Raw genomic sequence first — 70,478 nt, 5'->3', positions numbered from 1 at the left:
AACGGGCAGGAATCCTTTCCAACCAAAAAAAAAAAAATAAAAGCAGGATGGCAGAGAGCTGTCTTTGCCACGGGGGTTATTGATAGCTGGGATAAATTCCCCACATCCAGCAGGGAAAAATCCCAGCAGAAAGGCTGGAAGTGGGGAGTGGGAGGTGCTGGAAGTGCTGGGGATGTTTCCTCCCAGCCCGGCCTCATTATGCCACGGGCAGAATGTAAAACAGAGGCTGGGGAAATGTCTCATTAAGGATTTCCCGGCTCGTTCAGGGCTGGAATAATGAAAAATGCAGGAGAACCTCTGGCACACGGGGTGGGGGTGGCAGGAGCAGCACTTTGGCACAGGGGAGAATTCCTGGGACTGGGAGGGGGACAGGGCACAGCTCCAGGAAAACAGGGCTGGAAATGTTGGGGTTCATGGGGGATTTTACACCAGGAGGGTTGGATCTGGCTCAGGCACAGAATCCCAGGATCCCTGAGTCTGGAAAAGCCCTCTGGTATCATCAAATCCCAGCTGTGCCCATCCCCACCCTGTCCCCAGCCCTGAGTGCCACCTCCAGGAATTCCTGGGACACCTCCAGGGATGGGCACTGCAAACCTCCCTGGGCAGTTCCAATCCCTGAGCCCCCTTGCCAGGAAGAATTTTTCCCCCCAATTTACAAAAATGGGGCTTTAAGGACTTCCAGGGCTCCTGTTCTGCTGTTGGTGTGAAGAGTTTGGGGCTGTGGGGAACACAAAACGTTCCCTGCCAGAAGGGGCTGGGGCAGGGACACCTCTGCTGCTGGGCTTGGATTGATGGATATTCCCTTCTGGGAAAAGCCCTGGGGATTCTGGTGCTCAGGATCCCAGAAATGAGGCTGGAAAAGAGCTCCAAGGTCCCAAAGTCCCAGCTGTGCCTGATGTTCACCTTGTCCCCAGCCCTGAGTGCCACCTCCAGGAATTCCTGGGACACCTGCAGGGATTTGGGCACTCCAAACCCCCACTGGGCAGCCCCTGCCAACGTTCACCAACCTTGGCCTTGGAGTTCTTGGCCTCGTTTGGTCTCTGTGGAGGGCAGGGAGCAGGAGCAGGCTCTGGGGCTGCTGCAGGAAAGCAGAGAGGGCTCCGTGCAGAAAAGGCAATTTTTATTCACAAAGCTCACATTCTTTTTTCACAAAGCTGGTGTTCTTTATTCACAAAGCTGGTGTTCTGCATTCACAGAGCTCGTATCTGCAGGAAATACAGCAGGCTGTGTTGGACCTGAGTGGCTAAGAGCTCGCTGGCACTCTCTTTCCTGCCCTGCAGTGTCCAGGCTGTGCCTGTCCGAGCTCTCTGGTCCTGCTTAGCTCACACGTTTCTTGTCGCCCTGATTTTGTAAGACTTTGTTAAGCCTTCTGATGTTTGCATTCTTTCAACAAACTTTCTCACACACAGTTCTGTAAATAACCTATGTTTTGCATTCTTTCATGGAGGTGGAGAGAATTGATGGACCCTTGGTCTGTCCAGTGGCATTGGAGAGGTGGCACTGTCCCCCTCCAATCCACTGTCACCTTTGGAAAACTATAAATGTTGGAGTCAGAAAATAAAGGTTTTTTTTCTTTTTTGTTCCCCTCGAGAGCAGCAGTGTCTGTGTCATCATTTTGTGCCTTATCACAACAGTTTCTGACTGCCATGGGACACGTTTCCTGTTCGTTGTGCTGGCTGCTTTCACTCTTGGGATTTTTCACCTGGGGAGTTCCAAGCTTTCTGCTGGCTTGGCCAGAGCAGCAGGGCCTAAACCATATTTTATAAGGCCTTTATTTTATGATATCTCTACTTGTGTGCAACACAATCTTCCTCTATCTGTTTATATTCCTTCTGGATCCATCCAAACACAAATTCCCCTGGAAGCTGGCAGTGTTTCTATCTTCCAGAATAGCTGAATTATTTTGATATTTGAAGTGTTTTGAATGGTTGGAATATTTTGATTTGAAATATTTTTGATGCTTGAAATGTTTTTTGATGCTTGGAGTATTTTCTTATTTGAAATATTTTCAAGTTCAAAATATTTTGACGTTGAACCAAAAAATTTCATTGAAAATTTCCTTTCTTTCTTTCAGGGGCTTGAGTTACAGCAGTGACAATCCAGGTTGGAAATTGCATCCAGTATTTTATCCATCCGCTGAGAAAATAAAGTGAAATTTGGAGATTTAGGAATGTCCTGGAGTGGTAGGAATGTCCCTGGATGTGGAAACACCTGACCCGAACCCCTGTGAGGCCGTAGGGAATCTGATTTCCTGGAGGGACAGCAGGGATGAGTGATCTCCAGGGATGTTTGGACGTGGATATTTGGATGTGGGGGCTGAAGGATGCTCGGGTACCACCTCCTCCAGTGGAGAGGGCGGCTGGAAAACGGATCCCAAACATCCCTCTGGCCAGAGGCACCGCAGCACCTTTGGGACTTCTGGAGCCTCGGGAATTGAGGACCAGCAGAGAATTCCTGCCTTTTCCCCAGTTTCCCACAAAACTACCCTGCAACACCACCTAGTGCTGCCGGCGGGGCAGATCCCCGTCCCGAAGCCGGCCGGGGAAGCTCCGGGAATTGCCTGGGGAATGGCTGTGGAGCGGGGCAGGGGCAGGGCCGGGGGAGAGCGGGATGGTGTCCCTGGGAGAGCGGGATGGTGTCCCTGGGACAGCCGGGGAGGGATTGCCGCTCCCGGAGCGCGGAGTCCAGGGAGTGCCCATGGAATGCTGCAGGAGCGCGGGCAGCGCCTCTGGAGAGCTGGGCAGTCATCCCTGCAGCGCTCCCTGCAGCGTTCCCTTCCCTACAGCATTCCTGTTCCTACAGCATTCCCTACAGCATTCCCTTCCCTACAGCGTTCCCTTTCCTACAGCATTCCCTACAGCGTTCCCTTCCCTACAGCATTCCTGTTCCTACAGCATTCCCTACAGCATTCCCTACAGCATTCCCATTCCCATTCCCTACAGCATTCCCTTCCCTACAGCGTTCCCTTCCCTACAGCATTCCTGTTCTTACAGCATTCCCTTCCCGCATTCCCAACAGCATTCCCTACAGCGTTCCCATTCCCTACAGCATTCCCATCCCTACAGCATTCCCAACAGCATTCCCAACAGCATTCCATACAGCATCCCCTACAACATCCCCAACAGCATTCCCTACAGCGTTCCCATTCCCTACAGCATTCCCATCCCTACAGCATTCCCTACAACATTCCCAACAGCATTCCCTACAGCGTTCCCATTCCCTACAGCATTCCCATCCCCTACAGCATTCCCATTCCCATTCCCGACAGCATTCCCTTCCCTACAGCGTTCCCATTCCCATTCCCTACAGCATTCCCATTCCCATTCCCTACAGCGTTCCCACTGGAGGGGCTCTGGGAGGGGAGAGCTGCAGGCAGGGATTCCAGCCCGGGCACAGGAGCAGGAGGAAACAGGAGCTGCAATGAGGAGAAAGCACCTTGGGTTAATTAACATTGTTCTAATTATGGCGCAATGATTATTGTTATTGATATTAATAATATTGAGATATAGCATTTTATTTAATGTCTATCACATTTATATTATATATAAATATATAATGTATAAATTATTATTGGATTACTTTTCTATTAATAACAGCAATAATAATAATTATTCTGAATCGTTTTCTATCATGTATATATTTATATTATATAAATATATAAAAATATATAATGTATCAATTATCTTTGTATAAACTTTTGTGTTAATAACAGCAATAATAATAATTATTCTGAATCGTTTTCTATAATGTATATATTTGTATTATATAAGTATGTATAGATATATAATGTATAAATTACCTTTGTATAAACTTTTGTGATAATAATAATAACAGCAATAATAATAATAATAATTCTATACCGGTTTATATAATGTATATATTTATATTATATAAATAAAAATATATAATGTATCAATTATCTTTGTATAAACTTTTGTGTTAATAACAGCAATAATAATAATAAAATAATAAAGTTTTGTTTTTTAGGATAACTTCAGTTTTTAGGGCAAGTTACTTCTTAGGGTAAGTTGCATTTTTAGACTTAGTGTAATATTTTAGGTGAGCTGTATTTTTAAAGTTAAGTTTAATTTTTGGGATAAATTTTTCTTTGAGTGCATTTCTTTAGTTTTGTTTTTAGGCTAAGTTCATTTCCTTAAGCTAAGTTCAGTTTTTTTTCAGGTAAATGCATTTTTAAGGATAAATTGGTTTACTAAGGAAGGTGCATTTTTTCAGGGTCAGACTAATTTTGCAGGAAAGTTTTGCGTGCACCTCCTCCTTCCAATTCCAATCCACAAAGGGGAGAAAGGAAGAGGAAAAGGAATAAAATGTTGGCCACACAGAGGGGCTGAACACAGAATCCCAGGATCCCTGAGGCTGGAAAAGCATTCCAAGATCCTCGAATCCCATCTGTGCCCATCCCCACCCTGTCCCCAGCCCCGAGTGCCACCTCCAGGAATTCCTGGGACACCTCCAGGGATGGGCACTGCAAACCTCCCTCGGCAGTTCCAATCCCTGAGCCCCCTTTCCATGGGGAAATTCCTGCTGATGCCCACATACACAGAGGTTCCAGTTCCAAGCCAGCTCCTGGGGAAATCCTCCTGGGATTCGCCCAATTCCGTGTTTTCATCTCCCTTTAAACAATTCCCACAGGGATTTCCATTCACGCCGAGTGACACCTCCAGGAATTACTGGGCCACCTCCAGGGATGGGCACTGCAAACCTCCCTCGGCAGTTCCAATCCCTGAGCCCCCTTTCCAGGGGGAAATTCCTGCTGTTCCCACCCTGAGCTGCCCAGTCCAGCCTGAGGCCATTCCCTCTGCTCCTGTCCCTGTTCCCTGGGATGATCCCAAATCCCCCCGGCTGTGCAGAGCCACAGGGTCACCCTTTTCCGCGGGAGCTGTCCCCTGCCTGTCCCTGTCCCTGCAGGAAGGACGTCCCCAGCCGCTGCCAGGCTCTGGAATGCTGCAGCCAGGTCTGCTCCCCGCGCCTGGCGCTGACAGCTCTGTCACGGGGAACAGACAGCAGCTGTGATTCGAGCTGAAGGCTCCTCTCTGATCGCGGGAGCCTCGAAAGCAGATGCTGATCATCAAGATAATCAAATCAAGCTGCTGAGATGTGAGACACGCTGGGCCGTGTGAGCGGCCCTGGCATTTACAGCGCTCACTCCAGGCTGCCTGGGCTCTACAACCTTTTCCACACAGATTATTTTGGGGCTGGGGAAAAATCGCTGTGAAGAGCGAGGCTGCTGCTCGGGAAGGGCCTGAGCCAGCCCTGAGCTGGTTTAATCTGCTCTGACGTGGCTCAGCGCAGGCACAGATTCCACTCGGCGGCTGCCTCGCAACTGCTGCCTTCCAGTGATGCTCCCACAGTGGCCAAGGACACCCCAGGATGCTGGGATTTCCCTGGGGTATCCCTGGAGTGTCCCTGGGGTGTCCCTGGGGTGTCCTGGCCAGGGTTCTGCCACCAGTGAGACTCTGTGCAATGAACTGGCAACTTCTGGGAAAAAACTCCCACGTTCCCAGCAGCTCAGGAATGCCCATCACACCTGCAGCTGGGAAAAACCCAACCAAAAATGCTGCTGCCACCCCTGGCAGTGCCCCAGGCCAGGCTGGACGGGGCTTGGAGCAGCCTGGGACAGTGGGAGATGCCCCAGCCCGTGGCAGGGGTGGGATGGGATGGACTTTTAGCCTTCCAACCCAAACTATTTTAGGATTCTGTGGTTCTTATACCTAAATTTTTAAAAAAAAAACATTTTAAGGTGGGTTTAGGAGAGTTTAAATCATTCATCATGACCAGATGAACTTTGTGGCTGGACCTTAAAAGTTCCTGGACCTGTCAGGGATCTCCAGGAATGAGAGATCAAACCACAGCACCGAGGGTCTGCAGCTCCTCCTATAAACCAAACATTCCTGGACAACCCTTTCCTGAGCTGGGTCTAGAGCTGGGAAAGGGAATGGGAATGGCTCTGGAGCTGAAGTTTGGAACTCTGCTCTGGCTTTGGAAATGCTCCTGGGTTTGGTGGCGCTTGTGTCTGGCTGTCCTTTACTCTCTGAAGGGAAACTGCTCGTTTGGATTGTATTTTTAGTGAAGTTTAGGATAATTTGTCCCAAAAGTGTGAAGTGAGTGCACACAGGAGGTGTGGGCCTGAGCAGGGGCAGTGCTGAGTCCCTGGAGCCCCGCTTGGGCCACAGAGTGTGGAAGGAGTTGGATGATTTTTAGTATTTATTACTGCTTAAAATAAATTACAGAGTAACCAAATAATAAAAAAATCCCAATTTTTATTAAGATAAAGAAACTGGGGTTGCATGGAGGGGGGATGTGCTGGGTTTTCTGCCTTTTTTTTGGGAGTGTTTTTTGTTTTGCTTTGTTTTTTGTTTGATTGTTTTGGGTTTTGAGGGTTTTTTTCCCTCTCTGTAATCTTTCCTCGGATCGTGGTTGAACTTGAAATGACAGCTCCAAACCTGCAGCTGGCTTCTCTTCCAGCCCTTCAGCTGAGATGCTGAAGTCAAAGCACTCTGTTGCTCTTGTCCTTGGCACTTCTGCAGTCACGGGCTCGGATAAAACCAAAAACAGCCTCAGCCACGTCAGATGAGCTGGCAGGAAAGGTTTATTTAAATTAAATAAACTGTCCTCTGCCTGGAGTTCGCTGGGAGCCACGGAAAGGGAGCTGAGGTTGCACTGCAGGATTTTCCTCTCCATTTGGGGCTGGTTTCTCTGTGCTTCATGGCTTGTGCCACCTGGGGCAGGTGTGGACATTCCTTGTGATTCCATGGCCGTGCTGAGCCCCTGCAGGGCTGTCATTAATTTCTTAATTAGCTTAAAACAATTTCGTTGTGACTATTTTGTTTGGGGTTGGTTTTGGTTTTTCCCCTAAAAAGTAAACTTTGAATTATTTTGCTGGGACCACCGTCCCACACCTGTGGGGTTTGGAGGAGGGATTCCCCCCGCAGTGCCCAACTCCAGATGTGCTGATCCCAGCTGGACCCCCCAGCCTGACCAGGAGCAGCGCTGGGAATGATGAACACAGGGCAGGGATGCTGGGGCTGTGTGGGAAATGGGTTTGCAGAAAACTCTGGGCCTGGCAGAAGGATCACACAGTGTGCATCTGTATGCAGACCCTGAGATGGCAAATGCTGACTTAGAAATGCCATGGGGCAGGACAGACATTGCAGAGGGAGAAATGGAGCCAGAAACAAGTTTTAACGGCCTTGCAAAAAAAGACTGGATACTTTAGGAAAATAAAAGTGTGAAAAATACATTATATTAAGACCCATCTTAGAAATGCCATGGGGCAGGACAGACATTGCAGAGGGAGAAATGGAGCCGGAAACAAGTTTTAATGGCCTTGCAAAAAAAAGATTGGATACTTTAGGAAAATAAAAGTGTGGAAAATACATTATATTAAAACCCACGAGTGGCAGTTGTAGATGACTGGCTTTAAGGGATTTATGGTGTGGCTAAAGCTGATAGGCCAAGAAACGTTTACAGCGTGTTGGAATTAGGAAATATTTGCCTTCTGATGGTGATGGTGTGAATTCCAACATCTGTATTGTCCCACCCTTCACACGAGGCTGAAAATGGAACAAAAGTTCATAAAACACCTCTCAGTTGCCCCAGCTCCGGGTGAGAAAAGGGCTCAGTCCGACAGGGCCGGTGTTGAACTCGATCTTTGTGGTGCCACCTGAGCCAGGTGGGGCTCGGGAGGAGCAGGAATGCCGGGAGGAGCAGGAATGCCAGCTCGCCGGGCTTTGCACGGTGTCACCTTACGTGTGCCTCGCTCGGCACAGCGCCGTGACCTCGCTTGGCTTCACAGCCGAGCGGGGAGAGGCTCCCGGGGTGGGGATGGGGATGGAGCTGTGGGGGAACTGGGGATGGGGATGGAGCTGCTCGCTCCCTGCCCTGCGGGTTTGTGTCCCAGCGCTCTGGTTCGTGCCACGGTTTTCTATTTACATCCAGGATGCTTAAAGGTTATTTTTATTGGGATTTACCCAGGCGGTCGCTGCATTTTCGGGTTTATCCCCAATTCTAATTCATTTCCGAGGACTGAAAATGGGCTCAAACACTGAGCCTCGGTGTCTTGATACCAGCACCAAATATTCCAGAAAAACAAACCGGGTGAAAACAATTGTTATAATTTCTTATTCTGTGATTTGGTGAAGGACGCAGCTGCGCTGCCTGGTGCCGTCTGGAAGGGTTGGAATTTGGGAAGGAATCCTGTGTCCTTTTGGGACCATCCCGGGCCGGTTTGGGGCCGCGCCGGGCTCGGTCGGAGCGATAAACCAGGAGAGAAAGGAGCGCGGCTGCCGCTGATGAGGGCCAGCTCCGCGGGAATGTTAATTGCTGTAATTGGCTCGCGGTTGCCATGGCGATGGCAGGGCGCTCCGCCGGGGCTGCCACGGGCGAGGGGGGATTGTTCCCTGGATCCTCCCTGGATCCTCATTCCTGGAGGGCGGCAATCCTGGGGAAAAAAAAAAAAAAAAAAAAAAAAAATCCCCATTTCCCTGCAACCCGTGCCTGGATCTGGGGATGCGCTGCCTGTGGCAAGACACGGATATTCCATGGATACTGCATGGATATTCCATGGGTATTCCATGGATATTCCGGGTGTATTCATTGCTGTGGGAGAACCTCTGCTGTGGCTCCGTCCGTCCTCTCTCCAAGGGGTCCCAAAAATGGTGGTGGTGGGACTTGATTGGCATCTGTAGGAATAATATTTCCCGGCTGATCCAGAGGGGAGATGGGATTTGGGATTTTTAGGAGCTACCAGTGATCGCATTCCCGGAATAAGGAATTGCAAGCTGCACAGAGAGTCCATCCCTGCCTTCCTCGGGGTCCATTTCTGAAGGATCCCAGCTCAGGTATTCCTGTTGTGGAGGAGTTTTCAGGAATTTCAAGCTTTTACACTAAAAGGACAATATTGGGAGGTTCTGAAGGATCTGTCACTTTTCCTAAGTGAGGATTCCTGTGTCCAACGCCCCGTTTTCCCCCTCCCTCCCTGAGCCCCCCCTGTTATTTTGAAGCAGAACAAAGTTTCTGATGGAGAGCAGAGAGCAGCCAGAGGGCCCTTCCACGCTTCCAGCGACAATAATTCCCTGCCCAGCCCAGCAGGGATCAATCCATCCGTGGCTGTTCCTTCCCCGCAGCCCAGAGCAACTCTGGGAGGAAAAATAAATAATTTGGGAGGGTCTGAGCAAACCCGCAGTGGGTGAGGTGCCCCTGCCTGGCGCTGCTCCCCGAAGGCAGCAGGAGAACTTGGATATTCCCGGAGCTCAGGGGCTCACAGCTGATCCGTTTGTGACCAGGAAAAGCCATCGATAAATCACCTGCGGGAAGGATCCTTCCTTCCTCCCCCGCTTTTCCCGGATTTCCAGGACGATGTGCTGGATCCCGTCCCTTGCCCGGGGCTCTGCGGAGCCGCTCCCGCTCCCTTTTCCCTCCCTCGCTCCCAGGAAAGCTCTGGCCAGCCGGGAGAGCCAAGTGCCCGGCTAATAATAGTCCCAGCCGCGGCAATTCCTTGGAAAAGCGGGCGATTGGGAAGGGTTCCTGGAGCAGGAGCAGCTGCTGTGCCCCTTGGAGCTGTGCCGGGCTGGGATTGGGATCCCGCAGGAGCATCCCTGGCCTGGCACAGCCCCTCCCTGAAAGGCTGTTTATTTTCCATTTCCCTCCAGTTTCCAGGCCGGATTTTGGGATGATTTGAAAGGCACTGGATGGTTTTTATTTTCCTGCAGGGAGAGCGGCGGCCGTGCTGTGAAAGGGGAAAGTTCTGTCCGGGCTCAGCCAGGGGTTAAATCCCGGCGGATCCTTCCCAACGTGGTGGATGCCAGCTTTTCATGGCGATGCAGCAGGTCCGGGCAGCCGTGGGGGGGATGCCGAGGATTCCCGGGGTGTGATTCCCGGGGTTAATTCCCGCAGGAATCCCGCGGCAGCAGCGCCGTGCCGGGCTGGGAGCAGCGCTCCTGCCGCCCCTCCCCAGCCCCGGCCTGCGACCCCGCTCCGAGTATTCAAATTAAACACTAAAAGCAGGAATCTGGGCAGAATTTAGGCAGAGATTTCGGTGTGGAATGTCCCTCACCGCGCTGCGCTCTGCAGGGACATTCCCAGCAAAAAGCATCCCTGGAACAGGGACCTTTCTTTCTCCTGGCAGCGCAGTTGTTGGCCAAGGGACGATTTCCTTTTGCCGTTCTGAGTTCAGGCACTGACAATAAATCTGAGCTCCCGGGGTTTTTCCTCCAATAATTCCTCCCGAATCCGGGCTGGATCTGCTCCCTGTGCCAGGAGCTCGGCTCTAGCCCGGGTTTTCCTCCACGGGAAGAGCCTTAGGCAGGAATTTCTCTCTCCTCACTCCAGCTCCATCATTCCTAAGTTTATTCCAAAGGTTTAACTCCGCGTTGTTCCCCATCCCATTTACCAGCTCCAAGCGCCAGTGCCGCGGGATCAAATCCCAAATTCCAGCCCAAAGCACACAAAGGGGCATGCGGGCAGGAAACCAAACCCATCCCAAAGGAATCCCCAGCCCGGGGAAAGCCGGGAACGCGGCTGAGCGGCTCCGGGATGGGGGGAAGGGGTCAGAGCCTTGATTTTAAAATCCCTGTGAAACCCCAGGGCTGGGGGCGGCGAGAGGATTTGGGAGCCCCGTGGCCGTGTGCTCACGGATATTTATTTGTGCGCTCGGGCAGGGAGGGATCGGCGCTGCTGCTGCCGGATTCCCGCTGGAAGCAGCCGGGAGCAGCGCTGATCCCAGCCGGGAAGTCACCCCTGCCTAATCGGGACTTTTTATTTTGTTTCCTTCAAGGGAATAATTGCCCGTCCTCCCTGATTGTTCCGGGAGGGCAGGAAAGGGGCGATGGGAACAAAGCTGGAATGGGATCCAATCCATCCTCCCCGGGAAAAGGGGCTCAGCCCGCTGGGCTGGGTGCTCTCCTCAAAGGATTCCTTCTTTTTTTTTTCTTTTTCTTTTCTTTTTTTTTTTTTTCTTTTTTCTTTTTTAATAGAAATGCCAGTTAATTTGATTTATAATCCGGAGTGTTAATGGAAGAGAATCGTAAAGCAGCCAGCTCGGGGAGCTCGCCGAGCGCCGTGCAGCTCCTCTTTAATTAGCCCCGAGCTGCCGGACGAATTCCGAGCCCCAAGCCCCGAAAATCCAACCCCGCTCTGTCCAGCACCCAAATCAAAGTTTCCCCTCCCGATGATCAGAACAGAACCCTCTGTTGTGGCGGCTTTGGTTTGTTTTGATTTTTATTTTTATTTTTTTTATTTTTTCCCCGGTGATTTTATTTTCTCTCCAGCACGGCGGCTGCCAGAAGCCAGCAATGAGCAATGTTTGAAGGGGCAAAAGCGCTGGCTGTAAATGTGCACAATATTCCACATTATATACATGTCATTCCTGAGCACTGTTGGAACGAGGCAGTGTCAAATCTGGATGACAGATTGAGGTGAAAGCTGGGAAGGGAGAGCCTGGGAAGGAACAGCCCTGACTGAGGCAGGCACCCTATAGAATTTATCCTGCAGGCGATAAGGAACCGGTTCCATGGCAGGGAGCAGCGCAGGAGGGATAATTGTCACTAATTTGGGGCTGGGCAGCCGCCGGTCTCACAATGCCACCTAGTGCTGCTGCCCGGGTCCCCAGAGCCCGGCCCGACCCCAAAATCGGGACCTGGCCCCAAATCCCAGCCCCGACCCCAAAATTGGGTCCCCAAAGCCCGACCCCAAAATCGAGACCTGGCCCCATGTCCCCAAAGCCCAGCCCCGACCCCAAAATTGGGTCCCCACCTGACCCCAAATCTCAGCCCCGACCCCAAAATCGAGACCTGATCCCGAGTCCTCAAATCCCAGCCCTGATCCTAAAAATGGGACCTGTCCCCAAATCCCAGCCCCGACCCCAAAATCGGGACCTGACCCCAAATCTCAGCCCCGACCCCCAAATCGGGATCTGCCCCAAAATCCCAGCCCCGACCCCAAAATCGGGACCTGACCCCAAATCTCAGCCCCGACCCCCAAATCGGGACCTGCCCCCACATCCCGGCCCTGACCCCAAAATCGGGACCTGACCCCGCCTGCTCTTCCTGAGCTGGGACCCAAAACTGCCGGGGCAGAAGTTGTTGAAAAGCCGCCTCTGGGGAGACCCCCGGGCAGGCGGTGCCCCCGGGCCGGGCGGGGGGATCGCGGCTCCCCGAGGCTCCAGGGAGTGGTGACCGGGCTCGGGGGGGTTGGGGTGCCTGCTGTCCCCCCGGGTGTGCACAGAGGGTTGGGCAGGCAGGAATTACCACAGGAATAAGGAAAGGCAGGCTGCAGCCCGAGAGCTGCGCGTCTTCAGTTGATGGTTCTAATTATTCTTTAAAATTAGCTTAAATTATCTGATTTCACCTTTTATTTTTTTTTAATTTATTTGCTCCCACTCAGTGCTGGAAACTTTCTGATAAACCATCCAGGCTCCACAGAGCTGGAAACCAGGAATGAGCTCCCGTGGGAGACAGAGAAGCTCCCGTGCCTCCAAGGAGCAGCAGGAACTCCCATCCCTGGGTCAGTAAATTCCAGGGGAATATTCCCAAAGTGAACCCGGGTGCGGGTGGGAGCCAGGATCTGACATCCCGAGCCAACCATCTCCTTCCTCCGGGGTGGATTTTGGGAGCAGAACTCCCAGTCCAGCGTTGAAACTCCAAGATTTCAGTCATTATTTAATTTTCAGTTTTTTACATAACTCGTGATACCCAAATGCCTTGAAAATCTAGAAAACAACTTTGGATTTGTTTTGCTTTTTTAGTGGGAGTTTTTTGGGTTGTTTTTTGTTTGTTTTTTGGGGTTTTGGTGGTGGTTGGTTGGTTTTTGTTTTGGGTTTTTTTGTTGTTGTTGTTGTTTTGTTGTTGTTGTTGGGGTTTTTGGTTTTTTTTTGCCTAAATCTGTAGCATCTGAAGCAAATATTCAATCAGAAATACATCATGGATCCCAGGAAGGGTTTTGCACCCCATCACTTATCCATATGGAGGAAAGAGGGAAATTTATTTGGCATTATTTTGGTGCTGTTTCCCTCTCCCCGTGCATTTTGGGCCTGGGACACAAATCCACGGATGCTCCAGGATTTAGGGGCAGAGCTGGGCAGCTTGGAAGCTTTTCCTGGGAAATCTGCCTGGCTTTTGTCAGAAAGAGCAACAAAAACCCAGCAGGTCCTTGCAGCTCGGTGTTATCCCACCCAGCTGGCATTTTCTGTTGGAAAAAAAAGAAGGATCCGTTTAAAAAATAATAATAATTAAAAATCGGACGAGCCCTGCGAGCAGCAGCCGCTCCCGAGCTCCCGGAGCTCTGCCGCCCGTGTGTGTCCGTGTGCTGCTGCCGAGCTCCGGCAGGGGAAATTGGGAATGGTGCTCCCGGAGGGAATGCTGCAGAGCCCCGCGCCCGCAGCCTCCCGCAGGCAGCTCTCAGAGCCGGGCACTGCCCTTCAAATGGATATTCCCGGCACGAATCAATCCTGGGGATCCATCCCAGGGCGTCCAGGGAATTTTTAGCTTGGAGGAGCTGGGAGCAGCCAGGAATCAGGGTTTGTGCTGTTAATTTTTATTAATTCATGGAGAAGTCCAGAGGTGCTGCTTCCTTGGAGAGGGGGACAGAGGAAGGGTCGTAAAATCCTGGGATGGTTTGGGGTGGAAGGGACATGAAGGATCATCCCAGCCCACCCTGCCACGGCAGGGACACCTCCCACTGCCCCCGCTGCTCCAGCCTGGCCTTGGCACTGCCAGGGATCCAGCTGCTCTGGGAATCTCTGCCAGGGCCTGGCACAGGGCAGGATTCCTTCCCAATATCCTGATATCCCATCCCTGTGGATGTGTGAATTCACTGATCCCTGCAGGTCTGTTAATTCACTGATTCCTGGGAATTTGTGAATGTATTTGATCCTGGGGATCTGTGAATTCACTGATCCCTGGGGATTTGTGGATTTATTGACTCCTGGGGATTTGTGAATTCACTGGTTCCTGGGGATCCATGGATTTATTGATTCCTGGGGATCCATGGATTCACTGATCCCTGCAGGTCTGTTAATTCACTGATCCCCGGGGATTTGTGAATGTATTGATCCTGGGGATCTGTAAATTCATTGATCCCTGGGGATTTGTGAATTCACTGATCCCTGGGGATCCATGGATTTATTGATTCCTGGGGATCCATGGATTCACTGATTCCTGGGGATTTGTGAATTTCTTGATTCCTGGGGATCCATGGATGCACTGATCCATGCAGATCCATGAATTCCCTGGTTCCTGGGATCCCCAGAGCTGAGTTTTCCCCCTCCTGATCCATGCAGATCCATGAATTCCCTGGTTCCTGGGATCCCAGAGCTGAGTGTTCCCCCTCACACCCTCTTTGTGTTGAACACCAGCTGTGATTGTCCTGTCTGCAGTCCCAGGGAATTCCGTGGGATTATTATCATTATGCAGGATATGGGATGTGGGACATGGAATTGCTCAGGGCTGGGAGAGCCAGATCTGCAATTCCTTCCTTTGGGATGGGAGTGATGCCCAGCTCTGGGATCACAGGGTGTGCTGGGGAGGCTGCTGTGGGACTGAGGTGGGCACTTCCCAGGGAATGCTGCCCTCATCCCGGGATATCTGCCCCCAGCCCGGGATATCTGCCCTTATCCCGGGATATCTGCCCTCATCCCGGGATATCTGCCCTTAAGCGTTATGGAACTTTAGGGAGCACCCCCGCTTTTCCCTCCAGGGCTATCTCTTCCAGGCCTCCATGAATTCCCATCAAAGCCATCCTGAAGGACGCTGGGGCTGAGCCCGAGCCCGCATTCCTGGGGCTGCAGCTCCATCTACCAGCGGCTCCGGGAACGGCCTGGGAGCTGGGATATGGGGTGTGGGGTGAGGGATGCGGGATATGGGACGAGGAATGCGGGATATGGGATATGAGATATGGGATGTGGGGATGTGGGATGTGAGATGGGATGTGGGGATGTGGAATGCGGGATGTGGGATATGGGATGAGGAATGCGGGATATGGCATGCAGGATATGGGATATGGGATGAGGAATATGGGATATGAGGTATGGGATGTGGGATGTGGAATATGGGATCTGGGATATGAGATGTGGTATGTAGGATATGAAATGTGAGATGTGGGATATGGGATATGGCATGCAGGATATGGGATTCAGGATATGGGATATGGGATGTGGGATATGGGATGCGGGATATGGGATGTGGCATGCAGGATATGGGATGCAGGATATGGGATATGGGATATGGGATTTAGGATATAGGACATGGCATGTTGGATATGGGATGCAGGATATAGGATGCAGGACATGGGATATGGCATGCAGGATATGGGATGTGTGATATGGGATATGGTATGCGGGACATGGAATGTGGGATGCAGGATGTGGGATATGGGATGCAGGATATGGGATATAGGATGCAGGACACGGGATATGGCATGCAGGATGTGGGATGCAGGATATGGAAATGGGATGTGGCATGTAGAACACAGGACATGGGATGCAGGATATGGGATGTCACATGTGGGACATGGGATATTGGCTGTGGGATATGGGATGTCACATGTGGGACATGGGATATTGGATATGGGACACATCCCAGCACATGTGGGACATGGGATATTGGCTGTGGGATATGGGATGTCACATGTGGGACATGGGATATTGGCTGTGGGATATGGGACACATCCCAACGCACGTGCACCTCCATTCCCTCCCTGCAGAGCTCATCTCCCGCTCCTCTGAGACCTCAAACCCCCTGAATTAATCGAGATCTCCTTTCTTTCGTTCTTTCCCAGCTCTATCCCAGTTTTCTGGTGCAGCAGGCTGTGCCGGGCAGGACCGAGCCGCTGGACATTTCCTCTCCCAGCGGCAGGGAATTTTGGAAGGATTTTCGTCCCGCCCGTGGGAAGAGGCGCTCGAGGCGTTTTTCCTCCCCATCAGAAGAGTCAAGTGTCGGTGGCTCTCTCTTAATTAACGGCCGTAATTAACGCCTCGAGCGGCTCCTCAGCTCAGATCACAAAAACCTGCATTTTTGGGGCGCTGCGGGGGTGGAAAGGAGAAAGGAAAAAGGAAAGGAAAAAGGAAAGGAAAGGAAAGGAAAGGAAAGGAAAGGAAAGGAAAGGAAAGGAAAGGAAAGGAAAGAAAGGAAAGGAAAGGAAAGGTCTGGCCGAGCTCGGAGCCCCCTGTCCCCCTCGGAAGGAGCACGGCTGGGGGAGGCGCTGCCACCCTCTGTACACTGAATTTCGGCCGCAGATCCGCTCATTATCCGCTCGGAGCCTTTCTCGGGGGCAGCTGATTGCAGCTCGCTCGTTAATTGCCGCTGATGAGCGGGCTGTGATGGCAGCGCAGCCCTTCCCGCTGCCGGCGTTCGCTGGCTCCGAGCCCCAGCAAGGTGGGGAAATGCTTCCCTCTAGTGCTGCTGGCCGGGTTTGGTCTGGAATCCAACATCCCGCCTCTGCCGAGGCGCAGCGCTCGGCTGGGGCTGATTTGGGGGTGCTGGGGTGGGTTGGTGGTCCCCGCGGGGGCTGGGGCTCCTTCGGCGTCCCGCAGGGATGCGCAGCGAGGGATGCTCCAGGGGATTCCCGAGATGAACTGCCCGGCAGGACGGGGCAAATCTGGGGGTGTGGGAATGGCTGTTCTGCTTCAGGTGAGCTCAGTTAGGGCTGGAGTTCTCCTGGATCCGGCTGGGAGGGGACACAGGGGCTCCTGCTGTCCTGGGAGTGGAGCCCACCCAGGGTTCCCCACCCCCCTCGCTGGGCTCTCCCGAAATTCCACCCAGTTCTGGACGGAGCCAACCCCTGAAAACCCAAACCCAGCCCCTGCTCATCCCCCAGGGCTGGGTTTGGCCCCCCTGAGGTGGTGCTGAACATCCACACCCGGGATGCTCCCAAAGCCCCGGGGTATTCCCCAAAATGCCGAGACGCGTGTGGGAATTGGGACAAACGGGGAAGGAGGTGCTCGTGGATGGCTGCAGAGTGAAGGTTTCCTGCCATTAATTCCCAAAGTTATTCCTCATACAGCATGAAAAGCTCTGCTCTGGCAGCACTCTACTGAAGTGTCTCAAATGTGCATTTAATTTGGATTTAATAACACCATTTTTCCCTCGGAAAACTCCGTCAATTATTGAAAGCATTTCTTGAGGTTTAGCAATTATTTAAGAGGTACATTTACAGTAAAGTAATTAACTCAAATGGCAGCGTTGTGGAAATGGTGTATTTCAAACAAATTTCAATATTTGTTCAACAGAGAAAATATTTTCTCCTGCTCTAATTTGATCATCTCACAGGCATTGTCTGGAAAAGTTTTTGGTCTCATTCAGCACCTTGCTGGAGAGCTTTGAGAGTCTTGGGGATGTGACAGCAGGAAATTATTTTAATTATTTATTATTATTTTAAAGGTGGGAATGGCTCCAGCTGTGTCCAGCCACTCATGGATTCTTCCTAAGCTGCTTGTTGGGTTTTCCTTAGAGAAAAAAAATCAATTACAGGAGAAAGTCATGGGTTCTCAGATTGGTTTGGGTTTGGAAGGACCTTAAAGCTCATCCCATCCCAGCCTGCCATGGCTGTTCTGTCCCAGGCTGTTCCAGGCCCTGGCCAGCCTGGCCTTGGGCACTGCCAGGGATCCAGGGGCATCCATGGAATGACCTGTGCCAGGACCTGCCCACCCTCCCAGCCAGGAATTCCCAATCTCCCATCCATCCCTGCCCTCTGGCAGTGGGAGCCATTCCCTGGCTCCTGTCCCTCCATCCCTTGTCCCCAGTCCCTCTGCAGCTCTCCTGGAGCCCCTTCAGGCCCTGCCAGGGGCTCTGAGCTCTGCCTGGAGCCTTCCCTTCTCCAGGGGAACATTCCCAGCTCTCCCAGCCTGGCTCCAGAGGGTTCCAGCCCTGCAGCAGCTCCTGGCTCCCCTGGGCTCTGTCCATGTCCTGCTCTTGGATCCCAGGGCTGGTCCAGCTCTGCAGTTGGGGTCTCACAGATCCCACCCCATCCCTCCGGCCCCTCTGCACAGGGACTTTGCCCTCCCAGCCCTGTTCCCTTTCCCTGCACTCTGTCCCCATCCCATCACCCCAATTTCCCTGCACTCTGTCCCCCTTCCATCACCCCAATTCCCCTGCACTCTGTCCCCACTCCATCACCCCAATTTCCCTGCACTCTCCCATCTCCTCTCCCTGGGCAGCAGCCCTGGCACAGCCCAGGAAAGCAAACAAAGCCTTGGATTTGTTTAATCCCAGTAAGAACCCTCAGAAGCCCCAGGGAACAGGGCAGGAGGGGGAGCAGAGCCCCTGGGAAGCAGCCATGGAGTGACCTCTGAGGGACACTAAAGTGATCCCGCGTGGGACACCCTCACATTTGTGATTATTCCTCTGATATTCCTCATTACTGCCCTGAATAGCTCTTCATTTCTCCTCCTCCTCCTCTGCTCACTCTCAGGCATCTCCTGCTCGTTTACAAGAAGCTCTCCGGCCACAATGAAATGTGTGTCACCAAGAAAGTGTCACCAAGCCTGCCTGGGACCGCACAGCTGGGGGTGCTGAGCTCCTGCTGGAATCTGAAGGCAAGCCCTGAGCTCAGCTGCAGTGACCGAGGCACAGAGCTCAGGTGAGGACTGGGAAACTCAGCATTCCCTCTGGGATGGCCCAGCTGGCAGAGCTGCCTGTGGAGCACGGGGAATGTGTGCCCAGGGCTTGCCAGGGTAGCACAAACCTGGGATGAGGCCAGCAGGAGCCACCTGCCAGAGGCCACAGGGAGTTCCTGATCCATGGAAGGGGGTGTGTTGGAGTTCTGGCTGCTGGGAATTCCAGAGTTTCTGTGCTGCCAGGCACTGACCCCCAGGAGAACACTGCACTGACCTGAGGCCCTGGAGAAGCTTCCAAAATGGAATGACAGAACTGGGATTGTGGCTGTGCAGTTTGGATAGAAGTGTGTGATATCACAGGCTGGGAAACTCAGAGTTTAAGGTTGAAAATACAGGGGTATATAAAGAGCAAGATGGAGGTTTTGGGGGGGAGGCTGCTCCTTCTTCTTCTTCTTTTCCTTCTTCACCTTCTTCACCTTCTTCTCCTTCTTCTTCACCTTCTTCTCCACGGCTTTGGGTGTTATTGTGTAATTAATAACCAAGGACCAACAGTGATGGAGGCAGGGCAGGGGAACAGCCCAGAGGGGCCCTGGGGGCTGAGCCCACCCAGCACCCAGCCTGGGAATCGCCTGCCCTTGGCCAAAAACGTGGCAAAGCCCTGGCATTGGCTCTGTCCAGCTCTGGCACTGGCTCTGTCCAGCTCTGCACTGGCTTTGTCCAGGTCCACATTGGTTTTGTCTGGCTCTGGCACTGGCTTTGTCCAGCTCTGCATTGGATTTCTCCAGCTCTGGCATTGGCAGCAGCCCAGGAATGTTCCTGAGGGGAATGTGGCAGCAGGACACACAGGCTGGGCCCTGCTGGCAGCTTTGGGCTTGGTTCTGCTCCTGTGCCACGTGCCTGCACCTGGTTTATGGAAAAGTTCCTGCCTGGGGATATTCCTGCCTGGAAAGGGATGGATCTGCTCAGAAGAGAGGAAGAAATATGAGCACAGCTGGGACAAATTCCTTGTTTGAGGCTTCCTTGGAAAATGCCGCATTATAAAATGAGGATGGAAAAGACCTCTGAGGCCACCAAGAGCATCCATCACCCATGGCATTCACCACTGCCCCGTGTCCCCAGGTGCCACATCCACACATTCCCTGAATATTCCCAGGCACGGGGGAGCTCCTTTCCTCACCCCCACCCTCACCCCCAGGCACAGCTGGAGGCCAGCATCCCCCAGAGCTGCACCAGGTCCCCCGAGGTTTGCCCTGCTTTTCCTGGTGATGCTTTGTGTGGCTCCCAGCTGCTCCTGCACGGCTTCCCGGCTCCATTCCTGGGGTTCCAGCCCCGCTCCTGGCTGGAGCAGCTCCTGGCACTGCTGCTGCCTCCCCCCTCCAGTGCTTCTTTGCAATGTTGGCTCTTAGACCTTTTCCCCCCGAATCTTGTGTCTCCCAGCAGGAATCCGCACGGGCGTGCAGGGGATGGATTCCCCAGGAGATTCCCAGCAGGAATTTTCATGGAATACGCACTGCAGGGAGCCGTGCCATCCCTGGAGGGGGCCGAGGCCAGGCTGGACGGTGGCTCGGGGCTGTCCCCTCCCTGCATCCCACTGAGGGGAGCTCTAATCCCAGCAATGAGCCCTGAGCTGCCAAGGCTCACTGTTTATCACTTTTACCGTTATTTATAATTTTTATCATTATTTCCTGTGGCAACAGGGCCGGCTTTGATGGGCTGAAAGTGCCAGAGGGCAGGGATGGATGGGAGATTGGGAACTGGGAATTCCTGGCTGGGCTGGAATTCCCAGAGCAGCTGGGGCTGCCCTGGATCCCTGGAATGTCCAAGGCCAGGCTGGATATTGGGGCTAGGAGCAGCCTGGGACAGTGGGAGGTGTCCCCAGGGTGGCACTGGATAATTCTCAATGTCCCTTCCAACCCAAGCCGTCCTGTGCCCTACAACCATTCCTGTAAATCTCCGGTGCTTGGGTTTGTTCTGCCAGTCCTTGGAAGCCTCTTGGGTTACCTGAGAGCAGAAGTGGAATTGTTTGTGGGGTATTTCCATCCAGGATAAATATAAATATAAATATAAATATAAATATAAATATAAATATAAATATAAATATAAATATAATATAAAAATATATAAAATATCTATTTATATAAATAATTCCCAGAACAATCCACTCTGCCTTCACAGGGACACTGTCCCCTTGGTGTCCCCTCAATGCCACGAGTGCATGGTGACGATGACTATGGAATTCCTGGCACACAGTGCTGGATGTCCTCAGTTCCAGCAGCCACAGAACAAAGTGCAGCAGCCCTTGGCGTGGAGTGTGGGGCAGGATAAATCCCACCCAGGATAAACAAGCCTGGGTGTGGGGCTGGGGCTCTCCTGGGCTGGGTCAGGTACCCTGAGCTCCAGGGGGGTACCAGAGCTGGGAATTCTGTGCCAGCTCCTTGGAGACCTGGTCCGGGCAGGGAACTCCTTGGCACAATAAATAGTTTTGGTGGTTGTAGCTGAAAGTTGGGTTTGTTCTGCTGGAACGACTCAAAAATGGCACATTCCTCCCTCTAGGTGTTCACATGTCCTGAAAATGGGATATTTGTTCCACAGGGCCTCTCCAGGGAGAGCTCAGAGCCCCTGGCAGGGCCTGAAGGGGCTCCAGGAGAGCTGGAGAGGGACTGGGGACAAGGATGGAGGGACAGGAGCCAGGGAATGGCTCCCACTGCCAGAGGGCAGGGATGGATGGGAGATTGGGAACTGGGAATTCCTGGCTGGGCTGGAATTCCCAGAGCAGCTGGGGCTGCCCCTGGATCCCTGGAGTGTCCCAGGCCAGGCTGGAACACCCTGGGACAGTGGCACTGGGGTGATTCTGAAGGTCACTCCAAAGGAACCCAACCTGTGATTCCAGACTTTGTAAAAAGCAAGAGCAGTCCTTGTTCCCTGCAAACCACACCCTTTCTGTTGGCTCCACGTGGATTTGGCCCCACCAAGGCCCTCTGGCCTCAGCAGGCCCTGTCTGAGGGCTGGCAGCCACGTTTAACCCCAGGTAACTCCTTTCTTCTCGGGCTGCCTTCGAGTTCTACATTTTCAGGTTTTATTTCAAATTTAAAACAGCTCTGCTCCTCCAGAGCAGAAAAACAAGCCCAGGGGATGTCCCCCCGTTCCCAGGGCTCCCTGGTGACAGCCCAAGGTGGCAAAAACATCACCCAGGACAAATCTTCCCCTGGAAGCACCTCAGGCATGATTTGGCTGGGGAGCGTTGGACTTGTCCCCCGTTAAAGGTTAATTTTCCCTTCGTTACTGGATGGAATTGCAGCAGGCTCTGCGTGCCCCGTGTTTCCTGGCAGCTCCCTTATCTGAGATGCTCAAGAGCAGCTCTGCAGTGATTTGTGGCCATCACATGCTTGGTGCTGGGCTATTTCTGGCTCCTTATCCGTGGCCAGCAGCTCCAGCTCCGAGGGCACGCTCCGGGGGGCAGCGGATGAGGGGCAGGGACGGGCACGGCAGAGGTGCCACGGCAGGCAGGACCATCCCCAGGGCCTGGCAGGGGCTCCAGCAGGGCACTTCCTGGCTTTGGGGCCATTTCTTCCATGGATCTGTGTCCTGGTGTGGCAGTATCCATGGGATGGGCCTCGTCCATCAGCTGATGAACCTCAACCCCAGCTCTGCTTCTCCAGGTCCTGCAGGAGCTTCCAGCGACTCTCCAAAGGAATTTTGTGGGGAGTGGAGACTCTGCCTCCTCTGCCCTCAAGCCCAGCCTCCATGGAAAGCTGCTCCAGCTCCCAGCCCCTTCCCTGGGCACTCCAGCCCCTTCCCTGGGCAATCCATCCTCTTCCCTGGGCAATCCAGCTCCTTCCCTGGGCAATCCAGCATCTTCCCTGGGCAATCCAGCCCCTTCCCTGGGCAATTCAGCTCCTTTCCTGGGCAATCCAGCTCCTTCCCTGGGCAATCCAGCCCCTTCCCTGAGCAATTCAGCTCCTTCCCTGGGCAATCCAGCATCTTCCCTGGGCAATCCAGCTCCTTCCCTGAATCCAGACCTTTCCCTGGGCACTCCAGACTCCTCCCTGGGCTACTCAGACCATCCCTGGGCAATCCAGACCCTTCCTTGGACTATCCAGACCCTTCTGTGAATCCAGCCCCTTCCCTAGGCACACCAGCCCCTTCCCTGGGCAATCCAGCCCCTTCCCTGGGCACTCCAGACCCTCCCTGGGCACTGCACAGGTGCTGGGGGTGGCACAGAGCCCCCCCTCTCCAAGGGGCCCCCCCAGAAGCAGGAGCTTCCCCTTGGAAGCTGCTCTGGCCCCAGAGGGCAGTTTCAGGGGGATCCTTTGCTGGAAACCACTTTAATGTGTTTATTTCCAAGGGGAGAACAGAAATCTCGGAGAGCAGTGCCCAGTTCATGGCACAGTCCCATCCCAGCTTCCTCGTTCCAGGGCACGGCCCCATCCTGCTGGAATTCAGAGCAATCCATGGTGGGGAAATGGAAAAGACAAAGCCAAAGCCAGCCAGCAGGGCTGTGGGAGCGGGGACAGGCCCAGGGATGGGGCTGCCCAGTCCTGCCCCACTTGGAACGAGGACTCACAGCCCTCCCTCTGCCTGCCAGGGCAGGGAAGCAGAGCCAGCACCTCAACCCCCAAAAAAACAACCCCAAAATGCTGGGATTTGAGTCCATTCTGCAGCGTTGTAGTTGGCCAAATATAGTTTTTCCTGTAGTGAGGAGTATCGATGGATTTCATCTGACTGTGCCCAAAATAACCTCTCCAATGTGCTGAGCCTGGATTTTCTGTCAGCGACTGGAGCAGGGATTTCACTGAGCCCTCTCTGGGTGTGGGGGACCCAAAGCTCACCCCAATCCCGTGGGCAGGGACCTCCCAGGACCCCAGCTGGCTCCAGGCCACCCAACCCAGGTAGGAAGGAAATGGTGAATTTGACTTCATGTTCTCAGAAGGCTAATTTATTATTTTATTATTTATCTTATATTAAATAATACCAAACTAAACCATACTATGGAATACAGAAAGGATACAGACAGAAGGTTAGAAAGGTACTAATGAAAAACTTGGTTTTTTTTTTTTTTTTGGGGGAAAAACCCGTGACTTTTTTTTTTTTTTGAGTCTGACACAGCTTGGCCATTATTGGCCAACAAGGAAAAACAATTCACATGAAACTAATAAAACAATTACCTGTTGGGTAAACAATATCTAAACCACATTTCAAAGCAGTAAAACAGGATAAATAAATGATAAATAAATGTTTTCCTTTTTCTCTGAAGTTCCTCAGCTTTCCAAAAGGAATCTTAGCCAAGAGATTTTTCCAAAACACAAAACAGAAACACAGGAGTGCTGCAGATCCCCTTTGGATCCCCTCTGGGTGCTGTGGGAAGGACAAAAGGGGCGGCAGCTCCAGCTCTATTTCTGTGCCACCAGGGTGGCAGATGGTGCTGCTTTTGTGCCTCCCACTCTCCCAATGTTTAATTACAGCCCAGGAATAGCTGCCTCCCTGACTTACGGTCAGCTGCTCCTCCAGCACGGTGGGACAGCAAGGGAGGACAAAACCAGCTTTATTCCCCCCCTTCCCATCAGGAAAAAGCCCCGGGAATGGCGGCAGAGGCCTTTCAGAGAGGGGCTTCTGCCAGGTTTGGGTTTTATCCCGGTTCTCTCCAGCCACCTGAGGGATTCAGTGGTGCTGCAAGGGCTGCTCCCTGTGGGGAGTGCTTATTACACAGAAGAATTCCAGATTTTCTGCCCCGTCCCTGGAGGTGCTGCCTGGCAGTGGTTTGGAGCAGCCTGGGACAGTGGGAGGTGTCCCTGCCCACGGAATGGGATGGGATTTTGGGTCCCTTCCACCCCAACCACTCCAGGACTCTGGTTTGCTGAGACAATGGCTGGGCCTCTGCATCCCTGGGCTTTTCCTGAAAACAATCCCTGTGGAAAAGGAGAGCAGCTGGATGTAAACCCAGCCATCAAACACCTCCTGCTCTGCCTCCACCCCACAAAAATGGGATCTCCCCCTTCCTCCCTGAGCCTCATTCCAATGGATCCAGCACCCAAAGCTTGGCTTTGGGAGTGAAAGCTTCAGCCTGGAGCCTGACTTGGGAGGGAAATCCCAACTGAGGGCTTCCCCACGCTCCCAGCCACAGGAAAATGTGGATTTCCTCAGGGAAAAGAAGTTCCAAACCCGGGGACAGGGCGGAGCAGGAGCGTGGGAGCAGATCCCAGCAACACCCCAGGCTTGGATCCACTGCTCCTGCCTGTGTCATTCCCTGGCTCCTGTCCCTCCATGCCTTGTCCCCAGTCCCTCCCCAGCACTCCTGGAGCCCCTTTGGGCCCTGGAAGGGCTCTGAGGTTTCCCTGGATCCTTCCCTCTCCAGGGGAACATTCCCAGCTCTCCCAGCCTGGCTCCAAGTTTTTCCATCTGGATCTGAAACTTTGCTGTCGTTCAGCAGAGCACTCCCTCTTTGATTGGGATTTGATTGACTATTGCTTTTCCTTGGAGAAACCCCATTAATTGCCTCATTAGAGTGTTGGGAGTGCTAATTGGTGTGGTCTGCAGATTGGGGCCCCACCCTGTGCCTGGCTGGCTCTGCTGGCAGCGGGTCCCTCCGCCTGGCACCATTCCAGGACAGGGTGTTTTGGTTAAAGGGAAGCAGAAAAAACCTGGATCTGCTTTGTTCCTAGAAAAACGAGGCCTTTGGCTGCTCTCCCAGTAATGACAGAGCTGGGTTTAGCACAGCCAGCTGATGGTTTAGGTCTGGCCTTGGCCCTCTGGCTCTGACATTATCGACACCCTGTGCAAGGTAAGGGATCATCGGGGGTGGTCCTGCTCCTAAAACACACCCCACTGGTTGCAGGGAAAACACGGATTCTCCCAGCCAAGGAAAACATGTTTCCTGTGCTGTCCATCCCCCTGCTGCTCAGCAAAGGCAGCCAAGGCCAGAGCTGCTGCTGTTTCACTGACACAGCTGAGGAGGACACTTCCTGGTAGGGTTCCCAGAGGAGGAGGAAAGAAATGAATCTGACTCCATGTTCTTAGAAAGCTAATTTATTATTTTATGATATTATATGATATTAAAGAATGCTGTACTAAACGATACTAAAGGATACAGACAGAAGGCTACAAGGATAATAATGAAAACCCGTGACTCCTTCCAGAGTCCTGACACAGCTGGCCAGTAATTGGCCAATAAGTAAAAACAATTCACATGCAACCAATGAAAGAATCTCCTGCCACACCCCAAAGCAGCAAAACACAGGAGAAGCAAATCACATAATTATTGTTTACACTTTTCTCTGAGGCTTCTCAGCTTCCCAGGAGAAGAAATCCTGGCAAAGGGTTTTTTCAGAAAATATGAGTGACAGACACTTTAATATTTAAATTACAGATAATCTCTTTTGATAGGATTTGGGAGAGCTTTGGGAGGGTTCCCCATCCCTGGCAGTGCCCAAGGCCAGGCTGGACAGGGCTTGGAGCAGCCTGGGAGAGTGGGAGGTGTCCCTGCCATGGCAGGGTGGCACTGGATGAGCTTTAAGGACCTTTCCAAGCCAAACATCCTGAGGTTTTAGGATTTTATGGAATGTGTATGGATACATTTTCCTCTGCTTATTTAAGATTTTGGTGGGACTGACCTCTAAGTCCAGCTGGGATTGAGAACAACACCTGGAACAATCCTGCTTCCATTTTTAGCCATGTTGTCTCCTAAATATCTGGGAACCTCAGGAAACCTTTTATGAGGAGGAGGAGCAAACCATCAGCTGTTGGTTTCCTTCCCCTGGAAAAGGAGGGTGAGGCTGGAGAAAAGGGAGTGAAGGAAATCCCAAGTGCACTGGGGATCCATTCCCTTGGGAAAACCAGTGTTCCCTGGGCTCTGAAACTGGGGAATCGCTTCCTGCTGGGATGGATCCACGGCCAGGCTGGAAGGGGTCACCTCACACAGCTCCCTGGGACAGCTGGGCTCTGCAATTCCCAGATTTTGGGAGGAAAGTCACAGAGGCCACAGCCAGCACGTCCTGGCAGGGCATGCTGCACACAGGATGCTCCTCTTCCTCAGCCCTTGGAATCAGGGATTCCTGACAAGCCTTGGAGAGGTCCAAGGCTAACAGAGAGGTGAAATATGGGATCTGTCAGGAGTTTAATTAAAGAGAGAACGATTCCAGTCCCTCAGCTCATTTAAAGCACAGCTCGGGAGGCTCTTCTCTCCTCACAGGTAATTATCCAAGCGTTCCCTGCACATATTCCCAAGGAAAAGCAGAGTGTGCTCATCCATCACCTGGTTAATGCCAGGGCTGGTGATAAACAGCAACAAGGAGTTATCAGGGTGAAATGGGATTGGGATCTTCTCAGCTCCCTCAGCACAAGAGGAGCTTTTCCCAAACCAACCCCAAGAGGTGTTTCAAAGCAGGAAGATTTTAACACATTAAATAATTATTAATAAAACGTAATTAATTGAATAATTAATTTAATTTCATTTAAATACTTAAATATTTAAACGACCTCTTCCCAGTGCAGAGAGGAAGGACAAACCCTTCCATGGCACAGATGAGAATCCAGCATTTCACTGAGGCTTCCCTGGGCTCTGTGTCCCCCCTCTCCAGGGCTCAGAGCCGGGGGCTCACCCAGGCTGACCCTCCTTGGGGCTGATGCATCTCCAGCACCTGGGCCCTGACTCCTGGGGGAAGCTGCTGGAGAGGGAAATCGGGCACAGCAGGGCTGCTGCTCCTGGCAAAGAGCACCTGGGAGCTCTGCCAGGCCTCTGGGCTCGGCCAGAGCAGAGCCCAGGCTGCTCCAGGAGGGCACAGCTCCAGTGCTGGCAGCTTTCATCAGACACGCTTTGCTTTGTGTGCTTCTCTCCCATTTTGGTGCAGAAAGAGCCAATTTAAGGGGCAGAGAAAGCCCAATTAAAGTGGCACAAAAAGCCCAATTAAAGGGGCACAAAAAGCCCAATTAAAGGGGGACAAAAAGCCCAATTAAAGGTGCCTTCAAGCTTGGCTGGAAGGTTCCCTTCCCTGCCCATGGAGGGGGTGGCTTTAAAGTTCCCTTCCAACCCAATCTGGTCTGGGATAGAGGGCAAAAAGGATCCTCAAACCCCGCAGCTGCACCCCTGGTGTGGCAGGGTGGGAAAGCAGCAGCAGGGTGGGATGGGATGGGATGGGATGGGATGGGATGGGATGGGATGGGATGGGATGGGATGGGATGGGATGGGACGGGACCCCCAGGCTGTCCCTCAGCTCCTTCCCACCCTTGAGCAAAGGGCATCCAGAGGGACCCTCAGTGTCCCAGCCCCTGCAGCTCTGGGATCTCCACCCCAGGCAGGGCTGTTCCAGAGGGGCTGCAGTTCCACATCCCAATCCCTGTGCCCCCCAGGACCCCCAGCCCAGCTCAGGGGGTCTGCAGCTCCCCATCCCAATCCCTGTGCCCCCAGGGCCCCCAGCCCAGCTCAGGGGGTCTGCAGCTCCCCATCCCAATCCCTGTGCCCCCAGGGCCCCCAGCCCAGCTCAGGGGGTCTGCAGCTCCCCATCCCAATCCCTGTGCCCCCAGGGCCCCCAGCCCAGCTCAGGGGGTCTGCAGCTCCCCATCCCAATCCCTGTGCCCCCAGGGCCCCCAGCCCAGCTCAGGGGGTCTGCAGCTCCCCATCCCAATCCCTGTGCCCCCAGGGCCCCCAGCCCAGCTCAGGGGGTCTGCAGCTCCACATCCCTATCCCCATGGCCCCAGGACCCCCAGCCCAGCTCAGGGGGTCTGTAGCTCCACATCCCAATCCCCAGGACCCCCAGCCCAGCCCAGGGGAGCTCCACATCCCAGTGTGTAGCTCCACATCCCAATCCCTGTGCCCCCAGGACCCCCAGCCCAGCCCAGGGGGCTGCAGCTCCAGCAGAACCCCGCTGGATCCCAATCCCTTGCAGCTCCTGCCCGGCCCCGCAGGGCTCCGGGGCTGGGCTGGGCAGCTACCGAGGAGCAGGGATATATTTAGACAGGGAATAATCTGCATTATGGATGAAGGCACACGGCATGGCAGCCCTACACGGAAAGGCACTCGCGGCGCTGCTCGGGGCGGGCCCTGGCTCTCCTGAGGGAACAGGCCTTGGCTCCTTCTCCCGCCCTTCACCCGTATGCCAAACCTCTCTCTGGAGGTAAAAACCTTTTATCCTCATCCATAGGTAATGAGGGACAGAGTTATAAATACCTGGTGGCGTTCAGATCTTTCACAAGTTCGTGCTTTAGCTCTTCTCAGGCCTTGAATGCTCTCCTGTCCCGGCCTGCTCTCCCTGGAGAACGGGAGCTGCACGTGGAGACAGGAACGTGCTCCATTAGTAACTTGGCAGCTCCAGAGGAGCGCTCAGAAGGTTGTTTGTTTGACTGGTGTGCCCACACCGAGGGGCTGGGAGCAGAGGGCCGAGCCGCTGGGTCAGCCAGGAGCGTTTCAGGGAGCAGAGAGAAGCCATGGCCCGGCAGGAGAACTGCAAAGCCCGAGCTGCAAGGTGCAGCTCCCAAACCAGCCTCCCATGCAGGAGGTGCCAAGGGAAAAGCAGTGTTCAGGTTGCTGCCAGCCCCAGCCACGCCGTGGTTCCCAGGCCGAGCAGCAGCCATGGATCCCAGCAGCAATGGATGGTTCCAGAACACTCTGGGAGCAGAGGTGTGTTGAGGTGAACACCCCGTGTGTGGAGACACGAGGCTTGGCTCCGTTTTCTCGGAAGTTTGATTTATTATCTTATATATTATATTAAAATGCTGCATTAAAACTATATTAAAAGAACAGAGAGAAAAAGAAAGATCAGAAGGTTACAAATAACCAGGACAGAACAGAATGCATAACAAAATCCTGTGGCTGCTCCCAGCCCCGGCACAGGTGGCTGTGGTTGGCCATCAACTGAAAACAATCCACATGGAGCAACGGAAGATGCACCCGCTGCATCCCACAGCAGCACACAGTTATTGTTCACATTTCTTTCCTGGGGCTCTCAGCTCTCAAGAGAGAAAAAACCCTAGCAAAGGATTTTTAATAAAATATCACAGCTACAGAGATGAGCCCAGCTCTCCATGAATCCTGGCTCTCCATGGCCCCAGTGCCACGCGTGCTGGCTCAGCAGGCCCTGCAGGGTGGGGACAGTCCCTGTCGGCCAGAAGACACCCAGCGTCTCCTTCCACCTCCTGCCTGAGCTGTTTCCACCTCCCTGGGCGGAATGTGTGCGTGCCAGGCCCCTGGCACCGTTCCCCTCGGGCTGGGATGGCACAGCCAGCTGCTCTGGGGGCAGAAGGGGAACAGCCCCAGAGCCGGTTTGCAAAGACAAACCCCTCACTCCTCTCACCCTCACCAGAAACGTTGCTTTGTGATGTTTGACCCGGGTGAGTTTGAGGTCCCTCCCCACCCGGACCCTGCTGGGATTTGGGAAAGCTCTGGGCGCAGAGCTGGGGTGTCACCTTGCTCTTTTGGGTTCTTCCAAGCCTTCTGATGTTGACATTCTTGTAACGAACTGTCTCACGCACTTTATGTGAATAATTAATTGCTTTGCATTCTTTTCTGGACAAAACCAGGGGGGCTGGAGGCTCCCAACAGCCAGCAGGGGCTGCACAGAACTCAGCTCAAACCCTGAGCTGGTATTTACCCCGGGCAGAGCCACTTTGCCAGGGAAAAATACAGGTGATGGGTGCTGGAGAGGAAATTGGGATTTTTTTCTGGGTGCACAGGGCTATTATCCTTAAAATGAAAACCAGCCAGTTCCAGCTAATGAGCTCCAGCCCACCCCATGTGCGAGATGAACTCTTGCTAGATAGAGAGCTTTGGTTAATCTTGTAATTATCAGATGAATGAAATTATTCCTAACAGCCTGTAATTTCGTGGTCAAGCAGATAATTGCCATCCCTGCACAAAGCAGGGAAAATCTGCCTTGGTGGAAATCAGCTCTGGCCCCCAGCTCTGAGGGCAGCGGCCTCTCCCCATCCCTGCTCCAGCCTGGCTGCCCTGCAGGGCTCTGGGGAAACTCTGCAGGTGACCCCAGTGCTGGGCTGAGCCCCTGCTGCAGGCTGAGCCCTGCCCAGCCCCCTCAGGGGTCCTGCAGCCCCTTCCCAGCTCCCCCAGGGATCCTCCAGCCCCTTCCCGGCTCCCTCAGGGATCCTCCAGCCCCTTCCCGGCTCCCTCAGGGATTCTGCAGCCCCTTCCCAGCTCCCTCAGGGATCCTCCAGCCCCTTCCCAGCTCCCTCAGCTGATCCAGGTATTTTGATTTTTTTGGGGAAAAAAAAAATCCTTTGATTTGGTAATTCCTAAAACCACCTTTCCCCAAAAGTTTTGGCAACTGGAAATAGAAAACCAGCAAAGAACTGAGAGTGGAGTCTGAGAGTGGAGTCACTCAGTGCTCTGGGCCCTGGAGGGGGCACAGGGTGGGTTTGGTGACCCTGGAGGGGACACAGGGTGGGTTTGATATCCTGGAGGAGGCACAGGGTGGGTTTGGTGATGCTGGAAGGGGGCACAGGGTGGGTTTGGTGATGCTGGAGGGGGCACAGAGTGGGTTTGATATCCTGGAGGGGGCACAGGCTGGGTTGATGACCCTGGAGGTGGCACAGGCTGGGTTTGGTGACCCTGGAGGGGGCACAGGGTGGGTTTGATATCCTGGAGGGGGCACAGGCTGGGTTTGGACATCCTGGAGGGGGCACAGGGTGGGTTTGATGACCCTGGAGGGGACACAGGCTGGGTTTGGTGACCCTTCAGGGGGCACAGGCTGGGTTTGATATCCTGGAGAGCTTTTCCAGCCTCAGGGACTCTGGAAGGGGGTGCTGTCAGGGCTGCTGGGTGTAGCTCAGCAGTGGCTCCAGCCTGGCTCTCCCTGCAGACCCCAGCCCTTCCTGGCGTGGACATCTCACCTTGTGAGCTCTGCAGCTTAGCTTCCTCCTCGTTCCAAGGCACATTTGAAATCCCTGCTGTTCAGGAGCTGCTGGAGGTTTATTTTTCCTTGCACTCTGTGCTTTGACTCAGCTGCTTTGGGTTTCATTAAGCAACTGCTGACTTTCCCCTTATTAACATTTGCTGCTGCTTATAAAAAAGAAACGAGGTTCTAACAATAATCACTTTCTTTGCTTAATTAAGGCACTTTTCCTTTAAGGACTGCTGAGTGTTTTTGTGCTTCCTGGTTTGTTTTTTAACACCTTGCCTTAATGATCCCGGGGTTTGAGGGATGGCCCTCGGGAGGAGGAACTTTCCTGGACAAATTAGGGGCTCTCTGGGGACAGGAGTGGTGCCAGCCACGTGTGATTACATTAATGATTGCAGATGAGGCTCTCAGGGAATATCCTGCAATCCAGGCAGGTGATCACAGTGAATCCCAATTCCCAGGGCAGCTCCCTGTTCCTCACCAAGAGCCTGGGAAGGACAGAGCAGGAACAAATGGATCCATCCAAGGGAGGGCTCAGGCTGAGCCATGTGAGCAGCGCAAGGCTGGAGCTCTGCCTGCTGTCTTTGACAGCCCTTCCCACGTTTTTTAATGTCATTCCCTTTAAAACCTCATTTTAAAACTACACCGGCCTCAGAAACAGAGAGAGCTTTAAGGTGACATTTTTATTCATCTCTGCATAAACCCCCAGGGAACAATGGCAAGAGTTAATGTAAATAAGTGTGATGTTTGGGAAAAAACCTGCCAGGGAGCAGTTGTTTCTGTGGCTGGAAGAGGAGCAGGAGCATGGTGGTGATTCCTTCTGGGGGTACTGGGCACTTTCTCTCCAAAGTGACTCAGCTCAGGAAGAGTTTTTGGATGGTTTTCTATTTGCAGTTGTCAAAACCTTTAGGGAAGTGTGTTTTTAGGAATTACCAAATCTCAGGATTTGCTGCCCTCCCAAAAGAGAAGTACCTGGAGCAGCCTGGGATGGTGGAAGGTATCCGTGGGGGTGGAATGGGTTGGGGTTTAAGGCCCTTTTCAACCCAAACCAGCCTGGGATTCCACACACAAGGGTTTTTTGGTGACATTTGAGGATTTTTTGGGTAAATGCATTTTCGGTGGTGGTCACAGCCAGTGCCGCTCTCCATCCCCGGGCTCTAATTCCAGCGAGTCCCAGGGGAGTCTCCTGTTCCAGCTGGATCCCACATTCCCTTTCCTTAGGCTGTGCTGCAGAACCATCCCCGGGAATGCCTTTGTCCTGGTGTGTACATGAAACTATGGAAACCTATGGAAACTATGGGATGTAAGAGCCAGCCTGGACTTGGGATCCTGCTGAGCCCAAACCCAGCAATCCCTGCCCTGTGGGACAGAGGAAGGGAAAACCTGGGATAGAGGATGGAGGGAACAGAAAAAGGGGAAACCTGGGATACAGGAGAGAGGGAACAGCAAAAGGGGAAACCTGGGATAGAGGAGAGAGGGAACAGAAAAAGGAGAAACCTGGGATAGAGGAGAGAGGGAACAGAAAAAGGGGAAACCTGGGATATGGGATGGGGGGAGCAGCAGGAGGGAAAACCTGGGATAGGGGATGGAGGGAACAGCAGGACAGAAAACCTGGGATACAGGATAGAGGGAACAGAAAACCTGGGATAGGGGACAGGGAAGCAGGAGGAGGGGAAAGCTGGGACCCGGTGCCTCTGTGCTGGGAGAAGTGGGAGTCCAGCAGCAAATCCCCTTTCCAAACCCTCATTCCCTAACTGGAGCCGGCTCTAAGACCCAAATGGCCGTGGATTGCAGTTATCCAGGGAATTGAATGATGGAACCATAGACCCGTGGGCTGGAGGGGCCCCGAAGGACCTTCCGGGGGCGCTGCCGTTGTCCTGCTGCCGGCTCCTTTCCCTGGTTTTCCAAGGCTTCCCGGGATGCAGGCAGCTCTGTCTCTATAGAAACGGGACCCGGGCTCTGCTGCAGTCGCTTCTCCAGGGTTTCATTGCAGGAACGTTGGGAAAATTAACGGCAGGAGGAGGAAGAAAATGAGGGATAAGGAAGGAGCAGTCGGGAAGATCTCACGTGTTCAAATTTGGGGTTGTTTTGCCCTCAGAGGGAGGGGAAAGGAGGAGGAATGTTATGGGTTCTGTAGGCTGAGTTGACATTTAATGCACGTGGAAGAATGGGAGTATTTAAATTGCTTTTGACCCAAAAATGGGTCAAAGAACCGGAGTTGGATGGAAAATAAACACAAATTTATTGATTTGTTTGGGAGTGTCAGTCCCAGACAGACTGACCTCCCTGCTGTCGGTGCTTTCCCCTCTCTGAAGACAAAACCCAAAGGTTTCTTTAGTGAAATCCTTGATTTTGATGTATTTGTTCTCATTTAAGGTTTATTATCCCGTGGGTTGTTCGGAGAACCATCCGTGGCAGAATTCCTGCCCCATTCCCCCAAGGGCTGCATTCCACAGGGAATTGGGTCACAATTCCACAGGGAACTGGAATTCCACAGCTCCCAGGGTAACTGTTCCCTCATTCCTTCCTCCTTGGGAGCAGATTCCGTATGAAGGTACATTCCTCTGGTTGAAATTCCAAGGATCTCATTCCAAAGGGTGGCTTGCCTACTCTTTGGGCTGGATTCATCTCTTTTTAGTGCACGATTTAGCGAGTGCTGGAAATTCTCCTCCGTGCTCGCGCAGCCTCTACTTCCAAAATATCCTGGAAAAAGGCTGGAATGCAGCATTCCAGCTCTGCCAGGAGCAGGGCTGTGTGGGAAGGGTTGTACAGAAACAGAGCCACTCCTGAATGGAGTGGAAAAGAGGAATAAAACCCAGGAGGTTTGTACTGCTGGAAACGACTAATTGAGGGTGGGACAAAACAAAACAAAAACAAACAAACAAAAAAAACCAAAAAAACCCCAAAAAAACCCCACAAACAAAAACAAAACAAAACAAAAAAACTCCAAAAAACCCCCACACCTTTCCCAAGAATTGTCTTCTGATGGAGGAAGGATTTTCCATTGGATTTTCAGGATTTGACAAAAATGTCTCAAGTAAAGCAGGGTAAGTATTTCAGATGTTCAGCTGAAGCTCACTCTGGGAAGGAATCCCAACTTAAAGCCATTCCTTGTGGTCTGTTTTACCTGGAATGATGCTCTGAAACCTTCAGGACAGGGCAGGTCCCATCCAGAATATCCCATGGGAGCAGGAACACTTCAGAATTCCCGGGATAGAGCAGTTTGTCCTCAGCTTTGGCCCTCCCAGATCCGTGGGGATCCAGTGCTGCTGTTTGAAGACTTCTAAAAGCAAACAGAACTGGGAGGAACCATGGGCAGCCCCGGGGTGAGAGCCCCTCATCCCTCACAATTCCCTGCTCCTGGAAGTGACTGATCCCAAAATCCCGGTGGGAAAAGAGGGATCCAAACAGGAGTCTGGGACGGTGAAGGTTTAGGAGAGGAGAGATGAGGCCCTGTCAGCTGGGATGTGAATCACGGCAGGATAAGAGGGTGATAATTCGGATTTTACTCTAGAGAAATTTCTATTCCAGGATTTTGGATGCTGGGAATGACTTCAGCTCCCTGCAGTGTTTCCAGGTGGAAAGGTTTGCTAATATTCCCATTTCACCATCTCCTGATTCCAGAGCTCTCCTGGTGGGTGCAGAACTCCCACTGGGCTCTCCCATGGATGTGGGAGCCAAACCAGATCTGGGGGATTCCAGAGCTAAGGACAAAAGGGGAATATTTTGGAAATACATCCTTTTTTAGATTGAATTCCCTCCCAAATAATATTCCAGCTTTGGAGCCTCCTTTCTCCCTGGCCTCCTTTCCTGGCTGTCTAGGCACCTCTGGGTTTTCCAGCCCCCAGTGGGATAATTCTGGTTCCACAGGACTGACATAGGAAAGCACCTTGGATTTCCTTTGTTCCCTTTCCCTCACAGGAATTCCTGCCACCAGGGCTGAGGAATTGTTCTCTGCGCTGGCACAGCCCGCAACTTCCTCAGGAGGTGCTGCCGGAGGGATTTTCATGGATGCACCCCATGGTTTCCTCCATGGATCACCCCAGGCGTTGGATTTTTGGTGTGGGTGAGGGAGACCTGCGGGAAAGCAGCCGCTGAAGGCACCAGGACCTGAGCGGCTCCTGTGCTCCATCGCCATGGAAACGAGATCCACACCGGGCCATGGATACGGGGCGGATTGCAGCCGGAGCTCTGGAACAGCTCCTGGCAGCAGCACCGAGGGGACAGCTGGGAAAAGGTGGGAAAAGGTGGGAAAAGGTGTTTCCATGGGCAGCCCATCCCAGCATTCCTGGAGGGTGATGCAGCTGAGCTGTGGGATGGAGCAGGAGGATTTTATTGTCCATTGGGGGAGGGCAAGGACAAGGAAATTCCCCGAGGTGATCCCACACAGAGAATCCCACAGGGTTTAGGTTGGAAAAGCTTCCAAGAACACAGAGTCCAACATTCCCAGCACTGCCCCATGTCCCCAGTGCCACATCCACAGGGCCCTGAAACCCCTGCAGGGATGGGGACTCCACCTGAGCACCTTTTCCTGAAGGAATTTCCCCCAAATCCCCCCTGAGCTGCCCTGGGCCAGCCTGAGGCCGTTCCCTCTGCTCCTGTCCCTGTTCCCTGGAGCAGAGCCCGACCCCCCCGGCTGTGCCCTCCTGGCAGGGAATTCCAGAGAGGGAAAAGATCCCTGGGGATCCTCCTGTGCTCCAGGCTGAGCCCCTTCCCAGCTCCCTCAGGGATTCTCCAGTCCCTTCCCAGCTCCCTCAGGGATTCTCCAGTCCCTTCCCAGCTCCCTCAGGGATTCTCCAGCTCCGTCCCAGCTCCCTCAGGGATTCTGCAGCCCCTTCCCAGGCCCAGGTGATCCCTAGAATCCCCCAGGGATCCACGGGAAGGGCAGTAAGGTAATTTTGCTAAAGTGACCAAAGGGGGGGGACAAGTGACAAACCTTAAAACCAGCCCAGTTTGGGCCAGTTTAACAAAGCTGGAGATAAAGCCGAGCTTTGCAGCCTTAATCCAAGATTTGGGTTTACTGCAGAACTCAAGCCAGACTTGAACATTTATCCAGGGAGACACTGCATGCCCAAAAACGCTTTTATTTCTTTTATTTCTTTAATTTTAATCGAAATATTTACAATTTCCAGGAGAATCCAAGCGGGAATTCAGCAGGAGAGAACACAGACCGGCTGTGCAATCAATCAATCAATCAATCAATCAATCATTGTTAATTGCAGTTCTTTTAAATGAGCAGAAGCAAGGGCTGGGTTCAGATGTTCTTTAGTTAATTAAAATAAAGTGAGCACACCATAAAAATGAAATATGAACACGAGGAAGTCCCTAAAATAAAAATGGACGTGGCTGTGCTTGTACCTCAATCCGGCCACAAATTGGGAATTCTGCATCCAGCAGGGATGGATTGAAAATCCAACAACCCCCCCAGCACCCAGACTGGTTTTATCACTGCAATCATTCCCTTAATATTTGCCTTTTTTTGGCACGTTTTCATTTAAAAATCAGAATTTTACAGTTAATCAGAATTTTAATTAGAATTTTAATCAGAATATCAATCAGAATTTTAATCCGAACTTGATGTTTTTATTGCATTAAGTGAGGCTCCTTTTCCAGCTTTTGCCCCACTTCCAGGGGGGTATTGGAGGGTTTTTCCCATCTCCAGCTCTTCTCCCTGGAATGTTTTCCATTTGATTTCCATTTCCATTTGGTCTCCCTGGGGGAACCCAACTTGCATCTGGGCTGCTGTGCCAGAGTCAGGAAATATAATGGAATAAAATGGCAGAGGATAGGATATGGAAAAGAGATAAGAATAGAATAGAATAGAATAGAATAGAATAGAATAGAATAGAATAGAATTAGAAAATAAAATCAAAATAGAATTAAAGTTAGAACAGAGTTAATACAGACTAGAACAAGACCAGCTCAGGAATAAGAATAGGAAACAGAATATATTAAGAAGAGAATAAGAATAAAAATAGATCAAGAATAAGAACAGGAAATAGAGTAAGAGATTAGAATAAATTAAAGTAGGATAGAAAATAGAATAAAATAGAACAGAATTAGAATGGAATAGGAATGAAAATAGAGTAAAGAACAAAGGATAGAGTAGTAATGGGTTAAGAGTCATAACAGAATAAAGAAAAAAGAATTAGAATAGAATAGAAATAATAAGAATTAGAATAGAATAAGAGGAAGAAAATAAGAATAAGAATAAGAATAAGAATAAGAATAAGAATAAGAATAAGAATAAGAATAAGAAACAAACCAGAATAAGGAAAACAACAGAATTGGGATAGAATAAGAAAAGAATAAGAGTAAGATCAGGATAAAGCACGGGAAGGAACTCTGGGACTTGTCCAGCATCCTCAGGAGTGCAGTGACAATCACACGTTGACACTTCCAGGGACACTGGTGGCTGAGCCAGCTCCAGCAGTGCTGGGCTTCCAAGTCCTCGTTCCATGCCAGCATCTATAAAATCCCAATTTTTTCCTCAAAACCCATCAGCCCTGTCATTAATTACCCAGCAAGGCTGGCATGGCTGCAGGGAGGGCCAGGAGGCAGAGGTGCCCATCCAGGGATGCTCCTCTGCCCACAGCCAGGAGCAGCTGGATGTGATCCCAAGGGTTTCACCCACGGCATGGCACTGGGAGCCCTGCTCCTGGTGGGGTGGGTGCCTTTCCCACCCAACCCCTGACAGTGCCACCCATCCCTCCCTCTATCCCAAACCTCCTCCAAGGGGCCAAACACAGCCCAGGGGTCCAGGGACACCTCAGCCCTTTGGATTTTGGGGAGGTGCTCCAAAACCTCCAGGCCTCATCACAGAGCCCACCCTGCCTTGATCCAGGTGGGAAAGGAAACCCAAACACGGCCACAGAGCAACCAACCCCAGCACTTCGACATTCCTCCAAGGCTTGGCTCGCTCTGGAGCCCCCAGGGTGAGCTGCAGCTTGGAACAAGGACAAACAGGGCTTTCACCACAAAACCACCCAGGAACGAGGCTTGGGAGCAGGGAAATCCAGGCCCAGAGGGACTGGGGGAATTGGGGCTCAGTTTTGGGGGTGCAGTTCTTCCAAGAGAAGAGCCTGCTTGGCACCACGGGCACATTCAGCTTTTTCCACGGTTGGCTGTTTCAGCAATCAGAGAAATCAAGGACATGCTGCTGATTTTCTTCCACATATAAATCACAAAGATTTTATAAAAATGTTACTAATTGTACCTAAAGTGTGAACTTGAGTCATTTATTTATCACTTTTTGCGCCAGGCTTAGAGAACACAAGTTTCTTTTCTAAACAAAGCCTGATGAAACACAGATATTTATTTTTTCTCCCCGGTATTTTTCCTGGTGGCTTTGACACAGGGAACAACTCCCCCCCCCAAAAAAAAACCAACCTGAAAGCAAACTAGAAACCAGCAGTGGATTTAAGGCGAGCAGATTCGATGTGAGGGGTGAACTAAAACACCTCCTTGGAGGAAAAAAAAAAACCACATGCAGCAAACAAGTTGAGTGAGCAAATCATGACCCACGGCAGGGAAAAAAAAAAAACAAAAAACCAAAACCCAAACGCTTTCAACTCGAGTTCCGCTTACCCTGCAAGTTCCCCGCTCCGTGTTGTCCCTACTCCCTCGGGAATGCGGGGGCAGGAAGGCCCCTCTGCGTGTTTTTCGGGGTACAGAGTATAAATACAGAGGAGTCATGCCACGGACTAGATGCAGAGATTGCACACGATTATTGCATGCGCTGGGGTCCTACATGCCGAGGACGCGGCCCTCGCTCAGAATCCCGCGGGACGCTCCCGCCTCCTGGAGCGCCGAGCCCACCCCGGCTCCCCCGAGCCCACCCCGGCCCCCCCGAGCCCACCCCGGCTCCTGGGCGGCCCCGAGCCCCCCGGCAGCCCCCGCTGCCCTCCTGGCGGTGCCAGCCGCGTTATGTGAAGCGGTCGGAATTCATTTTGCGCAGTTTGGGCGGGAGGTTCCCCTCCATCCTGCCCCCGCCCCCCGAGAGCTTCTGCAGCTTGGGGGGCAGCTCTGCCACCGACTGGCTCATGGGATCCGACATCATCTTCGTGGTCTTGGAGCCCAGTTTCTCCTCGGAGTTGCCGGGCACCGAGCTGATGCGCTGGAGTTTCATGGGCAGATCGCCCATGCTGTAGGCCTTCTCCGAGGTGGTGGAGCTCATCCTGAGCAGTTTTTTTGGGAAGTCGTCCCTCCCGGTGATTTTCTGCAGTTTTGAGGGCAGCTTTGTGCCCACCTCGTCGAGCCCATCCAGGCACTCCACGGAGTTGTTCCTCTCCTTGCTGTTGCTGACGGCGGGCGGGATCAGGGGCGAGGACATGAGGAGCATCTCCTCCTGCTCCTTCACGCTGTAGGGCGGGGTGGGCACCTCGAACGTGGCGTGGAACTGGGAATAATCCACTTTGAAGAACCCTTCCTCCAAGGAGATCACCGGGAAGAAGCGATGGCCCCAGAGCACCTCGTCCTCCGTGTAGGATGTCCTGGCTTGGCACGTCATCCCTGCAAGGAGAAGGGAGGAAAAGATTCCAGCAGTCCCAGGAAATTGGGGATGCACGGAAATCCTTCAGCAATTCCATCAAATGGATTTTAGGGGTTTAAATGTGTTAACAAAAAATTAAAAAAAGAAAGAAAAAAGCATCATTGGCCTGCCCTTGTTTGGAGGTTTTGTTGGATATTAGGGAAAATTCCTTCATGGAAAGGGTTGTCCAAGGCAGTGGTGGAGTCCTCATCCCTGGAGGGATTTCAAAGCCCTGTGGATGTGACACCAGGGGGCATGGGCCAGTGGCCTGATGGTTGGACTTGATGACTTTAAAGGTCTTTTCCAACCATAAGGATTCCATGATTTTAGGATTCTACAGCTGTTAAATCGTCATTCCCAAGGGGAAAGGAGCCAACACCAGCGGAAGGGGCAGAACTGAGAAATTCCCACCTACATTTACAGACTTTCTGAAGCTGCTGCTGCCAAAGGGACACCAGGGCTACCTGAGAAACCTGGGACTAAAGCAGCAGGAGCTGTAAGGGCAAATGGGACTTGTCAGATCCCAGAGCATTCCTCAGTTATTCCACATTTCCCTCCTATCCATGAACGCACACAAAACCAGCCCCTCATCAGCACATTCCAACCCATCAGCAAGCCCTACAAAATACATTTATTCCTCCTCGAAGGCCTCACCAGCAATCTGCTCCCACATCCATCGCTGCCAGCTCCAAAAGATTAACAGGGAATAAAATCCATGACTAAGAGGCACAACACTGCCCTTCCTCTTCCTCCCACTGCGGAGAAAAGTCCCCTCAAGCACCAGACCTGGCCACCTTGGTGACCCCTGGGAATCAGAGGGGGATGATGTTCATGGATTGCTGGAGGCTTCCAGAAGAAATCCTGCTTTTTTTTTTTTTTCCCCATCATTATTATTATTACTATTATTTTTAACCACTCTCTGTAGAAATCTGCAAATAGAATTACGCTGCCATTTGCTCCTCACGCAGCCAAGTGGAAATGTGACATTTGGATTTCAGGAAGCTCCATCCACCTCTGCAAACACATCCCCTGCCTGGCTCGCCAGGAGCCAGGAGAAAAGGAAAGGAACTTGGGAAGGCACAGGAAAAACAACAGCGGGGCTGCAGCGGCGGGGAGCGGGACGGAACGTGACACACAGCCAGGAAAATTCCAGTTTATCCCACTTCATGCTACTGCTGATGGAATCAGTGCTGGTTTTGCTGCTGATCACAAGACAAAACTCTGTCTGTATCCAGGGTTTTTAGCACTGGATGCTGCTCCCACTGCCAGGGAGGCCTCAGATCTGCAGGAGCACAGCCGGAGCCATCCCAGAGCCTCACCCAGGAACAGGGTTTTTAGCACTGGATGCTGCTCCCACTGCCAGGGAGGCCTCGGAGCCATCCCACAGCCTCACCCAGGATGTATTTTGTGCTTCCCAGGGGATTTTCACCCAGACCCCAGGTGCTCCTGTTTGTGAAGTGGAGTGGAAGCAATCCTGTTTCTAAAGGGTTTAGGAAAAACCTGCAATTCTGAGAGAAATGGCAATTTGAGTGAGTTCCTCTTCCAGCTGTGCCCCTCGCTCTGCAGCTGCTCCATCAGCAGATCCCAGAGCTTCCCCTTGTGAGCCTCAGCCTGACTCTGACTGGGACCTCCTTAGGGACTGAACGTGGGATTGCACATCTGCATCCCCATCCACACCTGCATCCCCATCCACATCTGCATCCCCATCCACATCTGCATCCCCATCCACATCTGCATCTCCAGACCCATCTGCATCCCCATCCCCTTCTGCATCCCCATCCACATCTGCATCCCCATCCACATCTGCATCCCCATCCCCTTCTGCATCCCCATCCACATCTGCATCCCCATCCACATCTGCATCCCCATCCACATCTGCATCCCCATCCACATCTGCATCCCCATCCACATCTGCATCTCCAGACCCGTCTGCATCCCCATCCCAATTCCCATTCACACCTATTTCCATATCCACGTCTGCATTCCCATCCCTGTCAGCATTCCCATCCCATCCACATCTCCAGACACAGATCCATCCACATTCCCATTCCCATTCAAATTCCCATCCCAGTGTGCATCTACGTCCCTGTCAGCATTCCCATCCCCATCCCCTTCTGTGTCTCCATCCACACCCGCATTCCCATCCCCTTCTGCATCCACATCTCCAGACCCAGATCCACCTGTATTCCCATCCCCATCCAAATTCCCATTCAAATTCAAATCCCAGTCCCCATCCTCACCTGCACTGGCATTCCCATGCCCTGTCCCATGTGCATCCCCATTCCAGGCAATGCCATGGCAATGTCCCAAGGGCTATTTCCACCTGCTGCCCCATGGTCCTGCCTCTCCCAGCAGGCTTTCCAAGGAGGAATTCTGTACCCACTATTACCATGGATAAATGCATCAGCAGAATCTTGGGAAAATCAGCCACACATTCTGTCTCATTCCCACATCAGCTCACTGGAAAATATTTGCAGGAATATCATTTGTCTTTCAGATCCATTTATCTCCTTCCCAACAAAGCCAAGGGCACAAATTATTTAAGAGCCTCTCAGGGTGAAGAGCAGCAGCCAATATTCCCAACATTCTTGGGAATACGTGTCAGCCAACAGACAGAGCTGAGAGGTCAGGACGAGAAATGAACTCCCAGCTTTTCTTCCAGCTCTGCTGCGTTTTCCAGCTTTTCCTTTGTGCTCCGTTCTCCCAGCAACGCCTCAGCCCCAGCTCTGAGCTCTCGGTGTTGTTCTGCTGTTCCACACTTGTATTCCAGCAACAACAGAACCCCACGATGGATTGGGTGGGAAGGGATCTTAAAAACCATCCCAGAAAGAGCAGGATCAGTTGCATGCTCCCCACCTCTGCCAGCCCTTCTGATAACCACCCCAGGATTATTTTCCATGAATTTTGCTCATGGATATCCCTTCTCCTGGCTCCCAGCTTGCCATTCCTGCTGTTGGCACAGCAGGGTTTTCATTTTCTGAGCTGTTCCCCCCAGCAGGACCCGCAGCCTCCACGCCCATCAAGGGCCTGCTCCCACCTTCCCGAGTCCTCCCCACAATTAATATCCATTTGCAGGATAAATTCCCAGCTCCAGCTTGGGAGCAAACAAGCTGCCTGCAGTGGAATTGTTTATTATGGAATTAAGCAGCCGTTTGTCAAAGGAGAAGGCTTTGGAACGTTTTGTTCCCTGCTCCCAGCTCAGCCCCCCTCACCGAGGGCTCCAGGAGCTGGGAACCAGCAAAGCTCTGCCTGCACACAAATCCCACCTGAGCAGGTACACCAGTTCCAGCAGAAATCCCCCAAAATATCCAGTAAAACCCCTCTCCATCGCTTCAAATCCAGGGAATGCTTTGTGTGCATATGGGGAACCCAGAGGAGCTGGGGCTGCCCCATCCCTAAAAGTGTCCAAGGCCACTTGGATCAACCTGGGGTGGTGGAAGGTGTCCCAACCATCCAATTAAGGATGATCCTTAATCTCCCTTCCAATCCAAGCCATTCCATGACTCTGTGACTCTCTGTCAGCCCAGCTCAGAGCTGCATTCCCAGATTAATGAGGGGGCAGATGGAGGCCAAAAAAAAAAAAAAAGCCATAAATAAACACTTTGACTAATTCCAACCTCTAATAATCCTCCAATTACTTCCAAATTTCCAAAGGGCCCAGATGGAGCCGGCTGTTTTCTAGAGCTCGTCACAAATTGCCTTGAAAAGAATGCCAGCCCTGTTTTTTATCCCATTTGATTCCCGAGGCTGGCCGCTGCCTGGGAAATCACGGATCATTAATCAGCTTTTAACAGCCCCCCCTGCCCTGGGAGAGGCCTCAGAAGCAATTCTGGAACCCAAAGATTCCCTGGCTCTCTCCCTCTCCAAAGGAATGCCAGAAGTGTCACCTTCAGCTGTTGGAATGCAGTTTGCTGGACACAGGGACAATTCCCAATGGGGAAAAGTTCACCTTTGCCAGTGGGAAAGAGGGAATTAATTGGGAATTGCAGCGACTCAGCAGCACGGGGTCCCAACAGCCACAAAAAGGGCATCTCTGTGTCCTAGCACTGGGAGGAAGAGGCATCTCCAGCAGGAATTCCTGGCCAAAAGGCACAAACATCCTTCTTTTTGCCAGGTTTTTACCTTTTTCCCTGCAGGAAAAATGCCCGGAGCTGAGCCAGGGGCTCCTCCCTGAGCATGCTGGGGGGATGATCTGCCTTAAACCTGCAGCTTACCTGCAAAACCTCCAAAACACCGGTGAAAAATTAATCACACAGCAAAGTCTGATGAATTTCTGACAACTGAGCTAATTCAGAACTGTAATTTAAGGCCCGTGAAGGGAAGAGGAAAGCCTGGCTGGGATTTGATACAAAGACATACAACTCTGCTCTTGTAGGGCTGAGGGAGGACTTGCTCCTGCAGGGAAAAGGATTCCCACAGCAACCTCTCCTCTCCCAGGAGTGCAGGGGAAATGATGGAATCTTGGGATGGTTTGGGGCAGAGGGGAAGTCAAGGATCAGCCCTGCCACGGGCAGGGACACCATCCCAGGCTGCTCCAAGCCCCTTCCAGGGATGGTTCCAGGGATCCAGGGGCAGCCACAGCTTTGCTCCGAACACAGGGACAGCAGCTGGTTCATAGATGGTAAATGGATAAATGGTTCACCCCATTTATCTAAGGAAAACTGATAAATGGGACAAATGGGATGGATAACTGATAAATGGGATAAATAACATAAGTGGGATAAATGGAATAACTGATAAATGGGATTGATAACTGATAAATGGGATAAATAACATAAGTGGGATAAATTGAATAACTGATAAATGGGATAAATAACTGATAAATGGTGATAAATGGGACAAATGGGATGGATAACTGATAAATGGGATAAATAACATAAGTGGGATAAATGGAATAACTGATAAATGGGATTGATAACTGATAAATGGGATAAATGGGATAACTGATAAAGGGGATATTCTGATGTTCACATCTGGAATGGTGACAAACGGCTGAGATCTGCAATCAGCCAGAAAATGGGGGCACAAAGGGGGCTCAGCCCCCAAACCAGGAGGGTTTCAGCTCCCAGGCTGTCCCTGTGCCTTGCACTGCTTTTCCTTGGAAGTTCAGTGGCAGCCTGGGAAGTGCAGGGGGGGGCTCCTGTGCAGCACAGAGAGCGTGGGGTGCAGCCCCAGCACCTGCAGCTCCCTGGGAACAGCAGCCAGCAGCTCTTCTTGGCACCAACATTTCCCCAGCACCAGCACAAGGCTGGTCCCTGATTAAAGTGATGATGGCTTGGAGTGCTCCAGAATGTTCTGGCAGTCCTGGCCAGGGAGCTGGGAATGTTCCCCTGGAGAAGGGAAGGCTCCAGGCAGAGCTCAGAGCCCCTGGCAGGGCCTGGAGGGGCTCCAGGAGAGCTGGAGAGGGACTGGGGACAAGGCATGGAGGGACAGGAGCCAGGGAATGGCTCCCACTGCCAGAGGGCAGGGATGGATGGGAGATTGGGAACTGGGAATTCCTGGCTGGGAGGATGCTGAGGCAATTTTTTCATAAAACCCATTTTGGTTAAAGATAAAAAAAAAAATTACAGCATTTCCTGCAATGGAAGACACAAAATGTGTCCTAAAGGATTGGGAACTGGGAATTCCTGGCTGGGAGGATGCTGAGGCAATTTTTTCATAAAAAAAGATAAAGATAAAAAAAAATACAGCATTTCCTACAATGGAAGACACAAAATGTGTCTTAAAGATACCAACCACAAAACCCCTTTATGAATCCATGAAAACACCACAGAATCCCAGAATTATTTGGGTTGGCAGATGATTAAAGACCATCTAAGTCCAGCCCATGGGCAGGGACTCCTTCCATTATCCCAAGCCCTGTCCAGCCTGGCCTTGGGCACTTCCAGGGATCCAGGGACAGCCACATCTGCTCTGGGAATTTGAATCCCTGGGAATTCCAGCACACTCAGATTTAACACATGAAGTCTGTGTGCAAAAGGGAGCCAAGACGATCTCCAAGATCCCTTCCAACCCAAACCATTCCACCACCCCATGCTCCCGTGGCTCCAGCCCACGCTCCCATCTGTCAGACATGGTTTTATCCCAAACACTTTATTTCTCCTCACCCTGGGGAGCGATCCAGGCTCCTGCCCTGCTCCCCAGTTCAGCCAGGTTGTTTATCTCCATTCCATAAATACCTCCTGCGTTATCCCCACTGTCCTCCTGGAGCATTCCTGACATTTAAACAGAGCCGTGACACCAAAGCTATTTTCCTTATCAGCCAGGCCTCTTCCAGGGGCACTTTTTAATCCTCACACCCCCGGATTTCCCTGGCACCCTCAGCAGCTCATCCTGGTGTTTGCCAGGACCATCCTTAGCCCAAACCACGGCAGGTTTCCAAAATCCCATGGAAGCAGCCCAGGAAAGCACGTCCCACTCCTGCTCCCACATCCAGGGACACAACGGGCTGCTGGCAGGTCAGGAATCTCCTTTTTTTGGTACCAAAAAAAAGAGGGGGAAAACGAAAGTTTGGCAGCCTCCAGGGCTGCCCTTGCAGGCCTGGAGCAGGGCTGTCCATCCTCTTGGAAAAGCAGAGGCAGGAGCAGTTATCTGGATCAAACATTCCGTGCAGTAACACACATTCCACGCAATAATTAATCCTGGCTGAGAATCTGCCCTGCTATTTTTATCCTCTCCTGATTTTATTTTTTTTTTTTTAATCCCAACCCCGGGCTCCGCTCCTCTTCCCTGCGGCCGGAATGCGTCAGGGCCCATCCCAGCTCCTTCCTTGGAGCAGGTTCCTTTCCCAGAGCCATCTGCCACCTTGCCAGGCTTGCATCACTCCCTCCCACCCGCCTGGGACTGACTCAGCAGCTCCAGAAGGGCAGGACTTCACTCCACGCAGCTCCCGCTGGGAAGCACCAGGAAGGGCAGGGGGAAAGGGATGGGAATGGGAGTGGGAATGGATCCCCTCGCCTTGGGTGGGCTATTCCCAGGCAGCTGGGGACATGGAGAAAGTGGGGTTTGGATAAAAACTGGAACTGCCCATCCGTGCCCTGGAAAAACGCAGTGATGCTCTCCGGAGCTCCCGTCAGCCCCAAGTATTCCCAGATTTTTCCTGACAGCACAGCCCTGTGGGAACATTCCTTGTGCTGAACAGAGAATCCCAGACTGGTTTGGGCTGGAAGAGAAATTAGGGATCATCCCAATCTACCCCTGTCAGGGCAGGGACACCTTCCACTGTCCCAGGCTGCTCCAAGTCCCATCCAACCTGGCCTTGGGCACTGCCAGGGATCCAGGGGCTGCTCTGGGCACCCTGTGCCAGGAAAAAACTCCTTCATGGAAAGGGCTGTCCAGCCTGGCAGTCCTCCTCCCTGGAGGAATTCCAAAGCCCTGTGGATATGGGGACATGGGGCTCTGGGGGCCTGGGCAGTGTTGGACTCTGTGGTCTCACAGGGATTTTCCAAAAAAAAAAAAAAAAGAGCTGGTTCTGCTTTTCATGGAGTTAGGGCTCCAAAGTGCAGCTGGAAATGAGGGGATTCACTTGTAGCTCGATGTTGGGAACTGTGGGGAAGAGCCACAGGGGGAAAGGAGCATTCTGTTAAATCCCAGGAGACTGGTGGAGGTCACAACAACACCTGAGGGAAGTCTGGGGACCAGAAAAAATAAAAGATATTTACAATAATTTCTGCTCTCCAGATGAGACCATTTTCATCGTGAGGCTGAGCCCAGCCCTCCCTCCCCTCTCACAGCCACTCCTCCAAACTCCCACCCGGCCATATGGGCTGAGCACCAAAATAGAGCTTCCCTCTGCAGCCCCAAAAACACCCCCAGGGATCCAGAGACGCCTTCCTGGATGGAAAATCCAGCTCTCCTCACGTGGAAAGGGACGGTTTACTGGGGTGGACACAGAGCCACACAGGCTGGGCTCCAGGATCTGGGGACATTCCCTGAGTGCTGCCAGAGGGGACCTGCTCCACGCCAGCTGCCCTGCCATGGGAAAAGGATGGCTGGGAGACTGATTTAAATAGAACAGAAAGTCAGCAGCCACCTTCTGAGCTGAAAATAATCTGTGTCAACGTCAGGGTTGGTACAGAGAGGGATCATCAGCCTCTGAGCGTCCAGAGAAGCCGTGGAATCCCCATCCCTGGAGGTGTCCAAGGTACCCTGGGACAGGGGAAGGTGTCTGTCCCTGCTGGGTGAGCTTTAGGGTCCCTTTCCACCCAAACCACCCTGGGATTCCATGGCTGACAGAAGGCAGCTGTGTTTGGGAATAACCTCTCGGGATTTAGTGCTGCTGGTTTAACACAGGGATTGATGTGCTGAGTGCCTTGGAACATTGAACATTTTGAGGCCATCAGTTCATGCCCAGAACTGCTTCCAACACAGCTGCTCTGCCATTCCTGCTCCTGGTCTGCAGCCTCAGCTTGGCAAGGAATTCAAGGGGAGACCCCCAGATCCATCATGGGAGAGGGAAACAGAGCTGTGCCAGAGGGGGCTGGGATGGAGATCAGGGCAAGGCTCTTCCCCCAGAGGGTGCTGGCACTGCCCAGGCTCCCCAGGGAATGGGCACATTCCCAAAAGCTCCAGGAGGGTTTGGACAGTGCTTCAGGGATGCCCAGGGTGGGAATTTGGGGTGTCTGTGCAGGGCCATGATCCCGTGGCTCCCTCCCAGCTCTGACACTCCACAGTTCTCTGCAGACCTCACTCAGCATCCCCTCAGGGGACCCCAACACCCAAAACTGCTGGAGAACACGGGCTGCACCCCTGTGCTCCCGGGGCTGGATGCACGGGATGAGTCCAGAGCCTGCAGAAGGGGATCAGCAGCCCTGCCAATCCCAAACCTGCTGAGGCTGTCAGAGCAGCTTTCCCAGCTCCTCTCCTGCATCCATCTGTCTGGCACTGGGAACATCCCAGTTGCCATTCCCAGCATCTCCCCGGCTGGAGCAGCTCCTGTCCTGTGCCCCAGAGCCGTGCACAGCTGGAACACCCAAACTAAACATGGATCGTGGCACGGAGGGAGGGGCACCAGGGGCACACAGACTCCCAGGAAAGGGAGGATCAGCCCTGGCAGCCCTGTGGGAACGGATTTGGGGCTGCAAGGGGCTCTTCAGGAATCCACACACTCCTTGCTGGGCCACAGATATACAAATATATGCAAATATCATGGAATGACAGACTCCCAGGGTGCTTTGGGTTGGGAAGGACAGTAAATCCCATCCCACCCCCTGCCACCAGCAGGGACACCTCCCACTATCCCAGGTTGCTCCAGCCTGGCCTGGAACACTCCCAGGGATGGGGCAGTTCCCCCTTCCCCTGCAGCGAGCAGAGACCTCACTGGGACCTCCCCAACATGGGAAACCTTTTCCCCTAGGAAAAAAATCACCAAGAGCATCTCCATGCCCTCAGCAATTCCACGTTGGATTGTCCCCCTTGGTGACATTTTCCTGACCCCCCAGGTGCAGCACCAGGTGCTCAACATCTCCCAGCTGCTCCTGCACCCGCAGCAGCATCCTCAAACCCTTCCTGGAGGAGAGAAAACATCCTGGAACACCTGGGAGAACCATCCCTGAATCCCACAGGCCCAGCCCCTCCTGCAGCAGAGGCAGAGGAGGCTCAGAGCTCTGGGATGCTGCTCCCTCCCTGTGCCTCGATCCGAGGGAGGAACAGGGAAATGTTTCCTGTGGGCAGGAGGGAGGGAGGGAAGGAGGGAGGTTAATTAGGGCCCCATCCCTGGGGATGTGATGTCATCCAGCAGGCTCGTTATTCCACGAGGATCAATCTGCCACATCCCAGCCCGAGCTGCACAAATGCCCACATGCCTGCCAGGGGTTTCTAATTTTACATCCAAGCCCTGCCTGCCATCCCCATCGCGCTGATTTAGCTCTCCCCAGGCTGGCTTAAAAGCCTCCGAGTCTGGAGCATTTCTGCCTTTTATTTCCTGCAGGTTTCAGCAGCGTTTGGTGTTGATGGCGTTGGCAGTTCTGGCCAGGGCTCTTTGCCTTTTCCCATCCCACACCTCAGGGCACTGCTTGCCTTCCAGGGAAAATCCTGGTGGGCTCAGAGGTGCTGCCACACCTTCACGGGATCCCAGCCTGGTGTGGGTGGGAAGGGACCTGAAATCCCATCGATCCCACCCTGCCGTGGCAGGGATACCTCCCACTGTCCCAGGCTGCTCCAGCCTGGCACTGGACACTTCCAGGGATCCAGGGGCATCCATGGAATGACCTGTGCCAGGGCATCCCCACCCTGCCAGCCAGGAATTCCCAGTCTCCCATCCACCCCTGCCCTCTGGCAGTGGGAAGCCATTCCCTGTGTCCTGTCCCTTCTTGTCCCAGGTCCTTCTCCAGCTCTCCTGGAGCTCCTTCTCATCTCTGGAAGTGTCTGGAGAGGACTTGGAGCACCCTGGGATAGTGCAAAGGGTCAGGGAGGGACTGGGATGGGCTCTAAGATCCCTTCCCACCCAACCCAGCCTGAAATTCTGTGATTTCCATTCCTAAAGCTCTCTGAGGAGGAGCCACTGCTGCTCATTTCCCCCATCCTTTTCCACCGCCCATCATTCCCAGGCGTCCAGTTTGGGATGAACAGGGAGGAGGCCCCAGGGCAGGAAGCCACAGCCACCCCACCATCCCAAAGGGCATTCCAAAGGGCATTCCAAAGGGCATTCCCTTTGCAGCAGCACCCCCGGAGCCCCCCAAACCCGGCTGCTCCAAAGCACACCTGGCCCAGACCCACCTCGGTGCCGCCCGGGCCAGCAGCAGCGCTGGAATGGTGGATCCCACTCCCTGAAAACCATTAATTGCTTTGTTTGTGTTGTCGGGGTTCTCAGGCTGATGCGCTCAGCACTAATGAGCCATTAACTCCCAATTAGGAGCCTCTCTCGGAGCAGAGCTCTAATTCCAGGCAGTTCTGCTGATGAATTAATTGCCAGGTGAGCTCAGCTGCTCTCAGAGCCCCAGCACCCAGGGAATGGAATTCCCTAAACGCGGCTCCTGGAGACACCACCGTGAAATCCCAGGCTGGGCTGGGTGGGAAGGGATTCAAATCCCATCCCGAGGGACACCTGCCCTGGCAGGGACACCTGCCACCATCCCAGGCTGCTCCAGCCCCAGTGTCCAGCCTGGCCTCGGGCACTGCCAGGGACCCAGGGGCAGCCACAGCTGCTCTGGGAATTCCATTCCAGGCCTTCAGCACCCTCAGAGCCAGGAATTCCTTCCCAATATCCCATCTACAGTGGAAATCTGGGATGCTTTCACAGGCATCATGGACCAAGCCACAACTCCAGGCATGGTTTTGATGCAGCTTTTAAATTCTTAACCTTTTCCAGGTTTAAAAAAAAAATAAAAGGGAAAATCCCCTTTTTTCTGGCTGAGGTCCTTGGCACAAAGCGCTCCATGAATTTTTCCGAGTTTTTAATGAATTTCTCCGATTTTTCTGTGAATTTTTCTGAGTTTCCCATGAATTGTTCTGAGTTTTCCAGCCCTGCCCGGGTCTGGCTGCTGAGGAGCAGCCAGGGGCAGGGAAATCGTGGGCAATATTAAATATAAATCCCAGCTCCTCCATCACACGGAGACAGCAATGTTCCACGGGGGAAATCCCACCCCCAGCTCCCTGCCCCGGGAATTTAAAGTGTCTGCAGCACAAGGAGGAGCAGGAAAGGCTCCAGGAGACATTGGGAATGAGCCCAGCACCACGGGGAAAAAGATGGGAAGAGTAATGCCATGGAATGAAAAGGGAAAAGGGATGGATCACTCACAGGGACCTGAGTTTGGAGAGCTCTGGGATGTGCTTTTATCTGGGACCAGCAGCACGGCCCCACAGCTGCTGCTGGACCAAGCACAGCATCCAGGAGCCACAACAGCCCAGAATCCCAGGATCCCGAGGCTGGAAAAGCCTTCCAAGGCCACCGAGTCCAACCGTGCCCGACCCCACCGTGTCACCCAGCCCAGAATCAGACGGGACACTGGGAAGGAATTCCTGCCTGGGAGGGTGGGCAGGGGCTGGGATGGAATTCCCAGAGCAGCTGGATCCCTGGCAGTGCCCAAGGCCAGGCTGGACACCTGGGACAGTGGGAGGTGTCCCTGCCAGGGCAGGGTGGCACTGGATGGGATTTGAATCCAGCCCAACCCATCCCACGATCCTGTGATTCCCTGATCTTTACTGCCCTTGCACTCACAACATATTTTCAATTTAAACACGTTCCAATTCTTGGTTGCACAATCCCAAAAACGCCCCAGAAGCCACAGCCAGCCCCCTCCAGCCCCTGGGGGAGCCAAACCCGGGGCACAGGGAGCAGGAAGAGGGAGAGTCCCTTCCCTGGGCCATGGAGCCATCCCAGCTCCTAAATCACAATCAGCGCTGCCTGTCCCCGGTTATTTATCCCGGAGCTGTGTCCTGAGGGCTGGCCTGCAGCCACAGATCAATATCCTAAGGAGCAGAGGAAATCTCAGCAGGAAAACTGCTGCCTTGCCCGGCTCCACTCATCTCTGCACCTCCCCAGACCTGTCCCAGTGGAGCAGGAGGTGATTCCTGAGGGATTTGGGGTGCCTGGCTCACCCCAGAGCAGCTGTGGGACCACCCAGCATCCCAAAGTCATCACTGCCACCAATCCCAGAACACGGAATGGGTTGGGAAGGAACCCTAAATCCCATCCCATCCAGCCCTGCCATGGCAGGGACACCTCCCACTGTCCCAGGCTGCTCCAGCCTGGCTTTGGGCACTGCCTGGGATCCAGGGGCAGCCCCAACTGCTCTTGGAATGTGTGCCAGGGCCTCCCTACCCTCCCAGCCAGGAATTCCTTCCCAATATCCCATCTAGATCAACCTTAATCCTTCCATTTGAAGCCATTCCCTCCTGTCCTTGTCAGGCAGTGCCTCCTTGAACCATGATCCTTTCTGAGGAACCCTGAGCAGAACCAATCCTTGTAGGCAATCGATGGAATAGATCCATAACAACAGCAGGAATTTCAGCAGGAGGGGCACAGAGCAGATCCAGGAGCTGGAAAAGCAGAGGGTGACTCCAGCCCAGGCTGCATCCTGCTGGCCACAGCCTCACACAGGTAAGGGCTGTGACCCAGCTCTGCTCCACAGCCAATAAATCTCTGGATAAATTGACTCCAGTGAGCATTTTCCTGTCTGGGGGCACAACTGTTTGCTTCTTCCATCTAGTTTTGTTTTGGGGTTTTTTTGGTTTTTTTTGGTTTTTTTTTTTTTTTGTTTGTTTGTTTTGGTTTGTTTTTTTTTTTTTTTTTAGGTTTGGGGTTTTTTGGGTTTTTTTGGTTTTTGGTTTTTTTTTTCTGGTTGTGTTTTTTTGGTGGTTTTTGCTGTTGTTGGGGTTTTTTTGGTTTTTTTTTTGTTTTTTTTTTTTTTTTTAGGTTTGGGGTTTTTTGGGTTTTTTTGGTTTTTGGTTTTTTTTTTCTGGTTGTGTTTTTTTGGGGGTTTTTGCTGTTGTTGGGGGGTTTTTTGGGTTTGGTTTTTTTTTTTTTTGTTTTTGTTTTTTTAATCCTGCCAGTGCTGAATGCAGGAGCAGCCACAGCTTCTCTGGGCACCTGTGCCAGGGTGCACCTCTGCAGGTGGGCTCTCACCTGAGCACGGGGGCAGAATCCCCCCTTTCCCGCAGGACCCAGACTCCAGAGGCACCTGGAGCCCCTGATCCAATGCCCTGCTCCTGGAGCCCCATCCCAGGTTTGGTGTGAAATCCTGAAATCCCAGCACAGGGGCTGAGGCTGCTCTGCTGGGAGCTCTGGGATTTGCTCATCTCCTGCTCTGTGTGTCCAGGAGCTCCAGAGAGTCACTGAGGGTGGAAAACAAGGACAAGGAGCCTGTAATAAATATTGCCATTAGAGGAGGGAGCTGTTCCCATGGCCGGAGCAGCACAACAGCTCCAAACCTTTGGAGCCCCGTCAGGCTCACTCATGGGCTTGGTTGGGGCTCCCAGATTAACTCAGAGCAGCTCATGAGCTTCCCTGGGTGCCTCCAGGGGCAGCTCAGTGTGCAATAAAAAGGGACAGCCTGTCTCCATTCCCCAGGAAGCCTGCTGGGATCAGCCAGAACCCCTCCACCCCAAACCTCCCAAAACCCCCCCAAACCCAGCCTGGAGCACAGGGAAGGGAGGCAGGAGCAGCCCCCAGCCCTCCAGGCTCCCTCCAGCCCGAGCACAGCTTTTCCCCTTCATGAATTCCCAATTCCTCCTGTCGTTTTTGATGACTCTCCTGGAATGTCCCAGCATCTTCCCTACGCCAGGCCTCTCCCCCTTCTCCTGCCAGCCACTTTTATCATCAGCGAGCTCACAGCAGCCTCTCTGCAGCTCGGGTTGTGTAACACACCAGGAGCTCAGCCAGCGCTTCTCTCCCAAACCTCAGCTGCAAATCACCCCCAGAGCCCGGGGCAGGCACAAAGCAACCCCCAAACCACAGCTGCTCTCGGCCACCCGTAAACTGGGAGCGCCCAGCTGGGACAAACCGGCTGCAAAGGGTCAGAAAACAGGGAAAACAACCTGGCCAGGCTCGGGCTCTTCCCTTAGGATGAGCCCCAGGAGGTGTGGATGTTTGGGAAGGGTTGGGGGTGGGATGGGAGAGAGGGGCTGGGAGGGAAATGGGGCTGGGAAGGGGCTGGAGAATCCCTGAGGGAGCTGGGAAGGGGCTGGAGAATCCCTGAGGGAGCTGGGAAGGGGCTGGAGAATCCCTGAGGGAGCTGGGAAGGGGCTGGAGAATCCCTGAGGGAGATGGGAAGGGGCTGGAGAATCCCGGAGGGAGCTGGGAAGGGGCTGGAGAATCCCTGAGGGAGCTGGGAAGGGGCTCAGCCTGGAGCACAGGAGGATCCCCAGGGATCTTTTCCCTCTCTGGAATTCCCTGCCAGGAGGGCACAGCCGGGGGGGTCGGGCTCTGCTCCAGGGAACAGGGACAGGAGCAGAGGGAACGGCCTCAGGCTGGCCCAGGGCAGCTCAGGGAGGATTTTGGGGAAGTTCCTTCAGGAAAAGGTGCTCAGGTGGAGTCCCCATCCCTGCAGGTTTTTTTGTGTTCCTTGTCCCACAGCACATCCCGCTCCCCAGAGAATTCCAGGGGTTCAAAGCCCTCAAAAAGCAGAAGAAACCCGGAGTTAATCACGAGGAGAGCTCAGGGGTTTGTCCCTTTCCAAAAGGAGACATCGAGCGTGGCTGCTCAGGGATTGCAATCACTGCCCTGGGAAGGCCAGTTCAGCTGGAATCACGGAATTCCAGAAGGGTTTGGGCTGGAAAAGCCTCTCAGAGCATCGAGTCCAGCCATCCCCAGCACTGCCCTGGCCTGCCCCGTGTCCCCAGTGCCACATGCACAGGGCTGCGAAACCCCCCAGGAAAGGGGACTGTGTGCCAGGCCTGCACAGCCCTGCCCAGGAGAAATGTTCCCAAATATCCAACCTAAACCTCCCCTGGTGCCATTTGAGGCCCTTCCCAAACCACGATCCCTCAGGAGAGCGAGCCCGTGAGGAAGCAGCTGGGAGGGAGCTGGAATATTTCACACCCCCACGTTGTGCAGAGCTGGAAATAAAGAATAACAAACACCAAAGCATCCAGGCTGAGGAACAGGTATCCATGGAAAATCCAGCTGGGCATTCCTGGCAGGGCTGGAGCAGCACATCTGCCCGAGGCACGGGCCCTGCTGCAGATTATTGAAACAATAAATAAATAACACTGAGCAGGGATCAGTGGGCTGCTGACAAAAACCTCTGACAGCAGCATCCGTAACTCACTGAGGGCAAATATCCAGGGAAAGCTGCACTGCCAGAGGATCCAGGAGGTAAATAAGGAGTGGGAAGAAGTTGCTACAGAGAAAAAATGGCTCGGATTTCAACATAGTGAAGGATTCAAGGAGCCACTGCCTGACAAGGACAGGAGAGAGTGGCTTTAAATGGAAGGTGGGATATTGGGAAGGAATTCCTGGCTGGGAGGGTGGGCAGGTCCTGGCACACATTCCCAGAGCAGCTGGGGCTGCCCCTGGATCCCTGGCAGTGCCCAAGGCCAGGCTGGATGACCTGGGACAGTGGGATGGGATTTGAGGTCCTTCCATCCCAAACCATTCCAGGATCCTGTGAATCAGCAGCACTTGAGCAGCGAGGGTTTCATCTGTCCATGAATTTCTCCAGGAGGAGCACTCCGGGGCTATATTTAGCCACCAGCATCCCCCCATCCCAGCACTCCAGGAAAAACTCCAACCCTCTGCCTTCCCCTTTCCCACCCCAGCATTCCCAAACCCCCGCAGCAGGACAGCTCCCTGGATCAGGAGCTGGATCTTCCCCTTTTCCCTGCTCTACCCCAGCTGAGGCAGCAGGTGCAGACCCACGGTAGAGACGGAGTTTTGGTGCTCCCAAAACAATGGCTCCAGCCCAGCCTCCCGCAGCAATCCCAGAAAAACGTGGCTCCAGAGGCTGTGGGAGCAGCAGCTCAGCACAAGGAGGCTGCTCAAGCTGAAGGAATCCTGGCTGGTCAAGCGTGAGCAGGGAATTTTGGCAGAGCCGCGATTCCAGCGCAGTGCCCGCTTGTTGGGGGAGATGAAACAGGAAAGCCTGTTAAATATGATTGCCTGGCAAAAGTATGTGAGAATATGGAAGCTATAAGGGAGATGGAAATGAAAGCAAGCTCTGGGATACCTTAGCTACTGAACAAGTGGGAAACAATGGCACGGCTGGCTGGAGGTAATCCCCTTTTGAGGGAACAATCCCCTCTGCCTGCAGACAGGCCCAGGGGTCAGGGCAGACCCTGCTGGCTGGGCAGAAGGGGCCCAAAGAGAAGTTTTTAGGGTTTAAAATGTAACATGGGATGGTAATGAAATGATTCTTATAGAATATATATATATATAATAGAATATATATATAGAATATATATTCTATATATAGAATTTTTTTTTCTTTGTATGTGAATGCTATAGGATTTGGATCTTGGATTGGATTGGTTAGTGAGAATTAGAATATTCAGCACAGAAGAAGATTTATTGTATTGTAACAGGAACTTGGCTTTTTTTTTACTCTTCCTCTCTCTCCCCTCCTCTTTTCCGTGCTCTTGCTTCTTTCTCTTTACCTCTCTCCCTCTCTGGGGCCTGCTGTGGCTGGCAGCTCCCTGCACCCAGGCTCTTGGCAATAAACCCCAATTCCAAAACTTGGCTTCAGAGATCTCTGGTCTCATCCATCCTGTCGCTCCTACACTGGGATCATCCACAGGGAAAGGGGAAAGGGAAAAGGGAGAGGGAGAGTGAAAAGGGCAAAGGGAAAGGGAAAAGGGAAAGCTCCTGCCCAGCTCCGGGCCAGAATCACCCCCAGTTCTCTCTCCTGGGCCTCCAAGGGGATCTCAGGGAGAAGAGGAGGGAGCAGGAAGGCCTGCTGCAGGGAGATGGGGGATCTGGGGGAATGCCTGCCTCAGGCAGGAGGAGGGAGCGTTATCCAAGATAAAAGTTATGTAAGGGATGGATCCCAGGATCCCACACTGCTCTGGCTTGGGAGAGACCCTAAATCCCACCCCACTCCAGCCCTGCCATGGCAGGGACACCTCCCACTGTCCCAGGGCTCCAGCCTGTCCCAGGGATTTGTTGTTCCCAAACTCTCCTCTCCCACCAGACACTTCCCTGCATTTTCCCAGCAATTCCCCTTTCCCTCAGCTTTAAAAATCCCCTTTTCCCCCTTTCCCAGCCCAGCAGCTCCAGGGTGGCAGAAGGAAGCTGGAGCTGAAGGTCCCAATCCCAGGAAGTCCCAGCTCTGCCGGGGCCAAACGCGTTTGTCCATGTGACCAAAAAATATTGGATTTTCCACTGACGGATTTCCTATAATGGCAGCACCGGGAAAAGATCTGTGGGATGTTCGGCCCTGAGAGTTTTAAAGGAATATTTTACCATGCTCAGGCTGTGCTTAAAAATATTTCAAATAAAATAAATGCAATTTCAAAGCTACTGCCGATATGTGAAGTGCTGAATCCTCTTTTCCTGTCGCCCTCCCATCCAACACACAAAAAAACCCTCAAAATCTGAATGGAAAGATGAAAAAAAACCACAAATAAATTGACCTTGAAATGTCCCTTCCAGCCCAAACCATTCCAGAATTCCCGTATTTTATGTTCCACCTCTAAAGCTGCTGAATTTGTATTGAGGTTGCTCACTGACACTGAGAACAGGCATCCAAAAGAATCCCATTTTAAATGGAATTATCAGAATCCTGGTAATTTTCAGATCTGTCCCAGCTCTTTGTTCCCTCAAGTTGCTGCATTCCGAGCTCACCCCCAAGGATCTCGGAGAACCCTTCCTGTGGTTCCAGAATTCCAGTTTTTTCATGTTTTTAAAAGCAAAACCAGAGGAAAAGGCCTCTGATGCCATCCCTATTTCTTTAATTAAAAAGCCTGGCAGGCTCTGGAGTTCTTCAATCTGCAAATCACGGGAAGAGGTTTCCAAAATAAATTTAATGAGTTTGGAATACGAACACACAAACCATTCCTGCAGGGTTTTGTCTGCTTCAGATTCCTATTAATGGCTCATTTTTTCAGGAATTTTAGCAGCTTATCAATAAATTGCAGGATAACACACCATTATAAAGGGTTACATAATCCCAAACACATCCAGAGGCAAATTCCAGGAAGAAAATCCAGGATGAAAGTCAAATTTTCCACAGGAATGGAACCAGGAAGATCTGCTGACAACAGAGCTTCCAGTTCTGCATCCCAACAATGGGAAACGAGGACAAAAGGTTTGGAAAATAAACCCTTGGAGTGTTCTTCCCAATTCCAGGTTATCCTGATAATGGGGGGTGGGAGAGATATCCAAAATAACCCGGAATGATCAGCACTGACCCACAGGAATCGTCACCAGCTCCGTGTCCATGGGAGCATCTCCACAGGGAAAGGCTCCAAAATGGGACAGCCTGGGACACCTCCAGGGATTTGTTGTTCCCAAACTCTCCTCTCCCTCCAGACACTTGCCTGCATTTTCCCAGCACGTTCCACCTTTTCCTCAGCTTTAAAAATCCCCCTTTCCTGCAAAAAACGGGAGCAAAAAAATGTAGGGTCTCTGTCGCAAAAAATGGGAACAATCCCAGTGCCAGAGTGGGGCTCCTCCAGCTCCCAGGGGAGGAACTCTGAGCACTCCCCACGCAGGAATTTTAGGTCATGGAATCATGGAATGCTTTGGGTTGAAGGGGTCTTAAATCCCATCCCAAACCTGACACTTCCCACCATCCCAGTGCTCCAGCCTGGCCTCGGGCACTGCCAGGGATCCAGGGGCAGCCCCAGCTGCTCTGGGAATTCCAGCCCAGCCCTCCACACACTCCCAGCCAGGAATTCCTTCCCAATATCCATCCAAATATTTTCTTTTTTTAGTTAAAACCATCCCAAGGAATCACCTCCACCATCCTGGGCCGGGACCCCTCCTGTGACTCCTAAAAAACCCCTCAGAGGAGACACATCCCTAAACACATTCCTGGCTGGAATTTGGGGAGGGAAGGAGAGCTCAGCTCAGCCCTGCTGCTCTCCCCATGGAATTCCAGCAAGGATCAGGAGCACTCAGAGAATTCCAGCAAGGATCAGGAACTCTCAGGGAATTCCAACAAGGATCAGGAGCGCTCAGGGAATTCCAGCAAGGATCAGGAGCGCTCAGGGAATTCCAGCAAGGATCAGGAGCACTCAGGGAATTCCAGGAAGGAGCAGGGGCCCTGAGGGAATTCCAGCAAGGATCAGGAGCGCTCAGAGAATTCCAGCAAGGATCAGGAACTCTCAGGGAATTCCAACAAGGATCAGGAGCTCCCAGGGACATCAGCAAGGATCAGGAGCGCTCACGGACATCCAGCAAGGATCAGGAGCACTCAGGGAATTCCAGGAAGGATCAGGAGCCCTCAGGGAATTCCAGCAAGGATCAGGAACTCTCAGGGAATTCCAGCAAGGATCAGGAGCGCTCAGGGAATTCCAGCAAGGATCAGGAGCGCTCAGAGAATTCCAGGAAGGATCAGGAGCCCTCAGGGAATTCCAGCAAGGATCAGGAGCTCTCAGGGAATTCCAGCAAGGATCAGGAGCGCTCAGGGAATTCCAGCAAGGATCAGGAGCTCCCAGCTTCCCTCCTCCCTACAGGAATTGGCTGGATCCACTTCCCACACCTTTTCCCCCAAAGAGCCCAAAGCCTGGCACTAGGGAGGGTGAGGACAGCAGGAAGGGATGTGGATGCTTCCCAGAATTCCAGCTGCAATGAGGAGCAGCACATGAGCTCCATCCAGGCAGGATGAAACCGTCTGGATGCTGTTCCAGGAGGGAAGGCGTTGGAAAGGGGGATTTCCATCAGCCAGGTGGGACTGAGCAGCAGGAAGATCCCACTTCCCTCAGCAGGCATCTCCCAAAACCCCTCCAGTGCCTCTGCAGCCAGGCCCAGCCAGATTTACTGGGAATATTCCCTCCTTAGCCAAACCCCCCAGTGCTGCAGCTGATCAAAGGCAAGGATTAAAGCAGGGAAGGAAGTTCAAGGGAAAAATTCCTCCCAACCAGGAGGCTGCAAATCCACAGGAAAAGAGAGAAGTGCCTCAAACCACGGATATTCACATTCCTAAATCCCTGCTTATTATAATATTAGAGGGAGAAACGCCCAACACTTGTGATCCTGGTTGTAATCTGGGAGGGATTTGCAGCACAGGGAGATGGGGGAGGAATGGAATGGGAATAACCTGGGAAATGGGAAGGAAACTGGATCCTTCAATGATTAAAGGAAGGAAAGTTGCTGGAGCCAACCTGGAGGCTCCAAATCCACAGCAAAGCCGACCCAAACCATGGATATTTGGATTCCTAAATCCTTGATTACTATAAATCATGTAAAATAGAGAGGGAGAAACACATCCCTGAATCCTGATCCCGTCAGTGCCTTCAGTTCCCTCCCATCTCTTACCCCATCCCTGCAAGTGACCAAGGCCAGGCTGGCCTCATGGATCATCTGCTCCAAGCTCTCCTGGCCACAGCAGGGTCTGGACAAGGTGGTCCAGCTGAATTCCCTCCAAATTATTCCACAAAGAGCTAAAAAAAACCCTGGGATTTGTAAATTGTTAAACTTTTTACAGGTCCTGTCAAAGCTGAGGCTGATCCTTCCAGGCCTTCATCCCAATTCCAAGGTCACATTCCCAGTACCCCACTCAACCTCTCCAAAACCCCTGAATGAATCCCATTTTCCCTTCCCAGAAGCACCCAGGGATGTGACCCATAGGAAATGCATCCCATTATTCCCAGTATTTAATGGCCATTTATATCCAGGGATGCCAGGCTTTGCTCATGCACCTTCCCACAGGAAAACCTCTGCTTTTCCAGAGCTTTGGGCTTCCAGGTGAAGGATGGGAGGGAAAATGCAGCATTTGCTGGGAAAAGCCTGGAGCTGAGAGGAGAAGCTGGAATTTCTGCAGGATTTAAACCCACGGAGGTGGCCCCCCTTCCCTAAAAACCACAGCACCCCTGGATGAGCTCTCCCATCCCTCAAACCCAGCCCTGCCCTCTCCTCCTCCTCCTCCTCCCTTCGCTCCCACTGGAAGATTTTCCCAACCCTTTCATTCCCTCCTGTGTCATCCACATCCAGCACATTTTGCTCTATTTTTTGTCCAATTTTCAGCTCAGCTCCCAAAAATAGGTCACAACATTTGGAACCTTATCCCAGTTAGGCTTTAAAGAACCAGAAATTCCTTTTTTTTTTTTTTTCTCCCCTATTCCCTGTATAATTTCCAGGTTAATAATATTTCCCAAAACAAAGCCAGGGTTTAAAATTCCAAGTTACTTAAAAAAGAGCTTTTCTTCTCTCATTTTGTTTGGAATTAATTTTTTTTAGGAATAAAAACAAGAAATCTGCAATGTCTGGTCTGCAGGTCAGGACTGGAAATTTCCCATGAGCTTTTCCAGGGAATTTTTTTGGCAATAGCACAAATTTTTTAGGGAAATATCAGGGAGTTTATAGGGAAATATCAAGGAGATTTTAGGGAAGTGCCAGGGGGATTTAAGGAAATGTCAGAGAGTTTATAGGGAAATGTCAGGGAGTTTTTAGGGAAGGATCCAGGAATTTGGAGGAAATATCAGGAAGTCTTTATGAAAATATTAGGGATTTTTAAGGGAAGTATCATGGAGGTTTTTAACCAAGTATCAGGAAATTTTTTAGGGAAATATCATGGAGGTTCAGAATTTCAATTCAGGGGAAATGTCAGGGAGTTTTTAGGGAAGTATCAGGAATTTTTAAGGGAAATATCAGGGAGTTTTTATGGGGACATCAGGGAGTCTTTATGACAATACCAAAGAGTTTTTAGAGGAACATCAAGGAAATTTTAGGGAACTGTTAGGGGGTTGGTAAGTAAAGATCAGGGGTTTTGAGGGAAGTCTCTGGGATGTTTTATGGAAATATCAGGGAGTTTTTAGAGGAATATCAAGGATGTTTTAGAGGAATATCAAGGATTTTTCAGGAAATTATCAGAGGGATTTTGGGGAAACATCAGGGAGTTTTTAGGGAAGCACTCAGAGGGTTCATCTTCCTCCCTCTGGGCTGTGCTCTCCTGCCCTGGGGAGGCAGGGTGGGAACACTGGGACTCCAGAACACGGCCCCAGAACAGATCAGGGGTACCCTGAACATTCCCTGTGTCCAGCAGCAGCTGGGAAATGCAGGAGCACCACATCCCAGCTGGGAGCTCCACATTCCAAACCCACATCCTGGGAGTGCCGAAATCCACTCCCCTGGAGAGAGCCCCAGTGCCAAAATCCATCCCCTGGGAGCACCAAAACCCATCCCCTTGGAGAGAGCACCAGTGCCAAAATCCATCCTGTTGGAGAGACCCCAGCATCAAAATCCATCCTCCTGGAGAGAGTCCCAAAATCCATCCCCTTGGAGAGCGCCCCAAAATCCATCCTCCTGGAGAGAGCTCCAAAATCCATTCCCTTGGAGAGAGCCCCAGTGCCAAAATCCATCCCGTTGGAGAGAGCACCAAAACCCATCCCCTTGGAGAGAGCCCCAGTGCCAAAATCCATCCCGTTGGAGAGAGCACCAACACCAAAATCCATCCCCTGGAGAGAGCCCTAGTGCCAAAATCCATCCCCTTGGATCACCAAAACCCATCCCCTTGCAGAGAGCACCAGTGCCAAAATCCATCCCCCTGGAGAGAGCACCAAAATCCATTCCCTGGAGAGAGCCCCAGTGCCAAAATCCATCCCCCTAGAGAGACCCCAGCACCAAAATCCATTCCCCTGGAGAAAGCTCCAAAATCCATCCCCTGGAGAGAGCCCCAGTGCCAAAATCCATCCTCCTGGAGCAAAATCCATCCCGTTGGAGAGACCCCAGCATCAAAATCCATCCCCTTGGAGAGAGCACCAACACCAAAATCTGTCCCTCTGGAGAGAGCACCAAAATCCATCCCCTGGAGAGAGCACCAACACCAAAATCCATCCCCTGGAAGACCCCCAGTGCCAAAATCCATCCCCCTAGAGAGACCCCAGCACCAAAATCCATTCCCCTGGAGAAAGCTCCAAAATCCATCCCCTGGAGAGAGCCCCAGTGCCAAAACCCCTCTGCAGAAAACCCCAACTCTGGCTGCCTCCAAGCACTCCAAACATGCCAAGAGCCCCATGGAGCTCCAGGCTCTCCAGGCCAGCAGGGAGCTCCAGGCTCTCCAGGGATCTCCAGGGAGCTCCAGGCTCTCCAGAGAGCTCCAGGCTCTCCAGGCCAGCAGGAATTGCAGCCAGGCCAGTGCCACTCACCCGTGGTCTCGACGATGCCCTCGAGGATGACGACGATCTCGAACTGCTCGGTGTGCATGCTCCGCTGGGACAGGTCGTAGAAGGGGCTCTTGGAGTCGATGACGTGGCAGATGGTCAGGGGGGACACCAGGAAGAGCTGGTCAGCCCCCGTGCTGAAGCCCACGTCCAGCTCCAGCTGATCCAGGGGCAGGAATTCTCCCTCCGGAGTCTGGCGGGACTGCGAGGGACAAGGAGGGGAAGGGACGTTGGAGCTCCTCATCCCTGGGAGTGCCCAGGGAGAGCTTGGACAGGGCTTGGAGCGACCTGGGACAGCAGAATTCCTGCCTGTGGGATGGGATTGACAGCCCTTCCCGCCCGAACATTCCAGGATTCTGGGGTTTCCCCAGGTGGAACCGGGAGTGAAGGACAGCGCGGCGCTGGCCAGCCCAGGGAAACAGGGTGAGCTTCAGTGGGGGAAGGAAATCGTGGAATCCCAGGAAGTTTGGGTTGGAAAAGCCCTCCAGGATCGATTCCCAACCATTCCCAGCACTGCCCCAGGTCCCCAAGTGCCACATCCATGGCTTTGCAATCCCTCCAGGAATGTGGCTCCAGCCCTGCCGGGCAGCTGTGCCAGTGCCTGACCTCCCTTTCCCTTCCCATGGAAAAATCTTTCCTAATGTCCAATCTAGCTCCAGGTTAAATTCTGACAGCGCCATCACTGCCCTCTCCCCCTGGATCCCTGGAATTCCCAGGGGATCCAGCACATCCCTCCCAGCCCTGCTGTGGGACAGGTCCAGGTGTTCCCGGATCCAGCTGGGATGTCACACACTCCCAGCTGCTCCCGGGGACTTCAGATGGAATTCCAGAGCTCAAATCCAGAGAAACCAAACTTAATTTTACACCTCCCCGAGTCCCGGGAAGAATCCAGCCCCAGGCAATTCCAGAGGGAATGAACCCTGAGTGACTCCTTTGCTCCAAGTGATGGGGGAGGACAACTCAGGAATTCTGAGTGACATCCAAGCTCCTCCCAATCCCAAAAATCCATCCCAAAATTCCCATTACGGCAAAAGAGGCTTTGTGCAGATTTCCCACTTTAAGGCTTTGTGGTTGGTTTTGCTCCTGGCAGGAAAAATAAAGGATTGGGATTCCCAGCTCCACGCAGCTCTGCAGGAAAAGAACCTTTTCCCTAACAAAAACCCTTCCCAAGGAAATCTGAGCCCTCTGGGCTGCAGCTCCCCTGGCACAGGAGCTCTGGGGAGGAATTCCCAGTTCCTGCCCCACATCCCTGTGCCCCCCAAGCCAGGCCCGGGAACAGGGACAGCTCTCCTGCTGCAACCCCTGCTTCCTCCTTGTTCCTCTTATTTTCCCATTTATTGGTTCCCTTCTCCCCCTTTTTTCTTCTTCCCCCTTCCCCCTCTTTTTTCTTTTCCTTTTCTCTTATTTTTTCCTTTTATTCCCTCGGTATTTCTTCCTTTTATTTTCCCTTTTCCTCATTTTCTTTTAGCTTTCTCTTATTCTCCTCGCTGTGGGTCCCTTTTATTTTCCCTCCTTCCTTTTATCTTTTTTCCTTCTTTCATTATCCTTTTCTCCTCTTCTTCCCTTTTTCTTTTATTCTTTTTTTCTTTTTTTACCCTTTTTCCCTTCCATTTCCTCTTTCCTTTTTTCTTTAATTTTTTCCTTTTATTTTCCTTTTCCCCTTTTTAATTTTATTTTTCTTCTTATTTTCCCTTCCACTTTCCTTTCCCCTGCTTTTTTCGTTTTATTTTTCACTTTTATTTTCCCTTTTATTTTCCTCGCTTTTTTCGTTTTATTTTTCACTTTTATTTTCCCTTTTATTTTTCTCTTCCCCATTTTTCCTTTTTTTCTCCTTTTTTCCTTCTAATTATCATTTTTTCCTTCTAATTATCAGTTTTTCCACTTTTTTCCCCCTTCCCTTTTTTCCCCCAGAAGGCCCGACTTGGCACTGCTTTTCTTCCAAGCACAAACCTTTCTTTTCCCATAATTCAAATCCAGGGAATTATTTTGGAGCCACACTGAATTTGAAGCTCCAACTTTTAAAATTCCCCCTCTGGCACTTCGAGAGCCAAAAAAGAAAAAAAAAAAGCAATTTTCATATGCTGGACTGGAAATTACTAATTTTTGATTGTTTATAGCTTGAAATAAATGATTTAAATATATTTATATAGCGTGGAACTATATATTTACACATTATTAAATATTTTAAAACAAACTGTATAAATTATATATTGTTAAATATAAATATTTGTGATCACATATTACATAAATCTATGGTATTATTCTGTAATGCTGTTTTATATATTTATCCTTATAAATAATAGCTATAATATTTATAAATTATACTCCATCATTTTAAAGCTATTCAAGGGTTTTTTTGGGAGATTTTTAGGAATTCTTTCCCTCTTTTAGGCACAGACTCCCTCAAGGTTTAGGGGACCCCCCAAGATTTAGGGTTTTGGGCCAGTCCTGATCCTGCAATGCCAGGGAAACAGGGATTTGGGAGAGCAGGACAGGCTCAGGAGCCTCCCATGGGCTGAGCTCCGTCCCCGGGGCTGCAGGGAGGGGAGGAAAACAGGGAGATTCCCAAGGGGATTGTCCTGGGAATGGGGACCCTGCCCCGCTCTGCACAGCACCCACACCCCGAGGGAAGGGCATGCAGGATATCCCAAATCCCTGCAGGACACCCCCAATCCCTGCAGGACACCCCCATTCCCTGCAGGACATCCCAAATCCCTGCAGGATATCCCAAACCCCTGCAGGACCCTTCCGATCTTGAACCTCCAAATCCAACACAGCTGCACCCCCATTCCCTGCAGGATATCCCAAACCCCTGCAGGACACCCCCATTCCCTGCAGGACACCCCCATTCCCTGCAGGATATCCCAAATCCCTGCAGGACATCCCCAGTCCTACCAGGACACCCCCAATCCCTGCAGGACACCCCCAATCCCTGCAGGATACCCTTCCAATGGAATCAGCACCCACATTCCCTGGCAGCCACCCCATCCCAAGGACAGGACACCCATCCCAAGGGCACTGCAATCCCAAGGACAGGACACCCCATTCCCTGCAGGACAGTCCCCCCCAAGGACAGGACACCCCCATTTCTTGTAGGACACCCATCCCAAGGACAGGACACCCCATTCCCTGCAGGGCAATCCCCCCCAAGGATATCACACCCCATTCCCTGCAGGACACCCATCCCAAGGACAGGACACCCCCATTTCCTGTAGGACACCCATTCCAATGGCAGGACACCCCATTCCCTGGAGGATACTCCCCCCAAGGACAGGATACCCCCATTTCCTGCAGGACACCCATGCCAAGGACAGGACACCCCATTCCCTGCAGGACAATCCTCCCAAGGACAGGACACCCCATTCCCTGGAGGATACTCCCCCCAAGGACAGGACACCCCCATTTCCTGCAGGACACCCATCCCAAGGACAGGACACCCCATTCCCTGCCCAGCACCCCCCTATCCCGAATCCCGAGGGTCCCTGCGGGATGCTCGGCACGCAGCAAACGCCCCCCCGAGCCGGCTCCTTCCTCCCACCCGCTCCGTCCCCATCCCCATTCCCTATTCCCGATTCCCTCTCCCCTCGGGATCCGCGGCCCCGGGCGAGCCTCAGAGCAGCGCCGGCTTTTCCCAGCCCTCCAGGGCAGGGATGCTCCAGGTCTAAGCCTGGCACTCTGCTTTCCTTGGAGCTCACGTCAATAAAGTTCAGCCTGGCTGGGCTCAGGGCTGCCCAAAAAGCTCTGGATTATGCCCGGAGCTTTCTCCTTCCCGACTCGCGGAAGGCTCGGAGCTACAAAGGATTTCCTTGTCAGGGAAATGGAGCATTTTATAGGAATCTATAAATATCCATCCCAATCCTGCGCTGAATGTAGGAATTATCTCCAAGGAGGCTGGGAATGCTGATGGCTGAGCCCGCAGCCCGAGGCTCCCGGAGATGTTCCCTGCACCAGGAAAACAGGACAGGGATGCTGGGACAGCAGCAGGACCCAAAACACGATCTGGGATCATCCAGCCCGACCCCTGGCCACGGCCAGGGCCACCCTGGGCTGCTCCAAGCCCCAGGGATGTGGGGACAGCCACTGGCAGGAGTGAGGGATGTCCAAGGGACACGGAGAGGGGGGTGGGATGTCCCTAGGGGAAACGGCAGTGGGGCCATGGCTCTGTCACAGAACCATGGAATTGTTTAGGCTGGAAAAGACCCCAAGAGCACGAAATCCAACCATCCCAGCCACCCCAAGACTCACAGAATTACTATGGTTGGAAAAGCCACCCAGGACCACAAAATCCAACTATTCCCAGCACTGTTGGGGCTCCATGGAATTACTGAGGTTGGAAAAGCCACCCAGGACCACAAAATCCAACTATTCCCAGCACTGTTGGGGCTCCATGGAATTACTGAGGTTGGAAAAGCCACCCAGGACCACGGAATCCAACCATTCCCAGCACTGCCAAGGCCCCCATGGAATCACTGAGGTTGGAAAAGCCACCCAGGACCACAAAATCCAACTATTCCCGGCACTGTTGGGGCTCCATGGAATTACTGAGGTTGGATAAAGCCACCCAGGACCACGGAATCCAACCATTCCCAGCACTGCAATGGCCCCCATGGAATCACTGAGGTTGGAAAAGCCACCCAGGACCACGGAATCCAACCATTCCCAGCACTGCAATGGCCCCCACGGAATCACTGAGGTTGGAAAAGCCCTCCAAGGCCATCAAGTCCAACCATCCCAACCATGCCCAGCACTGCTGAGACCCCCACGTCCCCAAGCGCCACCTCCACGCGGGATGGGGACTCCACCACCGCCCCGGGCGGCTTTCCAGGAAGGAACTTCCCCGCGGAGCACCCACCTTGAGCAGCTTGCAGCGGATCTGGGCGGACACCATGTGGCTGTTGCGGAGGTTGCCCACGCGGAACATGAGCGTGAGCTTGCCGTCGCGCATGGAGATGGCGGCGTGCTCGCTGAACATCAGCGTCTCGGCCCTCTTCTTGGGCTGCGACATCTTGATGAACATGCAGCCGATCAGGAAGGCGTCCACGATGGAGCCCAGGATGGACTGGAAGAGGAAGAGGATGATGCCCTCGGGGCACTTGTCGGTGATGTAGCGGTAGCCGTAGCCGATGGTGGCCTCGGTCTCGATGAAGAAGAGGAAGGCGGAGGGGAAGTTGTAGACGTTGGCCACGCACGGCGTGTAGCTGTCGTCGTGCGCCTTGTTGAGGTCCCCGCGCATGTAGGCGATCACCCACCACATGGAGGCCATGAAGAGCCAGGCCACGGTGTAGGTGAGGATGAAGATGAAGAGGTTCCAGCGCCACTTGAGGTCCACCAGCGTGGTGAAGAGGTCGGACAGGTAGCGGCTGGTCTCGCCGCCCAGGTTGCCGTGCTGCACGTTGCAGCGCCCGTTCTTGTCCACGAAGCGCTGGCGCTTCCCGCGCGGGGCACTGCGCGGGGGCGGGAGGCCTCCGCCGCTGGCCGAGGTGCTCACCACCTGGTACTCATCGCCCAGCTTGCGCCGCAGCGCCGACATGCTCCGCGCAGCCCCGCGCAGCCCGCGGAGCCACCCGCTGCCCGGAAAACCCGCGGAGCCACCGATACCCCGCAAAACCCGCGGAGCCACCCGCAGCCCGGAAAACACGCGGAGCCACCGATACCCCGCAAAACCCGCGGAGCCACCCGCAGCCCGGAAAACCCGCGGAGCCACAGACAGCCCGGAAAACCCGCGGAGCCACCCGCTGCCAGCAAAATCCGCGGAGCCACAGACAGCCCGCAAAATCCGCGGAGCCACTGATACCCCGCAAAATCCGCGGGGCCACCGATACCCTGCAAAATCCGCGGAGCCACCGACAGCCCGCAAAATCCGCGCGGCCACCGACAGCCCGCAAAACCCGCGGAGCCACAGACAGCCCGCAAAATCCGCGGAGCCACTGATACCCCGCAAAATCCGCGGAGCCACCGCCTCCCACGCGGAGCCGCCGGCAGCGGCCCCGGGCAGGGCAGCACCGCCCCGCGCAACGCCCCGCGCAGCGACACTCCTCCCGCACCGCCCCTGTCCCGCCCCTGGACCCGCACCCGCCATCGCCCCCTCTGACCCTGCGCGTCTCTGCGCGCAGCGACCCCGCGCACAGCCCGCCCTCCGCATCCTCGGTGCGCTCCGCATCTTCATCCTCCCCTTCATCCTCCCCCCAGCATCCTTCCTTCGCTCGTCCTCCTCCTCCTCATCTTCCTCTCCCCAGCATCCTCCCCCGGGGCTCCATCCCTCCTCCCTCGGAGGGGCTCCGGCTCCTAACAAAACCAGCCAGGAGGGGAGATCGGGTACCCCCAACTCTTCTATTCCATTCTATTCTATTCTATTCTTATTCTTATTCTATTTATTTCTATTCTATTCCTATTCTATTTCTATTCTAGTAATTTCTATTCTATTCCATTTCTATTTTATTCTATTCTATTTCTATTCTATTTATTTCCATTCCCTTTCCTTTTATCCCGTTTTTACCTTCATTGTGTTCTAATTGAAGTTTTTAAGACGTTGAGATCCCCACAGCAGCCACGCAGCACTGCCAGGACACAGAGGGGACACAGCCCCTTCCACCTGGGAAGAAATTCCCTAAGAGAAGCCACAAAGCTCAGCCCTGATCCAGAACTGGCGGGAAGCAGGAAACCAGCCCCAAAATGTGGATAAATCCCCAGGGAATCATGGAGCAGTTGGGGTGGGAAGGGGCTGGTGATGCTCCCAAGGGCCAGGCTGTATCCACGGCCATCAGCTCCAGGAAAAACTTGGACTGGCAGCTTTAACCATGGGATAAAGCCCAGCCACACCTCGTTTTTTAACCATCACCTTCCTCAG

At 52.7% G+C, this 70,478-nt stretch overlaps 1 protein-coding gene across 1 annotated transcript; it reads right to left on the bottom strand.

Annotated features, from left to right (window-relative positions):
* Positions 1 to 38,628: 38,628 nt before the first annotated feature.
* KCNJ3 (potassium inwardly rectifying channel subfamily J member 3) lies at positions 38,629 to 69,227 on the bottom strand. The gene is made up of 3 exons (XM_041409382.1): positions 68,484 to 69,227; positions 63,617 to 63,833; positions 38,629 to 39,915 (listed from the first exon to the last, which is right to left on the bottom strand). Exons 1-3 carry the CDS (start codon positions 69,159 to 69,161, stop codon positions 39,329 to 39,331), a joined length of 1,482 nt encoding a protein of 493 aa, XP_041265316.1. The 5' UTR covers positions 69,162 to 69,227; the 3' UTR covers positions 38,629 to 39,328.
* Positions 69,228 to 70,478: the final 1,251 nt, after the last annotated feature.

The sequence above is a fragment of the Onychostruthus taczanowskii genome, unplaced genomic scaffold (genome assembly GCF_017590055.1).
Source record: "Onychostruthus taczanowskii isolate IOZ18803 unplaced genomic scaffold, ASM1759005v1 scaffold10, whole genome shotgun sequence".
Taxonomy (NCBI): domain Eukaryota; kingdom Metazoa; phylum Chordata; class Aves; order Passeriformes; family Passeridae; genus Onychostruthus; species Onychostruthus taczanowskii.
The sequence above is the reverse complement of the archived record's forward strand: the minus strand, read 5'-3'. Positions and strand labels throughout refer to the sequence as shown.

Excerpts from the sequence above, each read along its gene's own strand:
- KCNJ3 (XM_041409382.1), bottom strand. The coding sequence starts at position 69,161 with ATGTCGGCGCTGCGGCGCAAGCTGGGCGATGAGTACCAGGTGGTGAGC. Across the intron at positions 63,834-68,483 it reads TCCGCTGCAAGCTGCTCAAG|TCCCGCCAGACTCCGGAGGG; the intron begins GTGGGTGCTCCG and ends TGTCCCTCGCAG. Across the intron at positions 39,916-63,616 it reads GGGCATCGTCGAGACCACGG|GGATGACGTGCCAAGCCAGG; the intron begins GTGAGTGGCACT and ends TTCTCCTTGCAG.